This window comes from Metopolophium dirhodum, chromosome 2 (genome assembly GCF_019925205.1).
Source record: "Metopolophium dirhodum isolate CAU chromosome 2, ASM1992520v1, whole genome shotgun sequence".
NCBI lineage: Eukaryota > Metazoa > Arthropoda > Insecta > Hemiptera > Aphididae > Metopolophium > Metopolophium dirhodum.
Genome location: NC_083561.1, coordinates 20,519,657 through 20,591,745, shown reverse-complemented (window position 1 = coordinate 20,591,745; position 72,089 = coordinate 20,519,657). Strand labels below are relative to the sequence as shown.

Here is a 72,089-nt window from a genome sequence, read left to right as displayed (position 1 = left end):
GTTAATGTACTATCTTATATATTTTACTTACCTCTGGAGTTTTTTTTATCATAATTGGTGAGTCAATGAAAATGCTTAAATATCTTAAGTATAGACTTTTAAAAGCATGTTACACTCACCACATAATATTATTATAGGACTGAGGTGATCGGAACATTTACCGTTAGGTTTCGATTATAATATTGTTAATATGTGGAAACCAGCCAAAAATCAAATGCAGTTTTTTTTTTAAATAATAAATACACACACGTGGTGGACATAAACATAGTAATATTTTATGATAAACACAATAAAATAATTGACTTTGGGATTGTTTTGGCGGGCTGGCTCCGACGATGCATCGGCAGCTGCAGTGACCACGGATGCGGCCTAAGATTGACCACATTACATTATACTCGATGCAAATATGCTTTAATATTGGCGCTTTCATATCGTGATTCATCGTGACACAGAATAATTTTATGTTTGACGGCATATACGTAAGTGAGAAAAAAAATATCGGACTATTGGAGTTATGTGGCGACGAAACCTGGCCCATTAGTAGAGGTGCAAGTGCCAAGTTCCCAATCGGCACTATATTACCATCGAAAGATCAGGTTCCATAACATTTAAAATAAGGCTCTACGTAAATAGGTTGTATATAAATTACTTTATTCGCAATAGTATCATCAAATATACTTAGTTATATTATAGGCTGACTGACCGTCTTCGCTCAGAATCCATTTTCTTATGCAATGATATTATATCATTGAATTCAAATTTATCACCATCCATCACAATGAGCCACTTGTAACCTACTGTACAACAAAGTAACATCCACCTTTTTATCTTTCGAGTTACGAGTAACCATAATAGTTCTTAGTAGAAATAAACAAATTTACCTACGTTTATGATGATTTTAATCCACGCGTGGGTAAAAAATATAGTGACCAAATATCAAATACATGTTAAGACTATACCTACGTATGTAATAACAATTTTATTTTATGTAACCATTTGAAACCATTTATAAACAAAAAATAAATTTTGATCTCCATCTTGAATTTCAAAATCTTTGCGCGAACACCTCTTTAAAATGTGAATTTTGGAAAATATATTCACAGTGCACCATTACATGGTGGTAAGAATGCAGTATAAAAATGTCAAGTCCTACGTTTCATCATGGATTAATCAATCGTATTTTAATCAAGTCAGCTATCTAGTTGTTTTATATAATTATATACATATATATTATATTGCGACTTCGAAAAGTTTTGCGAAAACGCAAATACTAAATAATAATATTATTATAAATAGTTATACGGACAGGTATAGATATATAGAGTTATAGCCGTATTATAGTTAGATAATAATATAATAAAATATAATTGTTATTATTATAACTATTATTATATAATACTATATTATAAATTCGTATCGTGTGCGTTTTGTGCACGGCAACAAAATAATATAGTGTGTCGTCGAACGACACACTCGAACTATGTAGAGCTCGTTGGCCAACACCCAAGGTCAACCGATCTCATTGAATCGATGAGAACAATAATGTTATATTATATATTATAATCATAATCAATAACAGAAATAATAATAAAACACAAAGACGCGATTAAATTATATTATTATAATAGCAATACGTTATCATGCCGTCGAACGAGAGAAAAATGTATTTTTCGAACAAAATCAGTCTAAGTATAAAATTAAATATTTAGATTTTCGGTGTATCCGAATTGCTTTCGAAATGTCCGAATTCGTTCATGGATTCTTACAAAGGGTATATCCGAATTGGTTTCCAGCATGGCGTACGCTGTACACACGGGAAGTTTAGGGTGTTCAAATCCCTCCCCTTGGTATTTTAGATTCTGAGCAGAGCAATGAATGTATTGATTTTACAATATCGTGGGTTTTATTATTATTATTTTTTTTGTGTCCGTGTACACGATGAGTAGTCGAAATAATGCTTCAATTTTCAACTTAAATATCTTGTTCGATGTGAAAGTGAATCTAGTTGGTGCATTGATGAGGTCAAAATTTAAAATTCCCAGTAATTTTCAAAAATTAATGGAAAAAAAAAATTACTTGCATAGATGAGTTATTTTATAAACTATTTTATGTATTTTTTAGTAAGTAACATACAACTAGAATTTATTTATTATTTTTCATTAATTCTACAATGCAGATAGCACATTGGAGATTATAATATCCAAAAAGAGCTGATTGATACTCTATGTTAATGATTAGATATTCTGCAATTCTTATAAAAGAACATTGAAATCAAATGTCATACCAACAATTTGTCAACATGTCAAACGATACATTGTGCGCCTGCGAGATGTACAGGTACAAACATGCACCTTATAAAATGCAAGTAGGCAATTTAATGTGCGCCGAACTATGAGGCGACATATTATAATATGCAGGTCATTGGTCAAACTAAATAATGATAATTTTTAATTGAGTTAAGTTAAGCTGATAGTAAACATTCTAAAAAGTTCTAAGTTAATAGATAATAGTTACCCTATTTTTTTTAGCTCAGTTAAGTTAAAAGTTATATGGAAACTTACAATTAACTGACTAATTTAAGTAAAGTTATTTATTTTATTTTTTTAAATATATTAAACAGAAAGTAATATTTTTTAAAATAATTAATAGTAAAAGTTCATGCAATATGCATCATCAATAATAATTGTATTATATTTATTACTAGCTGAATAACCCAGCGTTTCCCGGAAAAACAATTTTGATTGTTCAGCTATTTTTGAGTATAATAACACGCTGTGGAAGCAATGTTTTTTAACTGTAAATTATATAATATGTATAGCCATCTAGACCGGCGTTGTCCGTGAGATTAGCTTCAGTAGGTTTGTACGGCAGATTGCGGACCCTGTTTGTTCGTAAGTGTATAATTTAACTCCGAACTCCGAAGTATCAAAGTTATATCAAGTTTGTTGTTTTTACTTATTTCAACCTACGGTGGATTAATAGAATCAATAAATACAAATCCTAACCTAACAACACTAAAATCCAATGAATAAAAAATAAATTAAATTTTAAAAATTGATTAAAAAGTTTAAAAGGAAATAAAATTGCATTCTATAATCAGTTGATCAAAAAATAAAAGATTATATCTGTTAATGTCTTTGTATGGAAAAATTAGGGCTAATTTTAGCCCATCATTAGTCCTTTTTGGGGCAAAAATTATATTATGCCATGATTTATATTCGACTAATCTGGGCTTATATTATTCGGCCGATGTTAGATGGTGACGAAGTTTGCCCCACCCCACCTTCATAACAATTATCCAAACTAGTGCAAATATTTAGCAAATTAATATTGCTTTTCAAATTGATTTTTAGAATTTGCAAACCAAAACTGTAATATTTTTTGAATTTTTCAAATAATTTTGTCAAAAACGAGGTGCTCGGCCCTTGTTTTGTAGAACTCAGGTAGTGCAGATTTTGCCGTGTGCAAGTCCTTGTACGGTATTAGCACCGACCGTTCCTGTGAGCGTCCGGCGTATGACGGGTAGCGGGACGTGCTTCCCGTTCGACCAGAGTGGTCGTTGAAAAGTGGTCATTCACTTACAGCGGCAATGGGACTGACGCCCGTCTGGCCGCTGTCGACATTTGCGTAGTATATAAAAATATTACAGTTAAAACTATTTTCATAAACTAGGTTAAGTAAACAATCATACTATGTAACAGGTAAAATACCAAAACAAATTATACAATACTCAATAACCTAAGTAACAATGTAGAAACATGCATTTCAACAAATTAGGTTAAGATAACAATTATGTAATAAAATAACAATTAGTATAATTTTAAGCATAGTCAATAAGTAGAATGTAACTAGGTTAAACTTAATATCGATATTACCGATTGTGCTTCGATAGTAAAATATTGATATATAAGTAATATAATTATGTTAAGACAGAAAGAGGGTTAGTGAGTGGTGATCGTGTGACTCGGTCGCCACTTGACGTCAAAGTTTTAATAAAAGTGCTTATTATAATTAAAAGGTTCGTTTATTTGTGTACGTCTGAGGATTGGCGTATACGACATGACACATTGTACTCGAACGACATATCTACCGACCAGTAGCCATCGTGTGTGCGAGTGGTAACGTGTACGGGCGATGGATGGTTGATGAGCCGCGGAATCTCAACATTTTGTAGCTGCTGTGTAGTGCTATACGTGAAGAACTGCGCCACAATAGCTTCTAGCGCCAGCAACCGTGATTCGAACGTTTTCGTTTCGGTCGATTGGTGTAACGATTGCGTCAAAATATTTTTTCATCCGCGGTGGCTTTGAAAATGTTTTCGTTCTCTGCCCTGATTTGTGGTCGACTGGAGCTTGGACCGGATGGCCGTCCGTGGATATTTGCATAGCCATGAATCCCCGGAGGTGGCCTATACCAATCGCTAGCGCCAAAAAATTTACTAAAATCATGTGATACAATTTGACATTTGTAGATTTTCTAACTATATTAAGTCTAATACAAATCCATTATTATAACTATTTACTATTTAGTATTTACAGCTTTCTCTTACACAATATTTTTTTTTTATTTTGAATTTTTGAGTTTGCTTAGATGAGTATTTAGTTATTTAGAGTATTTAGTTTTTCGTATACCCATTCCAGGAAAGAAAATAAAACTGGTGGAGTTTACATTAGACCTTTTCATTAGGTACCTTTTTCTTTAACCGGTACTCTGGTGGAGTTTACAATCGCCCGTTCCAATTATAGCGAAACTGGGTTACGGAATCGGCGGCGGCGACTGGTTTCAAAGTCACGGACGCGCATGCTCTGTTATCGGCAGTAAAGTCGCGGGTCGAAAGGTGAGCATCGCCTATCAGGTACAACTGCTTCCCATTGCTGTATCACGGTTGTTTTCGATAGTGTGGAATTCCCCTACGTACCGGAATCATACCTAATGGATAATACCTATTACGTAATTCAAACTTGGAAATCCTAGCTAACCGGAATTGGTGGGTTATTTGGTATACAAGAAATTAATAAAAAAAAAAATAATAATTAACGTAATATAATATTATGATAATATATTATACATTATAATACAGTTTATTCAAAAATTCATATTTAAAAAATATCAATAAAAAAAATAAAAATTAACACATGTGTGAAAACGTAAAAAAAATTATATTATTTGTATATACTATTTATTTGTATTTATTTTATTAATCATTATTATGAAACTTTTTTTAAAATTATTTTAAAATTAGTATTTTTATTAATTGTTTTCCGTTTTGTGTTATTTGACAATTTTTTTTATATGATTTTATTTAATTGTATGTCTTAATAATTAATCATTATTATAACTTATTTTTATTAATTATAAATTTACATTATTTTTTCATAAAATATAACTACGTTGACTGACATACAGCCACCGACTGCTGCACCATAATATTGTCATTCATAGGCTACGGCTGCCGTAAATTCTATACATTTTGGAATCATAATAAATATGATGGCGCTGTAGCTATACCCTTTGAATTTGTACTGTGGCATTGTGGAAGAAATTACATTTAATCTGTATATTGCATACCCTTATACGATGTTTTTTAGTTATAATTTTTATTACTCTAATTATTAAACAATACATTTTACTTACAACTTCCAAAATACATTTTTCTTTTTAATAAAAATTAATAATTAAATTATAAGATCTTTAAAAATGGTATTTGATTAAATTAAATCACTCAGCTGCAGGGGATGGCCGTTTTCGACCAAAAACGTACCCTTCCCTTTTCGGCCGATTCACTTTTCGACCAAATTTAAAAAGATTGTCTCCTTTTTCTACCAAAATCGTACCCTATCCTTTTCGGTCGATTCACTTTTCGACCAAATTTAAAAAGATTGTCTCCTTTTTCTACCAAAATCGTACCCTATCCTTTTCGGTCGATTCACTTTTGACCAAAATAAAAAGTTATATAATATATATGTCAAAAAAATAAAAAAGTTGGTATATCATTTTTGTAAAATTATGACAATTATAAATATTAACATTATATGTATAATATTTTATAAGAAAATTAAATAATAATATACAAATTTTGTCAATAATTAGTAAATATAATAAAACAATTTTATTGTTGTAAAATAATGGCAAATATTATTAATAATAATTAATATTATATACTTAATATGTTAAATTTACAGAAAATTATTAAAAATATAAGTTTAATAATTTTCGATATGTATTTATAATATAAAATAATATACATCACACTTTTTTGTATTGTATAATTTTCAAAATTATATTATATTAGGTACTAATGTACTATATTATACTTACTAATTATTGACAAAAATTGTTTATTATTATTTAGTTTTCTTATATAATATTGTAGTTACAACATTATAATATAATATATTGTTACTTATTAACATATTATAGTATTTTTATATTTTAAATATTAAAATTTATACTTTTAACAATTTTCAAAATTATAATTGCCATAATTTTACAAAAAAATTATATAACAACTATATATTATATTCGAACTTTAAATGCTTGTAAATAAAAATTATTGTGCCTATGTGCTTTAATATTTTTCAACTCACGCTTTTTGATTCAACAAATACAATATTTTTGACAATTATAGAAAAAAAATTTAAAATTAAAAATGTTTCTAAACAGCTCAAAACAAATCAAAATATTTTGAAAATTTTATCAAATATGGGAAAATAAAAATATGGTGTGTATTTCAAGTATCTACAATTATTTGTTTTTAAATTACAACAAAATAAGAAAATCACTACTTGAAAAATCGTAGTTCGGACCTAGACATTCTGTACTAAAATTTATAGAAGTTCCTCTGCGCCAATTGGCTTATCGCTTTTTATAATAATAATAATAATTATTAAAAACAATAGCAACCATTTACTTTACGAACAAAAATTTTTATCGGAAATCTCAAAATCCCTGTTTGAGCACTTCTTCGGGTTGGACTTCCAGTTTACCCTTTTTTACTTAGCTGATCTTCTTCCCAGGGGTCTAATATATCTCTGTCAGTTTTCAATTTTTTTAGTTTTTTTTTCTATAAATATCAATAAAGTGTTATCTGTTGAGTAAAAAAGCTTGAAAATTTAATAGAAGGCTCCTAGGTTATTCTTTTAAAGGCAGATGAAAAAATTTAAAAATCCTTAGTCACAGTTTTTATTTAATAAGCATTTAAAGTTCAAATTTTGACAAAATACGGAAAAATCACGAAAATTAGCGAATTATTTTGAGTTGAGAATACATAAAAATTTTTCTTTTTAAATCTAAGATTTGAAAATGTAACATAAGATTACTCATAAGTTTGTCTACCCTTATCAAAAAAAAAATGTCTACAAGAAACTTTAATTAAATTTTTATAAGTGTCTGAAATTTATATTTTTACAACATTTGATATTCACTTGATTTCTCATGTAACAATTTTCTTATTTTCTTATAATTAAAAAACGAATGACTGTAGATACTTGAAAATTTCACTGAATGTTTATATTAGCATTTTCTATGTACCATAAAATTTATAAAATATTTTGACTCTTTTTGAGCTGTTTACGGACATTGTCTGTTTTCAATTTTTTTAGTTTTTTTTTCTATAAATATCAATAAAATTTTATTTGTTGGGTAAAAAAGCGTGAAAAAATATAAGGCTCCTGATATATCGTTCTAATAGCAGTTGAAAAATATTAAAAATACATAGGCACAATTTTTTTTTATAAGCATTTAAAGTTCAAATTTTGACAACATTTATCAAATTTATAATTTATTAATTATTTTGTGGTTAAAAATGTATGAATTTTTAACTTTTATGGCTAAAGATTGAAAATTTAAAACAAGGCTCCACGTAAATAGGTTATATATAAATTACTTTATTCACAATAATATCATCGAATATACTTGGTAAAATCATAGGCTGACTGACCGTTTTCGCTCAGAATCGTTTTCTTATACAATGATATTATATCATTGAATTCAAATTTAACACCATCCATTACAGTGACCCACTTGTAACCTACTGAACAGCAGAGCGACATCCACTTATCCACCTTTTTATTATTGTTATTATTATTATTATCTAGTAAGTATTTACGTTTTCGCGAAAACTAATTATTGCCGACGTCGCGTCCTTTGACCCCTCGCTCACCACCAATAAACCGGCGCGAGCCGACAGTCGTTAGGCATATATACTCACTACAACTCAGCATGGTAAATTAAATTAAATTTATCACGCTAATCAGTAGTCAGTATTCGCTTAGCCGCGTTTTGTCGGGAGAGGCTCGTGCACCGCAATATTGATAATAAGGCAGGCCGTAGTGACGACGGGCAACATCCGTGCAAAAAACGAATGGATAATTCGACTAAATCGGAGATGGAGTTGAAGGTACGAAACGATCTCCTAAAGTTGGACACGGATATGCATCACGCCAACGTATTGCACATGGGCATGTTAGGTCACCTAAAACAACTCAGCAATAAATTGAAAAAAACACAGAACGCCGCCGAAAAATTACAAATCATGATTAAGAACACAACCAAAGAAATCGAGAAGAACAAAAACGAACGGGACGAAATGCTTGCGGTCCGTCGGAAATTAGAAAAACAAATTACTTATAACGATTTCTGTCAACATTTGCTCCAAATCGACCCGGAAGACAGCGCACTATGGTATTTCACGGGGGCCGAGTGCCCGGTTTGTCTGGAAAAATACAAACACATGGCCAAATTGAATAATTGTCAACATTTGTTGTGCGTCAATTGTCTAACGTCCCTGTTCGAAACGTCGCACTCGTGTCCGCTGTGCCGAAGTGAAATAATTGGTTACGACGTTTTCGACCGTACGTTCATGCGTACCGAGCACGTGACGGCCACTCAACATCACGCGCGCATTTCAAAAGTTGATGTCGACAACAGTCGCATTTCGGATGGACTGGAAAGTTTTCTACGTCATCCGGTCGTCCGTGCACCTATGGTAAGACTCGGTTAGAACTTTTTTTATCTTCCCCTACACAGTGAAAGTTAGCTATTTTTTTTTCGTCCAGCTAAAGCAGAAAAGTGTGTTGATTTTTTTTTTTTTTAATTGGCAATAGTTAACTTGTAAAAGTAATTTTTTAACTAGAAAATAAAAGTAGCTTAACTTGGTGAAATATCAGTTAGGTACTAATTTTTTCATCAATAATTTTACTTTTTTTCAAACATACATAATATAACATTGACAGTCACTTGATAGAAGTCTTGCAGTTTCAAATAATTGTATGTACTCAAATCAGAGTTAAAAACATAAAAAAAATAAAAAATAAAAAACGTTTTTAGTCAAATAAAACATGTTTTTTTGTTTGGTCATCTTTTTTTAAAATTATTTTTTAACCGTATTTTTAACTTATAGGTAAATCATTTTTATGTATTTAATTACCAAATAGTCTACAAAATAATCTAATTCATTATTAGAATTAATACATATCTGTAATAGACAATAGTTATATTTTTTTTTCTTAATGGTCCGGTTACCATTGTGATTTGTTTGTATATTATAATATTGTTACAAATATATTATGTGAATACGCGATACTGCGATTGTATATAACCATTGATTATAAATAATTATTTATGACTTATAATATATTTTATAAATAATATTAATTTTATATTTTCAATTATTTGTATTGTTTTTTTTTTTTTTAATAAAATTAATCTTGACAAAACTGAATATATTTCAAATCTGTAGTTTCAGGATAAAACTCAACTTAACGTGACAATAAAATTAATTTACTCACATTAAGTTACTTCACAACATAGAAAACCATTTAACTCGTTATGTAACGTAGTTGGAAGTAACTTAAATTTTTACCTCGTTAATACCCAACCTCGGCAAAATGTACACGAATGAAATCTGTTTCGTTGAAATGTGTTTTTATTAAAAAAATATTGTAATAAACGTATAACTGTTGAAGAATAATGGTTTTTTTTTTTATTAAAATGTACACACGTACACTGTTCATCTTCCTTATCAGGTTTGTACCGTACAGTCTTGTCCGGTCCAGATTCTTACGGATTTCAAGTTTTGAAATTCCACACTTTTACTTTCCAGATTTTTACGGTCCATTTTGGTTCGGTCCAGTTTTGTCTGATCCAGATTTTTACGGATTTCAAGTTTTGAAATTCCAGTTTTTATAGTACAGATTTCTACGGTCCTGGCTTTAAATTCCAGATTTTAACATTCCATGGTTGCAGGTCCCCGTGATACATAACCAAAAATAAACATAATTTTTTTTCCTATATTATAATAACGACTGTTGTATTTTCGTTATATTGAATTACAATATTGTTCCAATATATTAGTATTATTATTATTATTATTATTATTATTATTATATTTTCATTGGCTGGTGGCACACGGACGTAAAAAATAGCAAGTCTGCACAAGATCAAGGTGCGTTTAAAAAAAAAACCCGTTCCTACAGACATAATTTTTATTGATCCATTTTTACTAGATAATAATTATTATTATCAACTTGCGCTTAGCATTATATTGATTCAAATATAAGTGGGCACAAAGTTCGAACGTAGTTAATTATCAAACTACAATATTGAAGTTACACTAAAATTAACACGTGATCGTTTTTATTTCAATTTTATTTTCATTTCATTAGAAAATGTCATTTATATAGAACACACTATTAACTAGTGAGGGTAAAAAATATGAAGTTTTGTGGAATACATGAAGGGTACAAAGACAAAATTAAATAGTCACTCTGCTGTATCTCTCTTGATACATTGGGTGTCTATAGAGAAGTCACTGTAACAAATGAATTACATTTGAATTCTAATATTATACTCCATATTCTTATGATATTATTGTAATTAAAATAATTTATTTTACTATTAAGCATATTATAGTAATATCGTAGTTTAAATTAATATTGGCCGAAAAAATTGTAAATGAAAATGTCATTGTGTGTATAGAATATAATAATATATTTTATAAGTTTCAAGTATGTAGTATGTACCCAGGAATAATATTTTTAAATTTCTTCAAAACAACCAAATTTAGTAATCTTAGTTTAAATATCTAATTTTGTCCAGATTTGAACTTAAAATACCTATTAAAAAAAACTCTGCTTATATATTTTTTAGGTTATTTGCTTACAGTATGAACTAGGTACTTACGTGGGACCTCATTTCAAATTTTAAATTTTTAGCTATTAATTTTTAACTACAAAATAATTAGCTAATTCTCAATTTGATAAATGTTGTCAAAATTTGAACTTTTTACTTATAAAAAAAATTGTGCCCTTGTATTTTTAATATTTTTAAACTGCTATCGTAACAATGTATGACTTAGTATTCAATTTTCAAGCTATTTGACCCAACCCATAAATTTTTAGTGATATTTATAGAAAAAAAAAATTCTTGTTTCAAATTTCTGCGTAAACAGCTCAAAACGTGTCAACATATAGAAAACGATAAGATTAACGTGTGATGTAAATTTAGAGTATCTACGGTTATTTGTTTTTTGATTACAACAAAATAAGAAATTCGTTCCATGAGAAATAGAGTTTCATCCATTTGTAAATGTAAACATTTTAACTTCAGACGCTCATTAATAAATTCTGTGGATTTTATTCATTTTTCACAATAATAATAATATTATACTCTCCGCATGTGGTGATCTGAATATAAATCCCCAGACTACAATAGGTATTACTTACAACCACATAAAAACAGGGACTGGAACCGAACCTAGAAGAACCGTTTCTGGAACCGAAACCTTTATTTTAATAAATAAAGTACCGGAACTGAACCTTAATTTTTAAATTAAATAGGTTATTTAAGGTTCGAAAATAAAATAATTTTATTTATCATAATTTAATGGTAATATTGTTTTGTGCATTTCATGTATGGTCAGATGAATTTTCTAATATTTCTCATACTATTAATTAAACACGCATTTCAGATAGGTAATTAAAATTATTATACTTTTTGGTACCCAAATTTTCTGGAACCGGCACTGAAATTATTTGGAACCGATACCTTTATTTTTTTTGATAATATAAACATATGATATAAATTTCAAGTGTTTACGGTTTTTAGTTTTTGAATAAATTACAACGATATAAGAAAATCGCTACAGAGAAATCTAGTGAATATCCAATTTTGTAAAAATATGAACTTCAAACGCTCATAAAAATGTAGGTTTACTTTCTAGTAGACTTTATTTTTTATAAAAGTAGAAATACTTATGAGGAAGCTTATATTAAATTTTCAAATCTTAAATTTAAAAAGAAAAATATAGAAATTTCAAGCTTAAAAGAATTTGCAAATTTTCGTCGTTTTTACGTATTTTGTCAAGATTTGAACTTTAAATGTTTATAAAAAAATAATGTATAGAAAATTCCCAGTAAACAACCAGTAAAAATGTCATGTATCTACGTTCATTTGTTTTAGAGTTCTTGTCGCACTTGTGTCCCTTGTGCCAAACCAAAATAATTGAGTAGGTACAACGTTTTTAACCGTAGTTAAAATAAAATTAACTTTTAAACTTAATTTTAACTTTTTAACTCGTTAACGACCTCTGACCATCCTCGCTGTCATGTACCGAGTACGTGACGGTAACTCAACATCTCTCGCGCACTTCAGACTTCACAAGTCGCTGTTAGGATTAACCGGAAGTATTCTGCAACATTCAGCTGTTGGTGACGAACGCGTAGTACACAACTGCTGTGAAACGACATGTGGATTTCACGGACTGCGAAATAATGGATGATGGCCGGGTGAAGACACTAACTATTTATATTTTTTAACTCGTCGAGCTAAACATAGAGTAGAAAAATATGAGTTGGGCTTAAAGTCAAAAATCATTTTTTTTCATATAAAATGTATATTTATTTATTATTTATGTACATTATACCTAATATTATACATAGTACCTAATTTAATACAAGTCTTTCGGTTTAAAAAAATGTATGTACATATTATATTAAAACCAATTGCATACTGAAAATAGATATATTCAAGATTTAAAAACCACAATAGCTAATGCAATAAAATATTTTATAATGTAAATTGCAAGTATCTACAGTTATTCGTTTTTAAATTACAACAAAATAAGAAAATCGCTACTTGAGAAATCGAGGTTCGAACTTGAGACATCCTGTATTAAAATACATAGAAGTGACACTGCGCTAATTGGCTTACCGCTTTAATAATAATTATAAATAAAAATTATTAAAAACAATAGCAACCATTTACTTAACGAACAAAAATTTCCATCGTAGATCTCAAAATCCTTGTTTAAGCACCTCCCCCAGTTGGACCTACAATTTACCCTCTTTTACTTAGCATATCTTTTTTTCAGAGGTCTATCTATCTCTGTACCAAATTTCATTACAATCGGTCCAGCAATATAGGAATGGATAAAATACAGACAGAAACACATTCATTTATATATATAATATATATTATATAATTATAATAATAAAATTAATAATATATTATTCTCTGCCTCTAATACAGCTAGTGGCTACGTCTCTATAATATGGCTACCTATCCGTTATATTATTTTTATTATTATTATTATAATTATTTATTATTATAATTATTATTATTATTATCTAGTAGGTATTTACGTTTTCACGCCGTCGCGTCCTTTGACCCCTCGCTCACCACCAATAAACCGGCGCGAGCCGACAGTCGTTAGGCATATATACTCACTACAACTCAGCATGGTAAATTAAATTAAATTTATCACGCTAATCAGTAGTCAGTATTCGCTTAGCCGCGTTTTGTCGGGAGAGGCTCGTGCACCGCAATATTGATAATATGGCAGGCCGTAGTGACGACGGGCAACCTCCGTGCAAAAAACGAATGGATAATTCGACTAAACTGTTGTACATATCCATGGAGATGGAGTTGAAGGTACGAAACGATCTCCTAAAGTTGGACACGGATATGCATCACGCCAACGTATTGCACATGGGCATGTTAGGTCACCTAAAACAACTCAGCAATAAATTGAAAAAAACACAGAACGCCGCCGAAAAATTACAAATCATGATTAAGAACACAACCAAAGAAATCGAGAAGAACAAAAACGAACGGGACGAAATGCTTGCGGTCCGTCGGAAATTAGAAAAACAAATTACTTATAACGATTTCTGTCAACATTTGCTCCAAATCGACCCGGAAGACAGCGCACTATGGTATTTCACGGGGGCCGAGTGCCCGGTTTGTCTGGAAAAATACAAACACATGGCCAAATTGAATAATTGTCAACATTTGTTGTGCGTCAATTGTCTAACGTCCCTGCTCGAAACGTCGCACTCGTGTCCGCTGTGCCGAAGTGAAATAATTGGTTACGACGTTTTCGACCGTACACTCATGCGTACCGATTACGTGACGGCCACTCAACATCACGCGCGCATTTCAAAAGTTGATGTCGGCACCAGTCGCATTTTGGATGGACCGGAGAGTGTGCCATGTCCTCCAGCTGTTGGCGGTACACCTAGTATACGACTGCGAAGCGACTTATATTATGTTCCGGGGATACTGGATCATGTGTGAAGTCCAGCCGAAGTAGAAACGTAGTGAGTTGAGTTTAAAGTCAAAAGTTGCTTTCTTTGTAAACATGTAAAAGTCACAAGTTAATAAAAGTAGTAAGTAAATAAAAATTACTTATCTTGGTGAAAAATCTGTTATGTACTATATTTGTTCATATAAAATTTATAATTTTACATTTTTTTCAAGCCATTATAATATAACATCGGTAGAAGTCTTACAGTTTCAAACAAAATGTATGTATTAAAATTAATTGTTGTAATAAATAGGTACCTACTTAAATAATTTAATTTAATCTATAACAAATTAGTTAAATTATTTATATGTATTTATTTATTTACCTAATAGTCCAGTAATTTTATATTTTCAACTTTTGTTAATTCATAACACGGGAAACAATTTAACTCGTTATGTAACTTAGTTGAAAGTAACATAATTTTTTAACTTAACTTAAACTTTTTACCTCTTTAATGCCCTAACCAAGCAAAATGTACACGAATAAAAATTTGTTTCGTTGAAATGTAATTTTATTAAGAAATTATTTTATTAGAACTTTTTTATCTTCCCCTACACAGTGAAAATTAGCTATTTTTTTTTCGTCCAGCTAAAGTAAAAGAGTGAGTTGATTTTTTTTTTTTTGATTGGCAATAGTTGACTTATTTTTTTGTTAACTTGTAAAAGTAATTATTTAACTAGAAAATAAAAGTAGCTTAACTTGGTGAAATATCAGTTAGGTACTAATTTTTTCATCAATAATTTTACTTTTTTTCAAACATACATAATATAACATTGACAGTCACTTGATAGAAGTCTTGCAGTTTCAAAAAATTGTATGTACTCAAATCAGAGTTAAAAACATAAAAAAAATAAAAAAACGTTATTAATCATTTAGTCATCTTTTTTTAAAATGATTTTTTAACCGTTTTAAACTTGTTTAAAACATGATTTATTCGAGTTTAAAACAAAATATGTAATATAATATTATGTAGGATTAAATACACTGTACTTACAAAAATCAAAAAAAAAAATCAATTAATTCATAATTTATTTATTTATTATAGTTTAAATATGTGAATGATTTTCATTTTTAATATTTTTTAAATTTTATAAAATGTATTAATTATTGTTACAAAAAAAAATAATAAATAGGAGTGGCTAGGTAGGTATTTATAACTTATATATAAACCTATATATAAATTATATTTTTCTGTTTTAACAAAATTTTTGTTATGTTGTTTAAATCAATGGTTTTAAACATCTCAACTTTGATTAAAATTAATTGCTGTAATAAGTACCTACTTAAATATTTTAATCAATGAGGAAATCCAACAATTTAATTAAATCATTTTTATGTATTTAATTACCGAATAGTCTACAAAATAATCAAATTCATTATTAGAATTAATACATATCTGTAATAGACAATAGTTATATTTTTTTTTCTTAATGGTCCGGTTACCATTGTGATTTGTTTGTATATTATAATATTGTTACAAATATATTATGTGAATACGCGATACTGCGATTGTATATAACCATTGATTATAAATAATTATTTATGACTTATAATATATTTTATAAATAATATTAATTTTATATTTTCAATTATTTGTATTGTTTTTTTTTTTTTAATAAAATTAATCTTGACAAAACTGAATATATTTCAAATCTGTAGTTTCAGGATAAAACTCAACTTAACGTGACAATAAAATTAATTTACTCACATTAAGTTACTTCACAACATAGAAAACCATTTAACTCGTTATGTAACTTAGTTGGAAGTAACTTATATTTTTACCTCGTTAATGCCCAACCTCGGCAAAATGTACACGAATGAAATCTGTTTCGTTTGAAATGTGTTTTTATTAAAAAAATATTGTAATAAACGTATAACAATTAAAGAATTATGGTTTTTTTTTTTATTAAAATGTACACACGTACACTGTTCATTTTCTGGTAAATTTATAGTAAAACAGCCATACTCTGAATCTATCGGTTTAGAATGACCCACAAAAGTCGGGTTTCCACTTGTTATTTTATTCAATTTAGTATCGGAATGGAATTGATAAACATTATTGGACGTGTAGATGTGGTCTGACGTATTCATATAGGTATTGGCTGCGTAAAATTAAATAAATCTTTCATTGATGAAAAACACAACAAATACGGTTAACTGCGAGTACTGAACTGTCTGAACTAAATACACGCGTGTAGGTATTAATCAAAATATTATCAGGACAGGAAATCGATGTACATGAAGTTTAAAAAAAAACCCCGTTCCCACGGACGTCATTTTTATTGATCCATTTTTACTAGATAATAATTATTATTATCAACTTGCGCTTAGCATTATATTGATTCAAATATAAGTGGACACTAAGTTCGAACGTAGTTAATTATCAAACTACAACATTGAAGTTACACTAAAATTAACACGTGATCGTTTTTATTTCAATTTTATTTTCATTTCATTAGAAAATTTTATTTATATAAAACACATTATTAACTAGTGAGTGTAAAAAATATGAAGTTTTGTGGAATACATGAAGGGTACAAAGACAAAATTAAATAGTCACTGTGCTGTATCTCTCCTGATACATTGGGTGTCTTTAGAGAAGTCACTGTAACAAATTAATTACATTTGAATTCTAATATTATACTTCATATTTTTATGATATTATTGTAATTAAAATAATTTATTTTACTATTAAGCATTATAGTAATATTGTAGTTTTAATTAATATTGGCTGAAAAAATTGTAAATGAAAATGTCATTGTGTGTATAGAATATAATAATATATTTTACAAGTTTCAAGTAGGTACTCCTGTAAAAGGTATCTGGAACAAAAATTAAAAGATAAAAATGACCTAGTCAAAGAAAAGGAAGAAAGAAAGCGCAAGAGAATGGAAAAAAAAACTGAAAAAGAAAAATGTATAAAAAAAAGAAAAAGTAAATTTGTTAAAAAGAAACTATTTGTAAACGGATCTTCCTCTTCTGAAAATGAAGAACCTCAATATGTTATAACCGACATCGAAGATTCAGCAGATGAAGAATGCTTATATTGCAATGAACCATTTAAAAATGATGTGATGGGGGAAACACGGATCTGCTGCATAGAGTGTAAGAGATGGGCACATGAAATGTGTACAGGGTTGGAAGACTTGAAACAATTTAAATGTGAAATATGTAACTAATATGTTCCTTAAAAATACCTACCTAGGTATGTGATAATAATTTTAAAATTGAACCTTATCCCTAATTTGATAAGTTTTATTTGTTAAAGAATTTTAATTTGTTATAAATAAAATAAATTGTTACCAAAGTTTAGTTAAGTTAAGTTGTGTTATGTGCTTAAAGGTATAAAGCATGTTATACAACAAGTAAACAACCTTATTAGTTATTACATTAATATTTTATACTGAATAGAATGTAATAATAATTTTAAAATTGAACCTTCTCCTAATTTCATACGTTTTGTTTGTTAAAGAATTTTAATTTGTTATAAATAAAATAAATTGTTACTAAAGTTTAGTTAAGTTAAGTTGTGTTATGTGCTTAAAGGTATAAAGCATGTTATATAACAAGTAAACAACCATATTAGTTATTATATTAATATTTTATACTGAATAAAGATATTTTAAATGATTTAATTGAGATTTTTAAAACTTTATTCAACACAACCAAAATAACAGTCAACTTGCCCCATGGAAATGTCATCTTGCCCCAACCATGGGGCAAGTTGACAAAATTTACAAATTTACAAAAATTATTTTTAAAGCATTAGATACTAAGTATTAAGAAACCAAAAAAATACCATATACTCTTAGTATACTCTGGATTATCTGTAAAAAAAAATATGATAATCTAACCATTAGTTGTGGCAGGATAATTGTTCGAACCTTAAGATAGTCAACTTGCCCCGCTATCCCCTACATACATTTTTTTAAACCGTACGACTTGTATTGAATTAAGTACTATGTATAATATTAGGTATAATGTACATAAATAATAAATAAATACACATTTTATATGAAAAAAAATGACTTTTGACTTTAAGCCCAACTCATATTTTTCTACTCTATGTTTAGCTCGACGAGTTAAAAAATATAAATAGTTAGTGTCTTCACCCGGCCATCATCCATTATTTCGCCGTCCGTGAAATCCACATGTCGTTTCACAGCAGTTGTGTACTACGCGTTCGTCACCAACAGCTGAATGTTGCAGAATACTTCCGGTTAATCCTAACAGCGACTTGTGAAGTCTGAAGTGCGCGAGAGATGTTGAGTTACCGTCACGTACTCGGTACATGACAGCGAGGATGGTCAGTGGTCGTTAACGAGTTAAAAAGTTAAAATTAAGTTTAAAAGTTAATTTTATTTTAACTACGGTTAAAAACGTTGTACCTACTCAATTATTTTGGTTTGGCACAAGGGACACAAGTGCGACAAGAACTCTAAAACAAATGAACGTAGATACATGACATTTTTACTGGTTGTTTACTGGGAATTTTCTATACATTATTTTTTTATAAACATTTAAAGTTCAAATCTTGACAAAATACGTAAAAACGACGAAAATTTGCAAATTCTTTTAAGCTTGAAATTTCTATATTTTTCTTTTTAAATTTAAGATTTGAAAATTTAATATAAGCTTCCTCATAAGTATTTCTACTTTTATAAAAAATAAAGTCTACTAGAAAGTAAACCTACATTTTTATGAGCGTTTGAAGTTCTTATTTTTACTTACTCACAATTTTTTTTATAATTATTTAAAGTTTGAGTTTTGAAAAATACGTAAAAATCAAGAAAATTTTCGAAATATATTGTTGAATGATTAACGCTATAGTGCAACTATAAATGCTTAATTGAGTTAATAGTAATATAAATTACTTTAATTACAATAATATCATTAAAATATAATATAGTCGGTATAATAATTTATATCTTTGAATTCAAATTTAACACATCTGTTACAATGATTCTATACTGTACAGTAGAGTTACTATTTTATTTTGTGTTTGTGTCTTCTTGAGTTTTATTCCATAAAACTTCATATTTTTGAACCTCACTATTTATTTGTTTGATTTATATATTTGACATCTTGTAATGAAATTCCTATCATGATAATATTTTGATTAATACCTACACGTATATATTTAGTTCAGACAGTTTAGTGCTTGTAGTTATCCGTTTTCGTTGTGTTTTTCATCAATGAAAGATCTGTTTAATTTTACACAGCTAATACCTATATGAATACGTCAGACCACATCTACACTTCCAATAATGTTTATCAATCCCGTCACCATAGTAAATTAAATAAAATAAGGAGTGGAAAACCAGCTTTTGTAGGTCATTTTGAACCGATAGATACAGAATCTGGATGTTTTACAATACATTTAACAAAGAATGAACAGTGTACGTGTTTACATTTTAATAAAAAAAAAAAAAAACCATTATTCTCCAACAGTTTTATACGTTTATTAAAATAATTTCTTAATAAAATTACATTTCAACGAAACGAATTTTTATTCGTGTACATTTTGCTTGGTTAGGGCATTAAAGAGGTAAAATGTTTAAGTTAAGTTAAAAAATTATGTTACTTTCAACTAAGTTACATAACGAGTTAAATTGTTTCCCGTGTTATGAATTAACAAAAGTTGAAAATATAAAATTACTAGACTATTAGGTAAATAAATAAATACATATAAATAATTTAACTAATTTGTTATAGATTAAATTAAATTATTTAAGTAGGTACCTATTTATTACAACAATTAATTTTAATACATACATTTTGTTTGAAACTGTAAGACTTCTACCGATGTTATATTATAATGGCTTGAAAAAAATGTAAAATTATAAATTTTATATGAACAAATATAGTACATAACAGATTTTTCACCAAGATAAGTAATCTTTATTTACTTACTACTTTTATTAACTTGTGACTTTTACATGTTTACAAAGAAAGCAACTTTTGACTTTAAACTCAACTCACTACGTTTCTACTTCGGCTGGACTTCACACATGATCCAGTATCCCCGGAACATAATATAAGTCGCTTCGCAGTCGTATACTAGGTGTACCGCCAACAGCTGGAGGACATGGCACACTCTCCGGTCCATCCAAAATGCGACTGGTGCCGACATCAACTTTTGAAATGCGCGCGTGATGTTGAGTGGCCGTCACGTAATCGGTACGCATGAGTGTACGGTCGAAAACGTCGTAACCAATTATTTCACTTCGGCACAGCGGACACGAGTGCGACGTTTCGAACAGGGACGTTAGACAATTGACGCACAACAAATGTTGACAATTATTCAATTTGGCCATGTGTTTGTATTTTTCCAGACAAACCGGGCACTCGGCCCCCGTGAAATACCATAGTGCGCTGTCTTCCGGGTCGATTTGGAGCAAATGTTGACAGAAATCGTTATAAGTAATTTGTTTTTCTAATTTCCGACGGACCGCAAGCATTTCGTCCCGTTCGTTTTTGTTCTTCTCGATTTCTTTGGTTGTGTTCTTAATCATGATTTGTAATTTTTCGGCGGCGTTCTGTGTTTTTTTCAATTTATTGCTGAGTTGTTTTAGGTGACCTAACATGCCCATGTGCAATACGTTGGCGTGATGCATATCCGTGTCCAACTTTAGGAGATCGTTTCGTACCTTCAACTCCATCTCCATGGATATGTACAACAGTTTAGTCGAATTATCCATTCGTTTTTTGCACGGAGGTTGCCCGTCGTCACTACGGCCTGCCATATTATCAATATTGCGGTGCACGAGCCTCTCCCGACAAAACGCGGCTAAGCGAATACTGACTACTGATTAGCGTGATAAATTTAATTTAATTTACCATGCTGAGTTGTAGTGAGTATATATGCCTAACGACTGTCGGCTCGTGCCGGTTTATTGGTGGTGAGCGAGGGGTCAAAGGACGCGATGTCGGCAATAATTAGTTTTCGCGAAAACGTAAATACCTACTAGATAATAATAATAATAACAATAATAAAAATAATATAACGGATTGGTAGATAATAATATATAATTAATTTTATTATTATATCTTTTTATATAATATATATATAAATGTCAAATGAATGTGTTTCTGTCTGTATGTCCTTTATACATTCCTAACGGAATGAAATTTGGTACAGAGATATATTAGACCCCTGGGAAGAAGATCAGCTAAGTAATAAAGGGTAAACTGGAAGTCCAACCCAAAGAAGTGCTCAAACAAGGATTTTGAGATTTCCGATAAAAATTTTTGTTCGTAAAGTAAATGGTTGCTATTGTTTTTAATAATTATTATTATTATTATAAAAAGCGATAAGCCAATTGGCGCACAGGAATTTCTATACATTTTAGTACAGAATGTCTAGGTCCGAACTACGATTTTTCAAGTAGTGATTTTCTTATTTTGTTGTAATTTAAAAATAAATAATTGTAGATACTTGAAATATACACCATATTTTTATTTTACCAACTCCCATATTTGATAAAATTTTCAAAATATTACGGATTAGAAGTGATTCTGCCTCCTACAATAAGTAAATTCCAGAACCTTCCAGAACTCCCAACAGCCAAAAAAAATATTACCAGAAAACCTAGAGCTAAACTACCGTCCATAATAATAACATGTAGGTACTCACCAGGTACAAAATATATTTTAGTTCAGACAATTGTCTAGTATTTTTTAAAATTAGTTTAAGTAATAGATAAAATAGGTTTTTCATAAAAACCTATTAAAATAAAAAAAACCTTAGAAGGAATATTATAATTTAATATAGTGTAAACAATATTGTAACTAATGGCCTTTGTCGCCGATGTTAATTATGATCAATAAAAAAAAAAAAATATAATATAGGTACGTATTTGTAATTAAATATTAATTATAGATACTAATTAACGTTTAAAAAATATTTTTTCAACCATTTGCATGTGGTTGTAAGTAATATTGTAGTTTAGGGGTTTTTTTTCCGGGATTTCACTAAAATAGCCATGATATAACTAAGTTAGTTATATTAAAATACTTAAGTTCCTAAAAACAAAATATATAACTTCGTAAGACGTGGTAAACTAGATCGCTGTGCATATATGTATATAAATACTGATAATAGCGAACTTCAAGTGATTATAACTTCGAAACCAATTATTTGGGAGAATTTTTTTGTTACTTTATTTTCAAAACGTCAATTAACTTAACTTTCAAAAAAAAAATGCGGGTAACTCAAGTGAAATTGTATCCAAACTGTGATAGACTATACACATAATAATATGGAATAATGAAAATTGACACGTCTGACTAGCAGCGCTCGGAAGATAATGGAACTACGCCGTAACGAGTTGTGACCGGGCAGTCGTGTTCAAATCGTACTGCCGATGACTAACCTGTTCTTTACTATCGTGGTACTTATCAGAAAAATGATAAAGCCCATCGTCGACTGGAGCTCGTGCAACTATCAATGCACTCATTGCAAAAAACTGGCCGAGTGTAGTGAGGTGAAACATAAAAAATGTCAACCAGTGCGCACCAGTATTCCAGATGGAACATACATTATGTGCACCAGACGCCAAAAGTGCAGTCGGTGCAGTGTGGTGGAAAACGCGACATGAGCAGCTGCCAGCTACGTTCCGATGACGGACGGTCGAGCACGCTCCACGCACTCTATCAGTACCCCAATGCATCACGACAGAGAACGATCGGCTGTTATACACCACTCGTGCTTACTCACCTGTACGACCGCGTCGTCCTCGCAGCTAACCGGTTGTGGTGGCGGTTCTAGTTTTGGTACGGAGTGGGGATGTGCAAAAATCGATTTTCGTCGATACGCGGTATACATCTCTTTTGTGAGACAGACTTTCTATAGAAATACGTTGGGTCAAACGTCGAAATCTATTGTAACCGGCACGTTTGACTGTAAACATAATATTATCCTAGGGACGACCTGTTTGTCAGGTCCGCCGATATTCCGTTGTCAACACGCACACAGCCGATTCCTGGAATTGTACCGAAACTATGTCCAATACATTGGTTTCCTAAAATAGGAAATATCTAGTGATCACGATGTAGATATTAATGTATCTATACTCTATTCGCCATTAGCTGACCCACTTCCGCGCATGCATACTGATACTACAGCGTCGAAACACTCGAAACGTCGTTAAGATACCTAATCAAATCACTACGTAAACAGTAGGTGCGGTGGCGACAATCACCATTAGCGTCCAAAAACGCGGCGGCACAAACGGTTTTCGTCGAGCAAATGAGTCAACTTACGGCGAATAGAGTATAGTGATACCAAATATTTTATCATGGTCAACATCCAATTAATATTTTGGTAATCCATGGCTTAAAATGCCTCTTTATCGAAAAAAAATGCTGACATTTCTGGACACTCTCTCTGTCGACTTAGGGATGCGCAAAAACAAAATTGTTTCGATGTATCGATACTTCGATATATCGGACACGTAATATCGATGAAACCATATTATCGATATAGTTTTCGCATCCCTACAGACCGTCGTCCGCCGTCGTACATTACGACACAGTCCTTGGTAGTTGGTACCTGTGCAGTGTGCACACATTTCGCCTTCACTGTCTCCGTGTTTTCAAAGTTTCAACGCAATTATTTCACCGTTTAAAATTTACATTATTATTTATTTACAATTGTTATGACTCTGTGTTTAATCTTTATTTTTGTGTTTCATTTTTAAACATATTATTATATTTTCTACCGCTATTACCTTATACTATTCTAAATGTTTAAATGCAAGCAGTGTCCTTCGCTATTTAACCATAAAAGAAATTTGATTCTTCACCAAAAAAACCATGATGGTTTGCGTTTTCAATGTACTATTTGTACTTTGATGTTCTCTTATAAATCTAACCTCAACAAACATCTGAGAAACATTCATGGTATGTAATAATTATGTATATCTATAATATAGTGTGAATATTGATTATAGTGCATATCGGCCAAAACAAATGAATACCAGGAGCACGCCTGTCGACGCCTTTTTCACTGATGGTTAGGTTAGGTCAAGTATGGTTCCCCTACGTGGAGTCGGGATACTATTATCAACTTGTATGTATTTTTCCGAAATTTCGTATACGTTTTGATTTAAGTGAAGTGTATTTGAATCAGTGGCGTACATAGGATTTTACTGCCCCGGGTACACACTTTTTTCATGCCCTTTCCCCCGCTGGTTTTTTTATAGTGGCAATTTTTCTCACCCATAAAAAAAACTTAAGACATGTGTCATGTGATATAATAGTAATAGTATTAGCCATTATGTATAGATATAGATATAGATGGTATAGTTATACTTATAAATTATTGGTGTTAAAAAATTGGCTATTTATTTTATATTCATAAATTATAGCTGATATCGTGCACTTGTCCGTAAAAAATAAAACTTAAAAAAATTTAGATTATTCAACTCATTTTGTGCGTAACTTGCTGCAAAAAATGCAACTCAGCCACCCTGGTAGGCAATGTGCGATAATTCGATTTTGTGCATGCTTGTACCTGATCTGCCCGAATAACAAATGGCAACCACTAATAAATAAACACTAATTCCTACTAATTATTTCTCCTTTAGCCAATAGCAACCATTTACAAATAAACATTTCCATAGTAAGTTTTAAAAGCCCTGTTTGAGCACCTCCCCGGGTTTTAATTTATCCTTTTAAAATTAGAGTATGTCACTCGGGGATAATGCAGCATTCAATTGGTAAAATAATTTTCATAATTGGTTCAGTAGATCTAGAGATATACATACCGTACCATATCGGTATTTCGGTTTTTCCAGTATACCGTTTCAACCCGATATTGAAATCAATAACACCGGAAATTATTTTCAATACCGTCAGCCTTATGTGTACGGTGTATATATTTGATCAACAAATGCGTACAGTCGCGTGACCAACACATAATTTACCAGGGAAAGTCGAACGCCAGGGGGTTACTCCCCTTTATATCCTACGTTAGCCACTTTTCATTCTCCTAAATATAATATTGTTATCCGTCACGAATACACACAATAAGAATAAAAATGCCGATCCTTGGACTTGGTCCCTATATAGTAACCTAACCTAACCCGTACACTATGCTTAAATGCGGTATGGATGGGTGTAGTACACGGTAGATGCGTTGAGTGGGTGGGGGGGGGGACTAGTGACTCGGCATTGGTGAAGCTGGTGGAGCAGGTGAAGGGGACTATATAGGGACCAAGTCCAAGGATCGGCATTTTTATTCTTATTGTGTGTATTCGTGACGGGGGTTGGGGGCAGTTGTCCGAAAAATGATAAGGCAGTTTATACCACGATACCATACCAGCATATACCAGCATATTACAGTGACAACAATTTGAAAAAACATCATACAGTGATGCCATGCTAGCGGCACTCGTCGCTACGCTCCTTGGCGCCGTCGCTCCGCTCCCCAAATCGAAAATATCCCCCGACTTGCTGTGCAACACCACCTCAAGTTGGTCACAGGGTAACCACAGGTTAACCACCGTACAACCACTCTTATCGGTCTTTATCATTATTCGGACAACTGCCAGCCACCGATAGTGTATATTGTTAGAGAACCCAAAGAAATTACTGTTCTACGATTGGCTCTAATCCCAATGAGATAACGACTTCGCTATCAATTATCTGTTATCAGTTATCAAATTCTGTTCTGAATTTTGAATATTTGAAAGACGTTTTAAATTTTTAATACATTTAACTTTTAAACATTAAACTTGATTTGACAAAATGATATTTCCAAAGAAATATACAAACGAAATTGTTGTAGAAATTGGGCATACCGTTAACGTAAGATCAAACTTATCATGTATGGAAGATACCAATAATTAGGTTTCTGAAGTTGGGGAGTTGAATTTTAGTCATTGGAACTATCGATCCAGTATTCCGAATGGCCAACGAATTGTATGCGTAAGGTCTTTTACAGTTATTACAAATAACAAATATTATAATAAGTACCTATTAAAATGAATTAATATTTTTATTTAATAAGAAATATGTATATCAACATAGTACCAAATTATAAAAACCTGATGTTAATAAAAAATGATTATTCAAAAATGCGAATTGCCCAGCTACAATTGATAGAACAATAAAACTTAATACTACTGCAACTAAAAAAAAAGATCCATTTATAAAGGTAGTATAAGCAATATACAGGGTGTCCCACTGAGATCTGACAAATGAAATAACTTTTGTTCTAATTAATATTTTTAAAAAATTTCTTTTAAATATAATTCATAGACTATTGCGCTACATTTTTAGTATACATTTTTTATTTTTTATTTTTTAATACTGAAAATAAAAAACTTAAAAACTGATAAAAAAAATTTCCAAAATATCCAAAATAGCCAATTAGTAAATCTGATTTTCAGAAAAATTTATATCGTAAAAACATTTATTTAAGTCAAGTGGCTGATTTTTTACCATTTTTTTAAATATCAATATTCTTGTTAAGTATTATACTTTTCATTTTAAATAATCCGTTGGCAGAATACGGTTATTTCAAATAATAAGAGACGCTACGGTATTGCGTAGCTTAATCGCGGTAGTTGTATTTGTTAAAAACCCGTAGTTAAAATATTGTTCTTTTATCTGAAGACAGGCAATAAATTGTGTGCACAATAGTTTATTGTCAATGGTACTAATTGGATAGATATCAATTCTGTGGTACTCGTTTTCTAAATTACTGGAAAAACATGTCATAACAGCTATATTATAAAAATAACCCATATTATTGATAAAGATTATATTGAATATAAAATTTTATTATCATTATAGAATAATTAATGTGGTTGATTTTGAATCTGGATTATTGATCCGCTATCACCGTTTATTATTTAAAAATGATAATTGATATCACGGTCTTAGATAGATACTTTGATCCAATTGATAAAACATAATAATATGTACGTGTCCCCAACCCCCCATCCAAAGAAAATCTCGAAAATTTCTATCCAAATATTTTGTACGTCATTTGTATGAATTTGTATGACCATTTTTGGAATTTGTACGACACCAGAATTCGAGCAATATCGGAAATATGGAAGGGGGGCTGGAGACACGTGTCTCCAGCCCCCCCTAATATAAATAATAAAGTATTCATACATTTTATACTGCAAGATTCAAGAACGCTATTTGTATGAATTTGTATGACCATTTTCGGAATTTGTATGCGACCCCCTCCCGAGTTATAATCGAAAAACCAATTTTCCCGTGTCCCCCGCCCCCCATCATCGGAATTTTCTACTTTTCCCTACGCGAAACAATTAAACGCTATTTGTATGAATTTGTATGACCATTTTCGGAATTTGTATGCGACCCCCCTCCCGAGTTATAATCGAAAAACCAATTTTCCCGTGTCCCCCGCCCCCCATCATCGGAATTTTCTACTTTTTCCTACGCGAAACAATTAAACGCTATTTGTATGAATTTGTATGACCATTTTCGGAATTTGTATGCGACCCCCTCCCGAGTTATTATAGAAAAACCAATTTTATAAATCTAATAGAACTATTTTCTTTTAAAAATTCATAAAAATTCAAGTAAAAGTTTTAAACAAGACAAAGTACGGAAAATTATTTATTATTAAAAAGTACTCAACAAATGTTTAAATTATTTCTCTATTAAACTAAGTTCCTTATTTTATTTCCATCTTCTAAGTGGACTTTCTTCCTTTAGGTTCAGAAAAGAAAGGAAGCACCTCTACTTAAGATACACGGGTAAGTGATTATAACAACATATTAATTCAAGTATAACAAGATTTATCTTGAATATAGGAAAAGACAAACCTTATTTCCATATAGTAGAAATGCATAGGTCTTAAAATAGAGATGTATATCAATCATAATAATTATGGATTGTCATCATTTAATTATTAAATGATGACAATCCAAGATATTCGATTCATTACATATTACGCGGAATGGGTCATAAACCTCACAGACGCATTTTACTAATATATATATTGTTGTATTTCAAGTAAAGAGGTTATGCACAATATATTGTGAATGCTAAAAACTGCTAAAAACAACTTATAAACAAATAAAATAATATTACCTACCTAAATCCACAGCTGGGCAAGTTAATGATAGTTTTAAACTTATATAATTTAAGTAAAGTATTATTTTTTCAATTAAATTAAAAGTTATGTTATTACACATCTTTAATACATTAATTAAGTTAAATTTAAAAAAAGTGCATTGAAAAGGTATTAATATTTAAAATAAGTGATAATCACTTGGATAATAATATACCTATTGATATATAGGATATATATATTATTATGGATGTAATTTAAAACCTGTATGGTTGTACCGTACTATCATTTTAGAATTATATTAATATTCACGATGGGTTCATTTAAATTTAAATTTAAGTATAAAGGGTGATTAATGCTTATATTGTATTGTTTAACATTTATAATGGAAAAAATAAATTAATCGAACATTAAAAAATTATAAAAAAAACTACTATACTTCTACATGTACGTGGTGAATATAATATCATATACATTATACATATATATAAGATTTATATTTTAAAACATTATTATTACATAAATCAATTAAAATATCAATAAACAACAATCAAAGAATTAGATACAAACGGGTAAACGGAAATCAAAACAAATTTTGCGATTACGATTTTGGTTGTTAACAACAGGTTTTCCATATTAACGGTTCTTCTAACCACTTTTATTATAAGTCTTAGGTTTTGGTTAACCACTCAACACTGTATAACAATACCTTTTAACATGCAGGGTTCATAGATATTCTTTCACTATTACTAGAGGGAAGGTCGAATACAAATTCCAGAAATGATCATACAAATTCATACAAATGGCGTTTAATTGTTACGCGTAGGTAAAACTAGAATATTCCAAATAGGAGGGGCGGGGGAAATGGGAAAATTGGTTTTTCTATAATAACTCGGGAGGGGGTCGCATACAAATTCCGAAAATGGTCATACAAATTCATACAAATAGCGTTTAATTGTTAACTTAGTTTAATAGAGAAATAATTTAAACATTTGTTGAGTACTTTTTAATAATAAATAATTTTCCTTACTTTGTCTTGTTTAAAACTTTTACTTGAATTTTTATGAATTTTTAAAAGAAAATAGTTCTATTAGATTTATAAAATTGGTTTTTCGAGTATAACTCGGGAGGGGGGTCGCATACAAATTCCGAAAATGGTCATACAAATTCATACAAATGGCGTTTAATTGTTACGCGTAGGTAAAACTAGAATATTCCAAATAGGAGGGGCAGGGGAAATGGGAAAATTGGTTTTTCTATAATAACTCGGGAGGGGGGTCGCATACAAATTCCGAAAATGGTCATACAAATTCATACAAATAGCGTTTAATTGTTTCGCGTAGGAAAAAGTAGAAAATTCCGATGATGGGGGGCGGGGGACACGGGAAAATTGGTTTTTCGATTATAACTCGGGAGGGGGTCGCATACAAATTCCGAAAATGGTCATACAAATTCATACAAATAGCGTTTAATTGTTTCGCGTAGGGAAAAGTAGAAAATTCCGATGATGGGGGGCGGGGGACACGGGAAAATTGGTTTTTCGATTATAACTCGGGAGGGGGTCGCATACAAATTCCGAAAATGGTCATACAAATTCATACAAATAGCGTTCTTGAATCTTGCAGTATAAAATGTATGAATACTTTATTATTTATATTAGGGGGGGCTGGAGACACGTGTCTCCAGCCCCCCTTCCATATTTCCGATATTGCTCGAATTCTGGTGTCGTACAAATTCCAAAAATGGTCATACAAATTCATACAAATGACGTACAAAATATTTGGATAGAAATTTTCGAGATTTTCTTTGGATGGGGGGTTGGGGACACGTACATATTATTATGTTTTATCAATTGGATCAAAGTATCTATCTAAGACCGTGATATCAATTATCATTTTTAAATAATAAACGGTGATAGCGGATCAATAATCCAGATTCAAAATCAACCACATTAATTATTCTATAATGATAATAAAATTTTATATTCAATATAATCTTTATCAATAATATGGGTTATTTTTATAATATAGCTGTTATGACATGTTTTTCCAGTAATTTAGAAAACGAGTACCACAGAATTGATATCTATCCAATTAGTACCATTGACAATAAACTATTGTGCACACAATTTATTGCCTGTCTTCAGATAAAAGAACAATATTTTAACTACGGGTTTTTAACAAATACAACTACCGCGATTAAGCTACGCAATACCGTAGCGTCTCTTATTATTTGAAATAACCGTATTCTGCCAACGGATTATTTAAAATGAAAAGTATAATACTTAACAAGAATATTGATATTTAAAAAAATGGTAAAAAATCAGCCACTTGACTTAAATAAATGTTTTTACGATATAAATTTTTCTGAAAATCAGATTTACTAATTGGCTATTTTGGATATTTTGGAAATTTTTTTTATCAGTTTTTAAGTTTTTTATTTTCAGTATTAAAAAATAAAAAATAAAAAATGTATACTAAAAATGTAGCGCAATAGTCTATGAATTATATTTAAAAGAAATTTTTTAAAAATATTAATTAGAACAAAAGTTATTTTATTTGTCAGATCTCAGTGGGACACCCTGTATATATATGTATATATTTGGCTGGTATACGTATATTGAATGTTTTTATTTGTGTTTTAAGAATTTTATTTGGAGTTGGTGATTTGTTGTGTTATAACATGTTTGTATAAATATAATATATATTTATATTATATGTATTTATGCAGATATGTTCATTAATTTGACAGACTTTGAATTTAGATAGTCTTTAATTGTCAACTGGGAAGGTGACCAAAACAACAATTTGTATGTTTGTAGTATTCATTTATAAATTATAATGTACATTTCAGCAAGAACTCTGCTGAGGACTCATTTAATGGTGTACATCCATCAGGGAAACTGTAGTCTTTATGTTATAATATAAAAATATATTATATTATGTTACTTTTTGTAGCTTTTACTTTTACAGCTTATAATTACGAGGTTCCAGTGGTGTTATGACCTGACTCCAAAAATACTGATATCAAGGAGATCGTGAGTGGTGTTACGACCAGCCTCTAAATGTCTCAAATATCCCTAGTTTTTGTCTAGCTCTTTTCTCGGTCTCCCTTTTATATGATTGTCATAAAGAGTGGGTGGCGACTCTGTTATATGAGGGGTCTTGAAAATGTGTTTATGTATTCTTGTTAACTCTTATAGTTTCAACTTTTTTTTTAAAATTATTTTAAGACATTCAACGCTATTTTTTTTGTCCTCGCATTCTTGTGTCAATTAATTTTATTTTAATTATTTCCGTAACAGTAGGTACAATTGAATTTTGTTTTAATATACTTTTCCAAAATAGATAATATAAAAATTACTATACATTAGTTATAAATTTATTTATTTTATACCACATTGTGAAAAATTTGGGTATTTTATTATTATATTAATAAACTTTCAATATTGAAAATGGAATTATACATAAATTATTGTTTCTTATTGATAAATTAATACTGTTATTGATTCTTACAGAAAGGTTTAATTGGTTGTATAAAAATTTATAACAACCATACACAATACACATAGCATCAACACAGCAGAAAGCCTTAGATATTTACTAGCTAATAATGATGTAAAAAACTTATTTTATGAGTATTTTGACAATGGTATGGACATAGCTCAAAAATATCATAAACAGTTGTTAGAGTTGAAAGAAGATTTTAAACTAGAAACATTAGCTAATGGTTGCATAAATCCATGTAACCGTACTATTCGTCATTGGCATGACATTTGGAGAAATTTAAACTTGGGTCCACGTACTGGTGATGGATTAATCGAGCTAAGTTATTTAAACAATAAACATATAATAAATTGATAAATTTATCATCGGTAACTTATATGCATATATTTTTTTTTGGAAAATCAAAGAAAAACAGAAAGTATATGAAGAAAGTGGTACTATAGTTCTATTTAAAGAATACCCATTTGGTATAATTATAATCATGCTGATCATGAAAAGAGCTCACCAGTTAAATTTTGCAAAAGAAATTATATTTGTTGATAGCACCAGTGCATGTGATCCATTAAATCATGCCATAACTTTTATAAAGTGTCCAAGTGCAGCTAGGGCTATACCTTTGGCAATATTAGTTACCAAAGGTCAAACCTATGAAGCTTATGTCAAGGATTTTCATTATTAAAAGAAGCTCCTCCTGAAAGCTTTTGTGGACAGGGATTTCCTAATATTTTAATTAAAGACCAAAGTTCATCAGAAATTAATGCAATTAACTATATTTGGCCGAATAGTCTTCAAAACATAATATACCATTGGAAAAACGTAAAATACTTATGAAAGAGTTTCAAACTATCTTCTACTCTGAATCAATTGTTGATGCAGAACATGCATATTTAAAGTCAACTGGAGAAAATCCTGAATATCCAAATTGGATAAACTATGTACAAAATTATTGGAGTTATAGACATAAATGGTGTTTAGTTTTTAGAGATCATACATCAAGAGGTCATGTTACAAATAACTATTGTGAGGTTGCTGTAAGACTGTTTAAAGATCATGTTTTATGTAGGGTAAAGGCTTATAATGTTTTAGCTCTAATTGATTTAACGTGTACTGCCTTAGAAAACTATTATAAACATAGATTGAGAGAATTTTCAGACAGTAGCAATGCATCGTTTAGATTATTTCTACAAAAAATGATTAAAAAAACTACTTATTTAAAAAAATAAATGATTATTCAAGAAATTGATGATGAGTTTTTAGTACTGAGTGAAGAAGAAAATGGTTTAATGTACTAAGTTGAAACTAATAGTGGACTTTGTCCTTGTTCAGCTGCTCTTACTGGAAAATGTAAACACCAATGTGCTGTTTATAAATATTTTGGTGTTAAGTCTGAATATTGTCCAGTTATAACTCTCAAAGATCGTTTCAACATATTATGTATTCAAGCTTATGTGTTAAGATAATATAATACCTTAAAACCATAAGGGTCTTATAGTACATAACAGTATTTATTATTTTATATTTTTATTAATTATTTTTTTTTGGGATTATAATTTTCGTGATAACAGATTATTGATAACGAAGTCATTATCTCAGTGGGATTAGAGCCAATCGTAGAACAGTATTTTCTTTGGGTACTGTAACAATGTACACTATGCTTATAATATGCACCCCTACCATAACGACCAGTGACGTCACCGTTGCACCTGTCAACTGCGTCCTGCCACCAGTAACTTGTCAGTGTGTTTTCCAGCCAAATATCTTCAACTGTCAGACACATTTAGCGTTCGTTCCGGTGTATTTTTGATCATTCCGTATCATAGAGTTAACTATAACAAAACGCACCCCTAGACTTATTATTAGGGCTAAGATTTTAATGTCCTTAAAAATCACGAAAAATGACCTTAAAAAAATGCAAAAATGACTTAAAAACTTAAAAAATGTCTTTAAAATTTATTTAAAATAGCTTAAAATTTAAAAAAATTATATTAGGTTCATGTATGTAAATGTTTTATTTTACTTTGTGTTTTCATATATTAATAAATAAAAAATTATTCTTTATTGTTACACTGAATCACGAGAGCGTGCTTCAGGTTTTCAAATAAAAATGCCTGCCCTCTTATTGTCCGCCAATAAGTTTTTGTAGATGAAAAAGCTCCTTTCTACATCTACTGAAGTTATAGGTGAGTATTTAAAGTACGTCAGATCACTCGCTGTAAGATCACCCGGAAATTCATTTTGTGTACCTTCTTGTCCGTTTAAAATATCAGATATATTGGAAATAATTTTGAATTCTTCATTTTTATTTTAAACCGTAGTAAGCTTTTGATAAACGATTTTTCCAATTTCATTTGGCGCTTTTTCAATTTCATCTTTAATTTTATTAACAATGTTAATGGATTCAATCAAAGATAATCCAGTAGTTTCTAATTGAATAATAGATGTTGCCAAAGTACTAAAATTTGCCTTAATATATATTGAGTTATACGTTTCAAATTTATTTTAGAAAACAAAATTTGAGCTTTGGAAATTGCAACTGCATCTTCTCCGTCTAATGCAGCAATAATATCTTTAATAAGTTCGAAATATTCACAATAGTATATGGCAGCTTGTAACCAAATGGCCCAGCGTGTTAATACTGGTTGAGAGGGTAGTGGAATATTTGGTGCCATTGTTTTTAATAGTTGAATTCGCGATGGTGCTTTCAAAAATACCTTCTTGACGTTATTCATCAGTTCGTCAACACCTGGGTAATGTTTTTTACTTCTTCGGCAACTCTATGCAAAGCACGTGACACGTATCATTTTCGAATAAAATGTTTTGATCGCTTTGCCTGCTTCAACCATATACGGAGCTGCGTCACTTAGAAATAAGAGGACATTGTCGTGGATTATTCCCTGAGGCCATAATATTGATAAAGATTTGTCAAAAGCTTTGGCGATTGTGCTGGGGTTTGGTTTTTTTCTAATATTTCTGAATTGAGTAAAAACAGTTTGCCTATGTTACCTATTTATAATGTCCCTATTATGACATTGGCAACAAATCGACCATTGGCGTCTGTCGTTTCATCAATAGAGATCCATATTTTTTAGTTTTCAACGTATAACCTTATCATTTGTATAGTTTCATCGTAACAAATACTAATGTAATTTTTCCGTAATGTAGAACGATCAGGAGTTTGTTTATTGGTATACTTTTCCAAAAATGAACGTAACTTGGAATTATCGAGCTTACTTAACGGAATATTACTTGAAAGAAAGGCACGAGTTAAATCTAAAAAGTATTCTGACCTGATGTATCGGCAATAAAACTTTGTGACTGTAAACGCCGGTAGTCGGTACCGATTCAACGAATTGTGCGGTTGTCGGCAACGACTTGCGTTAAGTGTTGAAGGCTGGAGCGGGGACAGGTTATTCAATTTGTACAATATAGTCAAAAGTTTAGGGTCGGAAACACGTATATTTGCAATAAATAAATAATTCAATTAACGGGTGCCCATAATAGTAATATCAACTTAACACTAAATACCACAGCTGGTGAACAATAATTATAATATATACAGCCCACTGACACGTGGGACCAAAACAAATGATAGACCTGACTATGACTACGGCTACTGCGTGGCTCGGCGGCAACGTGGCTCGGCGACTGCGGCGATCCGTGGTGCCGACCAATATCGGTCCCTCGCCGGAACGGCGACGGCGGACAAATCTTCCGCTAATCGCTTGACGATGATGGTCCGTGGTCCCACGCGAGTAGCGCGAACTCGAAATTAGTATATTTTTACGTACTTTTCCGTGGCAAACACTCGCGATCACGCGGAGGGTAACAAAACACGCGAACGGCGTAAATAGACGCGAGCGGAAGCTCGATGTGAGCTCGACGTCGGACGTCAATCACGACGGACCCGACGGACAAACAGGCGTGGTCACACGCGAATTTTTATTTTACTCGATGTAAATAGATACGTATCGCGACAACGATAATAACGCGAAAACGTACTTCAGTAATAGGTACTAGGTATTGATCGTGGCCACTGATCACAGCTCGGGCCCACTTGCACCTCGCGTTCACACGAGGTTTTACGACACACGGGAACGATAGCGCGGACGTTGCGCTACGTTCAGCCGTTGGAAAAAGACAAACGCCACAAAGTTCGCGACGGCCGATGGCCAGCTCGCCGGCCGTTGACGGCGGCGCGGTAACTTCGGAGGGGGGACGCGTCTCGCGGAGCTTCGACTTCTCGCGCGACTTGGAGCGTCCATGATTTTGGCGGCGACCCCGTTCCGCGTTCGAACAGTGACATATTATTTCCTTGTTCTTCAATTTGTTCTATTCGTTGTACTCCATTTATATGTTTGTCTCTTGAAATATGTTGTTGTAAGGTAAAACGTTTTTCAGCCGCAACTTTTCCATTGCATACCTTACACAACAACACTAATCCGTCTGTAGAAAAAACATTTTGGCCAAATTCTTGAACAAATGCACGCAGTTGACTCGCCGTCGAACATTTTATTTTCGGCATTATAAAATATTTTAAATTCAACTTTACTATTAAACGATAAACCTCGCACTAAACGGTGAGACTGGTGTGATATGTCGTCGGACGTCGATATCAATTTTATTGCTCTAGTAGATCGCTATGCTGGTTAAGAATATATATATTTTATATAATATAAATTTATATGTAAGAACTGTAGATAAGAAATAGGTCATTTGGGTTTTCATATATTGTTAGCATATAAATATTTTATATTATAAATCTATAATCTATAATCTTTAATTTTAAGTTCAAAAACATGAAAAATGACTTAAAAACTAAAACTAAAATGCCCTAAAAAATGCCAAAAATGACCTAAAAATTAAAAAATACCAAAAAATAAAAATAAACTTTCTTATTCTCATTCGAAAGTACATAAAACAAATTTGTGACAAGACGAGCATCGCACAGTAAGCTTTGGAAAACAATGTAAAGTGCATCCAAATCCCAGCCCTACATATTATGTTTTTCCTTTTCGTAAGTTATATTTTAAACATTTAATAATGTTCGCCTGTGAAAGGTGTCCATCGAGGTTTACATGTAAAGAAAATCTGCTTGCACATACAAGGAAACACGACGGAATTCGCTATTGTTGTACTAATTGTGAATTTACATTCACTGATCAGTCTAATCTTAAAAGACATGCAAAACCGATACATATGGTGTAATTATATTATTTAATTTAATATTTTTTATTTTTTAAATTAATTAAATTATTTATTTTACAAGGAGTGGTTCTCAAACAACCTAGACGTCCCAATATGGAAATCGCTCCAAAAATCGTCGTGCCTAACGTACACGCAGGACCGTCGAAAGAGGATTGGACTAATATAGTGATCGCTCCTCAAAAAATCCTGCATAAATTGCACGAAAAAACGTTGAAAGCTGATTGGGCTAATTTAGTGATCGCTCCGCAAACCATCGTGCCTAATGAACATGCAGGGCCATCAAATGAAAATGTGGATTTATGTTCTGAATTTGAAAAAAAACCTGATATATTGTGGGATGACTCTGGTAAGATTTCAAAAATATAATAAAATAAAGGAGGTAGGTTTTATAAAAAAATTAAGTAAACGTGTATTCAATGAGAATTCAATTGCCACGAAAAAAAATTAAAGTGTACGTATATGAGTGCACTTTATTATCGGGATCATTTATTAAAACACAGCTAGTCTACGGACGCCACACACGAATACGAAACCGAGCAACGACCGATGCACCGAATGCACTGTTATGTGTGTTCACGATCCGCAAACGCGTCGCATAGGCCGCTCCCATTTATACTCCACCGTCTAGGGCCGACGGTATTGAAAATAATTTTCGGTATTACGGTATTGATTTAAATACCGGTTTGAAACAGTATACCGAAAAACCGAAATGATACGGTTTTAGTGCTGTTTTCTAGTATCAATGGCAATATTACAGATTATAATATTATTTATTATAGTAGGTATATAATAAAGTATATAATGTGAAACAATAAAAGTAAAAAATATAGATACTAGTTAGATTTTATTTATTATTTCGGTATACCGTACCATATCGGTATTTAGGTATACCGTTATTTACGGTATACCGAAAATACCGTCAGCCCTACCACCGTCTGTTCGGCCCGTTCGGGAATCGGGAGCGCATAGCGCATTTGCTCGGCTCATTATGCAAGGACCGTTCGTCGTAGACGTATAGCTATAGGTATAGACTTCATACATGTAAATTATGTAATATTTTTAATATCCACGCGACTAACTATTGATAAATAGTCAATAGCCACGGTTTGCCTAATTGTATATAGATACCAATATGTAGACTAAAAATCTATTTTCTTCCATACTTGAAATTGTTCTACAGACAGGTTTACTGTTTACTTGTCGAATTAAGAGTATTTGACAATTTAAACGTATACATAAAATATGAAGAATTTATAGTTTAGCTAAGAATGCTTGAGGCGAGTAGCTACCCAGCAGTAGTTCTCGACGACATTTGAAATATAAAAAGTATTTTATATAAAACATCCCACAGGTTTGGAAAAATCTAGGAGGTTGCCAGTTGTGACTTGTGAGTATAACGAGCAGAAGGCTAAGCCCCCTAGTATATTTAAAAACAACATTATAATAATATTATGAACTTTAATACAATTTGATACGCGTACTGCGTACAGTATATCTATGTATTATTATTATTTTAATTTTTTTCTTTGTGCCTCTTTTATATATTCGGGTTCTCTAATATCCGTGATTTCGAAGCGTCTACCATACAGTGGGTCGACAATTTCTGGGAGTAAACACACCCCATATATATAAAACCTAAAAAATAATAATTTAACAATATTTTGTAATCTAATTAATAACTATGTTACCTACTAATAAAATTAATAAATATTCGAATTAATTTTTACCTTTTAAGTCTTCGGCCATTTTTGTGTTCCAAAATATTTCGTCATATTTAATCTCCTGTATACTTGTCCAATTAGGGGTATACACTACATAAAATAATACAGTCTGCGATTTGTTATTCGCATCTGTCCCATAACTTGATAATAATATTTATGCTCGCGTTTAAGTTCAATTCTGTTGTCATTGGTCATTCGTGATGTATTTTAACTAAAAAAAAACATATTATATTGGCTTATTAATACAATAATAATTAAATTACGTATATAAAAAATACTTCAGTCGGGCTTCGGCAGCCAAAGCGATAACATGTGCGCAGTTCCGTAATGTGTTACGTATCTTATCAGTTTACTTTAAATTGCCATGGCTAATGTGGTTTCTCCTATCGTTATAATTAACAAAAACACCGTTCGCAAATCGAAAATGAATGCCACTCCAACAAAAAGAGCTCTCTCATCATCATCACCAAACTCTCCGGTCCACGAAGGCAAAAAGAGCAAAATTTTTGTTTCCCCAAACCGTTTTGAAGTCTTAAGAACGGAAGACGAAGAACTAGATTTCTCCGACCCCCCCGTCACACCATCTAGCGTAACGTTGCCATATCAGAATAACCTCAAACTTCCTAACATCGTCCTTAAAAATGTAAGTGACTTTACTACTCTCAATAAGGATCTTATCCGTTTGGTGGGCCCAGAGAGCTTCACCTGCAAAGCTAAAAAATTCAGTTTAATTTTACGGACAAATACACGAGCACAGTTGTATGTAGCCATTAAGTCTTATCTGATCGATGCTGACTATGATTTTCACTGTTATCAACCCCGTGCTCTCCAACCATTCCGCGTTGTATTACGTCACCTCCACCACTCTATCGCCACCGAGGACATCATTAATAGCCTAAGAGACCTTGGACACAATGTTATCAGCATTTCAAATATACTCAACCGTACAAACAAGTCGCCACTTCCGTTATTCAATATTTCCCTAGCCCGCAACAGCAATAACAACGACATTTTCAAAATAACCAAATTGTTTAACTCAATTGTGAAATTCGAGCATCCAATAAGGCCACTTGGTCCTCCTCAATGTCACTCTTATCAAATGTATGGACATACACGCAATTATTGCCACCAACCTCCGCGTTGCGTGAAATGTGGGTTAGGCCACCTCACCGTAGATTGCACTAAAACACGGGAAGAACCCGTTAAATGCGCCAATTGTGACGGTAACCACACTGCCAACTACAAAGGTTGTCAAATTTTTAAAAATTTACTAAAGCGCACCATTTACAAGGTCGCTTACAAAGATGACAAAGTTGAAAAACCGAAAAAAACACCCCAGCCCACCATCTGCTGTACCTGTTGCACCACAAATCTTCAACGTCCCCAGTTACAACTCAAATCAAAAACCGACATCTTATGCCAAAGCCACAGCCAACCCTTCATCAGTCAATCAACCTCTCCACATCATCAACAAATTTATAGAAGATTTAAAATGTATTTTAAACCCTCTTTTATTGGCTCTTACTTCCCTAATTAACAAAATTTCACTTCCCATTTCGTCCACTCCATGACATCCTTTCACCCCAAGTTAGAGGGTATCCACACTGGTGGGCCTCCCTCCTCACTTTATTCATATTTTATTTATCATAGCCCATACTCTTATTGTGCCTTATTGTGTACAGATTGTGTATTTTATTAATAATAATAATAAAAAAAAAAAAAAAATACTTACTAGCTTATTATTCACAGTGTCAACGGTGTTTAAGGTATTTATTGCCACAAATTACATTTTATTTCTACTATTCCATTTTCTCCAACAAAACCATCTGAATAATAAAATGTTATGTATTATATTTAATGACTTTTTAAAAATAAGTAGGTACCAAAAACGCATATTAATAATTACCAGGACTTGCAGCTAAAAAAGGAAATTAACTATCGGCAAATAATCCGCATAACTCAACAGTTTTTCCACTTAAAACTTCGAATTGAGCTCTACCTTGAGGTTCCATTTCAATACCATAAGACATTTCGTTGATGTAATATTTGACCCATAAAGAAGACTATAAATATTATTTTTTGGCACCTTGTATTCTTCCGCATTTTATACATATCACCGAAATTTTATGCAGTACCTAAGCCTCTTTCTTATTACATTGTACCAATCTTGGCTATGACTTTGTTCTTTTGTAGTATATTCAATACTTAATTCTTCGTCGGTAAGAATATCATCTAAGGGTTCTGCTAAGCCATAGTGCATATCCGGTCCACTAAATCGAGTCGTAGTTAATTTAGATCGTTTTTTCCACTTTCAAATAATCGTTTCCTTACTATAGTTCTATTTTCCTAATTCTGTCAATGTTTTTTAAATATCGTTTAGCAAACATACCTAAATACATTAAATTGAGGAGTAGTAGTGTTCACACAGATACTCCTCTGCTGTCGGTTCAAACGGAAAAAAAAAATACATTAAATTAAATTATAATTAAAACAATAAATACGTTTTGAATTTATAACTGGGTTTTTAAAAACTATTTTTTTATGTACAACTCGTAAATAGTTTTTAGAATTAAATGCCACTACAGCTGCCTCGACTCTAGTAGAGTAGTTATTTTATTATGTGAAATTAATTATTTTGCCTCTAACATGCTTATTAACCAAGCTATTTCATTGCTCGCATGGGTTATTGTCTACATTTTCTATAAGACTATCTGCATTAACTGATAGTCTGTATACTATATTCCGAATATATCCCATCTTTCCTGCTTCCTTAGCATCAGGAACAAGATTCATTTCACCCAATTTCGGACCAGAACAAAAATATTTAGCACAGTTCTTGTGTTCACCAAGTCTGTGATAAACACTGTTCAATATATCTCGTCTTAGTTCTAAAAATAAATAATATCATATATAATAATAATAATAATAATAACAATAATATATTATATAATAATACCTATATTATCCTATGATCGATAGCGTTATTTGTTTTAAGGTAATTGTAAGTAATAATAATTTTATTTTTTATAATTTTCATAGATTACTTATTTTATAAAGTGGTTTCTTTCTATTCATACGAAAATTTTATAAAATGTTCGAAACATTTTGAAATAGGTGTACAACATAAATGTCAATTTTTAATAATAATAGTAACAGACGCTAACAGTCATACACCTATTATAATCAATTAGTAAAAATACCAGCAGTTTTTTGTTGAATAGATGAACAGTTATTTAAATGATAATAACCTGTTACTTTTGTTTTTGTCAGAACGAAAACGTTTAATATTTTTAATAATGCATTTTCTGACAGTTATTGGTTAATCAGATCGTTTTGTGAGTGCCATTTTCTTCAATAGTATCTTTTCTGATAGGAAAGTGAAACTAGTGGGTACTTTGGGGGGTCAAAAGTAAAAATTTCCCAGTAGTTTTCAAAAGTTCCATGAAAAACAAAAGAAAAATTAAGGAAAAACGGGAATTTGTACGCGAAATCAGTTTTCGAAAAAGTCGATTTTGGTTTTTGATGCAACTCTTAAACAAATGACCGTAGGTACATGAAATTTGACTGAATGTTTATATTAGCATTTTCTATACACCATAACATTTTCCAAATATTTTGAGCTGCTAACGGACATTTTCAGTTTCCATTTTTTTTAGTTTTTTTTTCTATAAATATCAATCAAATCTTATTTGTTGGTTAAAAAAGCTTGAAAATGTAATGCATGGCTCTTTGTATATTGTTTCAATGGCAGTTGAAAAATATTAAAGATCCATAGTCACAATTTTTTTTATAAGCATTTAAAGTTCAAATATTGACAAAATGTATCACATTTAAAATTTAATAATTATTTTGTAGTTAAAAATTTATAATAAATATACTTGGTAATATCATAGGCTGACTGACCGTTTTCGCTCAGAATCGTTTTTCTTATACAATGATATAATACCATTGAATTCAAATTTAGCACCATCCATTACAGTGACCCACTTGTAACCTACTGTAAAGCAGAGCGACGTCTACTTACCCTCTTTTTTTTAATGGAAATAAGTGCAACCTATGAGAAACCTAGTATTAAATTTTCAAGAATTTTTGGCAAGCTGATTTTTATACATGATTCCTAAAACCTAAATAATTTATATAATTATAGTATAATTACCATTGCCATTTACAATCATTATTTACTTTACCTACTTAATTTTACATAAAATAAATCATTATTTTTTTTTCAATACAATAGATATTTATTATTGGTATAGTATATTATATTATATTATTATATACTTACTGTAGGTTTTGTTTATTGCCCCATGAACTTTTTTCATACACGTACTTAAAGTTACTCTTCCCGTAGATCTTTTAATAGTTCTATTTTATTTGGGAGACATCTCAAATATTAAAATAACGTTCTTGAAAAACACTTTACTTTTTACAAATCATATCACAAATTCACAAACCTCAAAAATTATACGATAACAATACAGTTGTTGCCAGATAAATTGAGACGGCGGCGGCGGCGCGATAACGGAAAACCAATGGTTCTCCGTATTTGAATATTATTACCGAAAATACATCAATAAACCAACAATTTTCACAAAAATTATTTAATAACTAATATTATATTCTACTTGAGAATTTTGAATAGCATTATTTAATATTAGTTATTAAATTAGAGGCTAGCCAACCACCCTCTGATTTTTTGTGTGGGACACTTGTTCTAAAAATGCTTGATTGTGCCACCACTGCATTAGCCATTGATTATTTATATTATAATATATAAATTAAGTCTAGAATATTCTACAGTGTGTCAAAATTAAGGCGATGACCAGTTAAAATAGGCAGTGGCGGATAGATTTATATTTTTTTACCGGGAAGTTATTTGAATAAAGGCCCCCAAAAAATAAGACGCGAGCGACATTTTATTTTGATATAACAATACAATACAAAACTATATACCTAATAAGTAATAAATTTACTCTTAGTACAGATTTAGAAACGATACTGGTTCAGCAACTTTTAGATTTATAACATTTTTTTTTTTTTCAAAATGTGTATTTAAGGGTGCTTTTTAAGAATGTAAAAAAAAAGCCCGGACAAACTTTGTTTTGAAGTTATTAATGAAAAACTTAAAAAACTACATTTTTTTCGTAACGTGCATTTAAAAAAAAAATACTTAAAAATAAAATTTTTTTTTCCAAAATGTGTGTTTTAGTTGCTTTGTAATGATGTAAAAAAAAGCCCGGGCAAACTTTGTTTTGAAGTTATTGATGAATAACTTCAAAAACTAAATTTTTTTCGTAAAACGTACATTTTTTTAAAAAACAAATACTTAGAATTGAATATAGCTCGGACAAAAAAATTGAAAATATCCCCTGATTTGCTGTGTAAAACCATCTTGAGTAGGCCTCGGAATTAAACATAGTTGTTAAAAAGAACATAATCGGCTAACTTTGCCAATAGCTCGCTACGCTGCGCTCGGTCAAAAAAATCGAAAAAACACCAAACACGAGTTCCTCCACCCAGCATTAAGAGGATGTCAGCGCACTATTTATTTTCTCTCTCTGGCCCACGCGCAACATAGACAAAACGCACTAACGCATTAGAATTATTTTTTCTATGTTTTTAAGTAATCTTAGAATAAAATCCCCCATTACAAAAAATATAGAGAATAATATTTTTTAGGGAATGACATATCGATTTTATATTTTATTGTTATTTGACTTTGTATTCGACTTTCAAAATAAACAAAAAAAATTTGTAAATTTAAATTATGTTTAAATTGTTTAGAGACAATATTTAGACAAATCTATATGTAATTTCTTCAAAAATATTATTTTCTATCTTTTTTGTTATAGGTGATTTTACTCTAAGATTACTTAAAATATTGTAATGTTGTTACCTAAGAATAGTAAATTATCAATTAATTTATCAAAATACTAATAAATAATCACTATTTTCTTGGATTACAAGTAATACCTACGTCCTACATAATATAATATTATTTTATTTTGTAATTATCGATATAGGTAGGTGCATTAATATTCAATAGATATTATTATATTAAACACAAATATCACTATTGATATTTGTTTTATCATGTTTTATAATATTAGACATTTATATCATATTATTATTGACGATCAATATTCGATATTATCCGTTTCCGTTATACACACGAAGTCGCTTGCACTACACATAATAAATAATAATAATAATATTATTCTAGTAGTATAATTTATTCTACAATGTGGGTAATCTTTGTAAACAACTTGTGCATGCGCGCGCACGCGTTCCCGTTTGTGTGTGTTTGTATGAAGCGATGACCTTCTCAGCGTCTACAAAAATAGTCTCCACTCAGTCCACTCTACATAGTGGCACAGACGCACACTCCTCAGTAAGTCAGTAGTCAGTCCTCACTAATCAGTCGTTTGCTCAATGTCAACCGGCACGCCGTTCAGTTAACAGATTCTTTGCAACAAATTTCAACGGAAATAACAATACGGTTTTCGTCGTCGATCCTAAGGTAAAAACAAGAGCGATTTTTTCGGTTTATTTCCTCCCTCCCCCTTTTATCAAACCGTTGACTTACCGCTTATGCGTGACGCTGGAATGGTGCTCAGGTGATGGTGTGACCTATGTGGCTATGTCTATACTTGATTTTATTCCAATATTTGTATGACACAATAACTAAGAAACGAGGGAACAATTTAAGGCAACAACTGATGAGGTTTTTTTTTAGGATTTTTCCACTAATGTACACTCATCTCAATATTATATTATGTACAACTATTGTAACTAATTGTACAATATAAGAATGAATATTACAATAAAATGGATTTAATATTATATAATATACTCCGATGTTTACGTTTATACGTTCTATAAGGAGTCGAATTGATGATAATTATTATAATAATCTATTTGTAAATTGCCGCAATCACTAAATTCACTGCGGAAAATCATACTAAGTCATAGTTATATGAGGTATATATTATAATATTTTACTACATGTATAGTGTATACCGTATACAACATGTACATACTGTAAATTTACTTAAGTAGAATGTTAATAATAACGAAACATATTATAATATAATATAATACAATAGGTATATAATGTTATTAAATATAATATGATAAAATATACGACGAACGATGTGAAACGACGAGTATTCGCGATTTACCAACAAATATTGCATCGAATAAATAATTTATTAAGTTTATTAACTATTACAAATTCCGCATGCTTTGGCCGTGAATGCACTCCCGCGCCACAGTGACCTTCATCACAGTCGAGTGGTGTTGGGTAATATTATAATAACATAATATTATATAGTATTCAAAATAGGTATAACATCGATTTAGTATTGTTATTGTAATATGCTACTGAACTGATTTTAATTAACAACGGTTTCATACACGAATATCATACTCCATTATTGTTTAATCTAGTGTATCCGAAAGTTTTCGATGTCGCGCATCCTAGGGGGTTCGCGGAAGACGAAGATCCAAAGATGTATAGTAATAGTATAGTAATACATTGTAGCTATACTCTACAGATATAATTTATGGTAAGGGTGGAGGGGTCGAATATTGAATAATTAAAGACTGTAAACTATTGCAAAGTTTTTTTTTTATGCGTAATCGACGTTAAATAAATGCTTGGGTAGGTATATATATTATAAATTAATTTAAATAGGTTAATAGTTTATTAATTAATAATTATCGTTACCTACTGTATTTCTTTATGTATACTTACTGTTTGTTTGAGGCACACATTTTTTCTTTTTTTTGTGTGTGTGAGAGGTGTGAATTTTTATTTTTATAAATGTGTGGTGAGAGCAAAAAGTTTGGGAAAAACTTTTAATTGAATGTAGATATTTTCATATTATCAGTATAAACATACATTGTATTCGGAAAAAATGAACGGACAGTACGTAACACTCATTGTTTGAGCAGACAATATCACATATTCATATAAATTACAATCACATTATAATAGGTATAATAAGTTATAAGTAATAACCATACACATATTTATTGATAGCCATAGGTCGCAGAACAATGTTTCATGATACCATGAAGCTATATTTAAAAGTGTATTTTCTCATTACTGGATATAAATGCAAATTTGAGTACCTATATTAGAAAAATTTAAGTTCATATTTTGCAATTTTTCGATATAGCATAAAGTTAGTGTCAAATGAGTTTGGACAAAAAAAAACATTTGGAAAACTGCTGCGATAACATCTTGCCACAAACTTATGTATAGGAAATTAACTTTAGTTGCCCATAGACCTTATACCTACCTAGTATAGTACCATACTACCATAGTCTACTTTTTTGCTTAAAACACGAGTAATGTTTTTTTGGTGCTAAATTGAAAAATTATATATTAAGTACCGAACGAGATATCAATGATCCATCTAAACGCTGTATGAACTATTTTAGAAGCTTTTTCACTGTCTAAAAATGAAAAAAAATGTAAATAAGAATATAGTAATATTAATATCATTACAGCATAACCTATATACTTAATTTCTCGAAAAATCTAAAACCCATAGGAACGTAAAATTAATTACAATATCTACGAGTCACTGTCACACTCAAAATTCGCAAACCAGCTAATTTTAAATTCTGTAAATTTTAAACGATTATGTGCTATAAGTTTATGCGCTCTGCTCTAGGTTGCCGTACCTATATGGTGATGTAACAAATTATGACAATATAGGCGATATATATAAACTAAATTGAGACGATTATATTGTACTTAATGGCTAAATGTTATTTTTATGTTTGTGGCCAAAGATAATAATTGTAAACCAAAGTGGACATCAATAATATTATATCGCATACAAAATGACTATACATATTATTTTATGCATACTAAATAATGCTTATAATTCTCTTATAATAATATATTATTACGAAATTATATTGTTTCATTAAACTGTTGTGCGGGCGGCGTTCGATAAATGCCTCCGATAACCTATATATTATAATATATACATCTATATGATAGTTAAACGATTCCTATTTAAATGAAAATCCATTCGGAATATCAGAGTTTAATAAACACATTCCGATAGAATTATTATCAGAAAATCGAACTTGTATGTAATACATAGTGGCAGTGATGTAAACACTTTATGATATAAAATGCGTATAATCTACGTGTTCATTGTACAGAATGATTATTTTAATACCATACATTGATCGATCATCGGTATATTTATCTAGGCGTATTATGTATATTTTAATATTAAAGATTTTACATATGTTTTCATATATATATTTGGATATACCTATGCCTATAACTATATAAGTAAAACTTAATGGTGTCTTAAATCTTAAAGGCCAACTAACCAATCATTAAAATTAAAAATACATATAACATTATACATACTTTTAAACTCAGAATTATTTTTTTCTTTTCTACGAAATTAAGTTTAAAAATGTGAATTTTCCTGAAAATTAATAAATATGGTTAGATACATTGACTGGTTCACCCAGTGCGCCCTGGATTACTACCTATGTGGTTTGTGTGATGTGTTTGTATGTGTGCGGTATATAGGTACACCTATACCTATAGCAGTATAGCCTTTTTCTTATCAAGTTTGAACCGACACGCCGTGGGTACCTACTACTTTCGTATTACTTCCGCGCTGCCAAACCAAAAGTCTATAAGTTGCTGTAAATCACTAATCTCACTCTCAAACAGTGGTGTCATTCGGAGCATTTGCCCCAGACTAGTATTTACATAAGTATTTACTTAAGTCGGCACATTTACCACCCCCCTCCGTTAACCTCTATGGCACTACGCTATGAGAATCTGAGTGAAAAAGATTTTGAGTCGGAAAAGCAGTGAAAAATTGCCCTAGTCTTATAAAAACTGAAATGACGCCACTGCTCTCAAGTAATTACTGCGTTATATTGTACTATGCATTTTGGACCATATTATCATTAATTTATTCTGTGATATGTTATTGTGGATATAGACTATAGTGTTTACAAAATTGTTATCAACAAAAACGTCTACTAAATTATTATTACAAACACACTGCACTGACATCCTTATATTATTATATAATAGTCGTTAAATCGTGGATTGTATTATATACGTGTACAATTTATGTATTATTACTCCAATGCGATAAGCCACATACATTATAGTATGGTTGTAGTATTCAAGAACTTAATAACTTATATTGTGTACTTGGAATAGAAAACAATAATTTGTTAACAATAAATATTTACTAAAAATATTTATGTTTAGAATTTAATCTTAGGTCTAGGTAATGTAAAATATAGAATAAAATATATACTTGCTTCCGCGTATATACGCGTCACGATTGAATCATCACTAATACTCCGCAGACCGCAATAATACTCTGTAGGTACCTAGTGACTACCTACAACTGTTGTAATTTGGCTTGTATTAGAAAAACAAAAAATATTTTTAATATGGAAAAGTTATTTCAGTGAATATTCTCAGTGTCAGATCTAAGGCATTTGACGCCCGGGACTAATTAAAATGTAGCGCCATTACATTGTATTAGCTACGGGGGACAAGGTTTGCGGGTTGTCAACACAAAACAAAATTTTTAAGCAGGTACACATCAAAAGTATATTTTTATATTACAAATATTTTTTATTTAAATTTTTTTTTTAGATGTTTAAAACTTGTTTTAAATATCTCAACCTTGATTAAACTCATTACATTTAAGTATTCAACTATAAATATATAATTTATTTTGACAGCTGTAAAAATTGCTTACCGTTGGTTTCTGTTTCTGTAATATTCCCATCCATATCTGAATCATGATTCACATCATTAGTTGATACCGTTTTTGTTTCAAATAATTTATAACGTACGATCTCTGTAGAAATAACGTTATATTTATTTTGTTTATTTTATTTTTTTTAGATGTTTAAAACATGTTTTAAATATCTCAACCTTGATTAAACTCATTACATTTAAGTATTTAACTATAAATATATATAATTTATTTTGACAGCTGAAAAAATTGCTTACCGTTAGTTTCTGTTTTTGAAAAGAAATTTACGATCTTAGGTAGTTTTTGTACATTTTTTTCAAGTTCCAATTTTCTTTTTCTATTAGGAGCTCCACTAAGCTTTTTTTTTGAATTCATTATCTTTTTTTTTTTGGTAAAGAAATGTTAAAATAAAAAAAAATTGTAGAGTTGAAATGAATCTGACAACAACTGTCGACTATTCGACATGAATAAATGAACAATAAAAATATTATCGTACATTCCAACATTGTAAATACCTATTATGGGCGACGAGGTGGCCGAGCGGTCTAACGCGACGGATTCGGCACAGCCGGTCCGAGTTCGATCCTCGACCACTGGGCGGCATTTTTCTCCGTGCAAGTCACGGTGTCCGGAGAACAAGTGCCGCCATCCCCCCACCCCGGGGCACGGCAGAAACCTACGGGTGCCCCATTAGAAATTCTGCCAAACACAACACACGTGTATCAACCTACCCAATATAAAAAACCTACAGTGCCCTCCCCACACCCAATGGCCTATGTTGCCGCGGGTTACCCAATTAAAAAAAAAAAATACCTATTATAAAACCTATGCATTTATCGTCGATCGCCAGTTTAGGTTTTCTCCGAAACTGACTGATAATGATTAGGCAGCTATAAATATAAAATATGTCAACACCGGACCAAAGTATAAACAAAAGATAAACGTATATTCGAATATCTAATATTATTTGTTCTGTTTAAATAAATAGTATTATAATTTATACATATTTTATGAGATATTTTTAGCTTCTTTTTTTATTTTTCATAATCTTAAGAGCGCCCTGATACCAACAGCGCCCGGGGAAAGAATACCCACTTGCCCCCCTAGATCCGGCACTGAATATTCTATAGAGTAGATTTTAATTACGCAAGAATACATTATATTGTGCACAAAACGACAAAACACGATCCGAAAGAATGACGGTTGAAATTCGAATAAATTGAGAAATTAAAAGACCGGCAGTCGGCAACTTATATTTGTAAACTATTATATAGGCAATAATATGTACATTATGTACATTCAGTATTCATACGTGCTTTGGGGGTAGGTATTGTTCGCAGACTGTTGTCTGTTAAGTGTTAGGGTACCTAACATGACGTATGTTCTACGATAGTATAATAACCTTGCAGGGTACGCGTCGTAGTTAAACATATTTTAACAAAATATATTGTACATATGTCCTATACACTGCAGTCTGCAGTTATCACTTATCATACTTTCGGAGCACTGAAAAGTGATAAACTACCTAGTGTAAACGTCGAAAAGTTTTTCCGACCGAGATAGTACCTTATATATAGGAAATTCAATGTACATACAAGTTCTGTATACAGACGGCAACAGGATAATACGTCATGTACGCCGCACGGTCCTGGACATTCCGAACTCCTGACTCACTTTTTACTAACTACTCATCTAAATCATCTAACACGTGCCCTAGATACCTTTATTTTTATTTATTAATTTGTTTTCCGGGTATAGGAAGCTTCCTTGCTCATCACTCCTCGTCTGAATTATAGGTATGTCACTTAAACTTGGATATTTATTTGGTTTTTTTTCTATTATTTTCTATTCTTGTTATTAAGAGGACGTCGTACTCGCATATTATAACTAAACTTAAACTATTATAACCGTTTAACTAACGCTGTATAATATACCAAAATGTACGTCCAGCAGTTTCAACTTTGCATTGTCATCTTAAATGTTAGAGTGAATTGACCTATATTAACAAAATTAAATGTAAAAACATTATCTGTGTTCTCTCTTTGGGTTGTACGAAATTTTAGTTTTCAAGTAAATTATGAGCATTTTCAAATATATACTATTTTACATACCTACTCACTTAAAAATTAAAAATCGTAAAAATAAACGAGACCATATTCAAGCCAACAACACAAAACTGGAAATGCTGGACACACATTTTTATGGTATTATTATGCGTTAGTAAGACCATAAAGAAAACACGTACCTATATAGAATTTACTGATACGCATATTAGTGTAGGTACCTATTATATAATATATATATATTATATACATTGAGGTATACAACGTTATATAATTTATGTAAACAATAATACATGCACGTACTACAGTTAACAGTTTTTTTTAAAATGCAACCAAAACGAGTTAAAATGGTATTTTATATAAGCTAATTTTTTTAAAATAAAGCCGTGATAAATTATCGAATGGACGATAAAGTAATGTACCTATAGCTAAAAAAAAAATCGTTGTACGAATATCTTAAAATATTAAGGATAAAAATTAAAAATGCATACTATTTATATGACCTAGATTCAATGATTTGTAAATTATTTCATTATAATTACGTGTCGCTATCTAATTGAAATTTGATCTCTAGCAGTTTTGGGCCTGCACGTAAACTGTTTTTGATCAAATATATGCCTATAGGAAAAACTTTCACGCCTCGTATAGTGATCAGATTTTGATATTTTTTTTTGGAAAGAGGTGTTTTTGTAGGGCGCATTGAACTTGTATTTTACTTTAATAATATGACCTTTTTTCACAAGTTTTTATTATTTTTATGTCTGTTTTAAGTCAAATACGCGCTGTAGAAAATATAATAATCCTCTTTCTAACGAAATCATATTAGACCACTCTTCGATGCGTGAGAGTTTTTCCTGTAAAGCGTGTTTTGAGCAAAAAATCATGTTTTTCATTTTTAGTCGGCGGTGTAGCCTTTGATACTATCACACTAATCACTATAATCATCACTAATTCAAATGCCATGCGCGGCAGCAACGAAATTGCATATTCCCTAAATATTTCCCAACATTAAAAACACACGAGCAGGAGATGCCTTAAGAGGGCGTTACACCCACATGCGTTCTCTCTGTCTTAGAAAACGCATAACATGGGAAATTGAACCCTCAGCAGATCACACATAGCTCTGTTGGTTTCAAAATTAGAGTGAATAATTGACCTCTATACAATTTAAAAGTAAGAATATTATCTAGTGAACTTCATAGGGTTTTTTATATTTTAATTTTAAAGCAAGTTATATGAGTATTTTAAAATTGTAAATTGTTTGTGCATTTTAAAATACTCACAACTTGCTTCAAAATTAAAATCTAAAAAAACCTATTAGGTTTACTAGATAATAGTGATTAATACCTATTATAGTGATCATTAATAGTGATTAATAGTTTTATCAAAAACACTGTGGCAATGTGGCTTATAATTAACCGAACTATCTATTAAGGAAAAAAATTTACAATCGACTCTTGCAGGTGACCAGTTTATTTTTCTTTTATCTTTATTGCTTCATCCGTCATCGTGCGAGTTCTGGTTGAACGTTAACGACTTGCTTGACTGCAGCATCGCCTTTAAAATATTATATGTTAATATTATATGGGTATAGGTACCCATTATATAACCCGTGTAAATATATAATAATTGTATAGGTGACAAAAAACATACTATCAGTCGCATAAAATAAAAATTTAAAAACCGTAAATGTTGCGATCGGCGGCGGACCGACGATGCAGGTTTTTCACATTTTGCGGTAATATATTATTATAATATTATAGACTAAATAAATCCGTAACAACAATAATAATATTATCAATTAATAATATACAATTATTGAATCGTTGACTGCAGAAAGGGGATAACTGATAAGTCCACTTTATATAGTTTTAGGAGGTACAAAAAACGTGTTATGTATAATAATGAACTAATATATTATAGTAGTTCTATTGTAATATCCGAGAGCTTTTTTTAAATGTTCAGGCGCTATCGGATTCGTCTCTTTTCTGCAGTACCTAAACAATGAATTTACGTGCGTGCGACAAGTGCTAAATCACGATAAAATGAAAATTTATATAAATGGACTCGTCCCCTTTCTGTGCTCAGTTGTCATATTATTATAATATAATAACAGACTGGCTATTAATGTTCCTATAATACGATAGTCGAACTCTAACATGTGTTATTATTGTGCTTTCGTATGTGCTTATAGATATAATAGCTAACCGCGTCCAGCGCTGCTGTCTCCCGGTACCAATTATACCACAACCGTGTTTGTATACCAACGTCCCGATGGCGCAACAGCCACAGTACGAGCCACCGGCGTTCGACTCCAACTGCATGACGCTCACGCGGTACGTGTTGGCCGAACAGAAAAAAGTTCCGTCGGCCACCGGAGATCTGTCCCAACTGTTGACCAGCATTCAGACGGCCGTCAAGGCGGTCAGCTCGGCCGTGCGCAGGGCCGGACTGACGCACCTGTAAGCATAATATAATATTTGACCTGTACATTTTTTTTCTACTTACCCAATGCTCAGTAAACTCAAATAGATAGATGGGTGTTATTATAGGTACCTATTTTCGAAAAGTTAATTTAAAAAAAAAAACTTTTTAACCCCGTGACGTTTTGAATTTACGTCGATTCAACATATTAATATTATTTTATTATCATTTATAATTTATAATAGTATAATACCAATTACTGACTTGAGTTAATTTTTTTAATCAAAACTTTCCCAAATTTGCATTAACGTGCTTCACCGATAACAATATAGGACCTATATTGAATATAGATTATAAGTTTATTATATGTATAGGTATGGCATGGATGGGTCCACGAACGTGCAGGGCGAAGACGTCAAGAAGCTGGACGTGCTCAGCAACGAACTGTTCATCAACATGTTGGCGTCGTCTTTTACGGTCCACATGATGGTCAGCGAAGAAAACGAGACTGTGATAGAGGTACGTCTTATCGCGTTATTGCTTTTATAATTATTGTTACTCTTTTTTAGTTTTATCACAGAATAGATTAAATTAAGTAATCTATTCTGTGGTTTTATGGTATGTATATGTGTTGGAGTAATTTCGTTTGTAAAGTTTGGCCTGTTTTTTTCCATAATTTGCAACTCGTTGTTATTTATTAATTTATAATTACTACCTATTTACTGTTGTTGGATGTAATAGGTAGAAATTATGTTAAAATACGGTATTTTTTATTTTATTACACTGTATTGAACCTTGCAGTATTTAGGTACCTTAAATCATCAGAAATTGAACACAGGCTATACAACTAATGACTAGGGCTTGGATTTTAAAGCATATTAAATAAAAAAAAAAGCAAAAAAAAGCATGACCAAAAATTAGCATGAATTAGTTATAACACTGAATAAAAATTGAAAAATTAATTTAAATTAAAAAAAAGAATTCACTACCATGTACCTATCTGACAAGGTAAGTGAAAAAGAAGAATATGTTTTTAATTCTGGCACCTACGAAACATTTTACTACTCAACACAATAATAATCCCAGTATCATAATATATTAAAATGTATTTATGATTTAAAATGTCTAATTTTTTTTTTCAGATTGAGACTGAAAAACGTGGTAAATACGTTGTGTGTTTCGACCCTCTGGACGGGTCGTCCAACATTGATTGTCTTGTGTCCATTGGTTCAATATTTGGAATATTCAAGTACTTATGGAACAATGCACTATTTTACAATTAAAAACTATACTAAGAAAATACCATATAGGTTCAATCCTTGTCCAATTATCATCATTAATCCCTCTTTTATACCATCAACTTTTTAATTTACTAGAGAAAAGAAACAAAAATAAATTTGTCCTTTTTACAGGAGGATCTACAAATATTTGGCTTAGATCTAGGCCCTCCATTATGCTCAGTATAAAAAAAAAACTATTTCATGCATAGGTATTATAAAATAAAATACTCAAATCTATGCTGGTTCAAATATAATATTCATGTCATACTTAACTCACAATCAATTGAGAATTAAGACATGTTTTTTCATTGATGGGGAGGGGGGTTCCTAGGATTTGGGGATTATAAAGGCTTAAAAAACAACATTTAAGAAAAAATCCTAGTCCAAACAATTGGACCTTGTTAGTACTTAGTGTTATGTCCATAATCGTTAAAACAATTAATGTATAATGTTGATTCTTGATGGTAATAAATTATTGTGATTCTCTTACGTTAGTATTTAGGCCTACTAAATGGTAAACAACTAATTAACAATTGACAACTTTAGATTAGTTCAATCAAGTTCCCTCTAACCAGGCACAGATCTAGAAACAAAAAAAGGGCTGTCTCTAACCTAGCCTAACCCACTAATGGGATAACGTGTAGAGAAAAACACATAACATATAACATTATATAAACAATAACTACAAAAACAATACATCTAATTTGCAGAAAAACTGATGAGAGCAATGAAACAAACGTGAACAATGCGTTTCAACCAGGCAGGAACATGGTGGCTGCAGGTTATGCACTTTATGGCAGCGCAACAATGATGGTTTTATCGTTAGGCAAAGGGAGCGGAGTCAATGGCTTCATGTTGGATCCGGTAAGTTGTCACAATAACACAATATAATATAATACATTTTTATATCATTGGAGTGTTTTTATTTAAACATGAATATCATAACAGTCGATTGGTGAATTTTTGTTGACTGAGAGTAACATTAAAATACCCAGCAAGGGAAACATTTACAGTATCAACGAAGGGTACTCACATTTGTGGGACAAATCCGTGACAGAGTATGTGAGGAGGAAAAAAGACCCAGAGGTAATTTTGTGTCTTTGTATTGTTATGCATTATAAACTATAAATTAAATTAAATATTGTTCTTTAAGTGTGGTAAACCATATGGTGCCAGGTATGTTGGCTCGATGGTTGCAGATGTACACCGGACATTGAAGTATGGAGGTATATTCATGTACCCGGCTACAAAACTATCACCAAACGGCAAGGTATAAATTTATAAAAAAAAACCATAATTAAGTAAATACTATATTTTATGTTGCTTTGTGATTTTAATCAACACAAAAATCAATTTTATATTACACTAGTTACGTCTATTATACGAAGGAAACCCAATGGCTTACATAATCGAAGAGGCAGGTGGAATAGCGAGCAATGGTAAGATACCAATATTGGACATACAACCCACAGCCTTACATCAGAGAAGCCCAATATTTTTAGGCTCCAAAGAAGATGTCAACGAATTGTTAGAAATATATCAATCATAAAGATTACATTATTTTGTTGTAAGAAATTTATTATATAAAAATGATTTAACAGTATACTGTTGTAAATTTTATAAAGTAATAAAAATTGTTATTTTCATTTCCTAACTATTGTAAATTGTCATACTATATAAAAATAATCAACACTGATGTTGATTATCAAGTAATTAAATGAATACATAATATTTGGGTAACCTAAAACACAATATTATGTTTTAAGATAAGATAAGAACACAAATGCTTAAGAACGAAGAGCTAAAAATTGATGGAACACTTCAAGGATATGAATGTCAAGATCTTGAGTGAAAAGTAATCCTTCTAGTGTACTGCTGTATTTCTGCACTTGTTCATGATGCTAAAAACAAAATAAAACAGGAATTTAATCAAAATGAAAAAAAACATTTGTATGTTTCATTTAAATATACTTATAACAATTAGAGGATTAAAGGAAGAAAATTGAAGTAGGTTATGGTTATTAAGGCTGAGGTTTATATTAAGCAAACAAATATTTAGAACAGAATTTTATTTCAAATACTAGTCATCAAATTTGACAAACGTTAAATATATTTTTAGATGTCATGGTTAAAATTTAAAACTAGCCATTTTTTATTGCTGGCACCTGATTGCATAACTAATAATAAGATCAACAGTACATGTTTATTGTTCATCAAACATTCAAATATCCAAATATTTTGTTAGTTGTTTAGAATTTTTGCAATTGCATGATTTTTAAAATAAACAAAATAAAAAACTAGTTAATTTTAAAAACGCAAGTTTATAACCTCACTAATTAATTAAAGGGTGGACAAGTGGGTACCGCTCTACTGTACAGTAGTTGTAATGGATGTGTTATATTTGAATACAATGATAAACAATTATATACAAAAAATGATTCTAAGCGGTTATCGAAGTCATTATTTTTTATTCGTTGCTATGGACACGCGTAATCCCATTTTAATCGGTTTTTTGTAATTTGACGGTAGTTTTTCTCGACGCTTTCTTAAACTACTTGGAATTTTAAATTTTGACCTCCCAAAAGTACCAACTAGGTTCACTTTTCAATCAGAAAAGATGCTGATCTCAAAAATCGAAGCATGATTACTATCCAAAATGTTGCTGACAGGCAGAAAAAAAACACATTATTGTAAAACCAAATACATTCTTTCGCTCCGCTCTGAATCTAAAATTGCATATTAAAACTTATTTTTTTTTTTCATTTATTTATTAACTTGCAGCAACTTAGGCGATTGGGTGGTTTTTAACTGTGGGGAGGGAATTGTAGGTTTAAACACGTGTGTTTGTTAGTTTGGGAGAATTTTCTAGTAGGCACCCGTAGGTATCTGCCATGTCCGGGTGGGAGATGGCGGCCTCTCTATTCAGACACCGTGATGACCTGAAGAGAAGTGCTGCCCGTGGCCAGATTTCAAACCGGCGACGGTGCGTGTCGCAACCGACGCCTTAGTCCGCTAGACCAACCCGTCCCCCTAAAACATATATTATTATTGATGTTCATTGATTATCTTAGCATTTTTTTTAAATTTCTAAGAGAATACAGTGGATTTCGCTAAATGTGGACACATTGGGACCAGACTCATTTGCCCACATTAAGCGTTTGGCAATATAACCGAAATTAGTTGGTAAGTATACATTAGAATTGGGACTAAACCATTTTGCCCATACATATTAATCGTTTCCCACATTAGGCAGAATCTGTATATAGAGAATATTTTAAGGTTTTTTAGAGTATAAATCTGGTCTTTAATAATTAATATGTAATGTTATACTTGTACTTTCGATACAAAATCTTATTAAGAATGTAAGAGCATTACATTTATTATGTGAACCCAGGAAAATATATGAAAAGTGAATTGTTATACTCACAGCTAAAAACACCTGTTGCAGTCGTCCAACAGTGTATTTGTACCAGTATGTGTCAAATGGTCTATCATCTGTATCACATTTTACTAAATGTTCAGATAATATCATTATGAATCTCTGAAATAACAAAATTAATTCCATTAATACCATACAATTTTCATTTTGTCATACGCATACCTGAAAAACAATCAAAAACAAATTTTTCTGATCAGCTTGTGCCATTTCTAATTTCTCCTCCATACGTTCCACCATCTCTTCGGTCACATTGTCATCTACGTCCATTGGAACACCTTGACCACCAAATGTTGTAGTTGTCGATTGTCGAGGTTTTGCCTCAGCCTTTTCTGTTTCTGTATCACTGTCGTCTGAACTATTTGATATCGCTGCTGTTGTACGCAACTTTTCTCTAGCTTCATTCAACTCTCTGGTCAATCGATCTACATGCCTGGACATCTTATTGATGGTCAATGACAATATCTCCCAAATATACAGCCTAAAAGATTGATAAATGTTAAAAATGTATCAATTAAAAGTAACTGAAGAAAAATGTAAGGGACTTATGAGAAGTGATCGCTAGTCAATGTTTTCAACAGTAATTACTAATTACCAAAACAAAATTGCACACTTTTTGAAATTTTTTTTATTATTTTGTCTAGGTGAAAAATACAATTAATCATTGTATATTATTCTGTCCAAAATTATTGTTATAAAGACATTTTAAATTATATATTTATTATGTATATCCTCACGTTAGGTTAGATGAAATGGTACAGAAATGGTACAATGCAGAATAGCCCTGGCACCAACAATGTTAAGCATCCATCCATTAAGAGGACACTACACAGATATTTGTTGTCTACGTTTTACAAGTGCATAACATAGCAAATTTACACTCAGCAGATCACGTTTAAATCGGTTAGTTTAAGAACTAGAGTGTATCTATCTATTATGAAACTTGATGGTAAGAACGTTATCTGTGTTTGTATGTGGGTTTTCACGATAGTTCAGTTTTTAAGTGAATGAATTATGAGCATTTTTAATTATTATATTATATACACATAACTTACTAAAAAATTGAACGATCGTAAAAAACCAACATACAAACACAGATAATGCTTATACCATCAAGTTTCATAATAGGTTAACTCACTCTAATTTTTAAACTAACAGAACTAAACTCGTTTTCCTGAGCGTAAATTTGCTATATTATGCACTTATAAGACGAAGACAACAAATTGCTGTGTAGTGTTCTCTTAATAGGACATGATAATCGCATGTGTTGTCTCCGTCTTGCAAGTGCGTAACATAGCAAATTGTACGCTTAGCAGAACACGTGTAGCTCCCTTGTTAAAAAATTCGAGTGAATAATATGAAAATATTATTATAAAATGTACAGATAAGATTATTATCTAGGCAATATCATGTTTTTTATTATATTTTAATTTTAAAGCGAGTTATGAGTATTTTAAGATGTACAAACAATTTACAATTTACAATTTAAAAATACTCATAACTCACTTTGAAATTAAAATATAATAAAAAGCATAATATGATAATGCCTAGATGATAATATTACCTCCAAATTGTATAAGAGGTCAATTCATTCTATTTTTTTAACAAAAGGCGCTACATATGTTCTGTTGAGCGTAAAATTTTAATATTACGCACTTGTAAGACGGAGACAACCCATGCAGGGGTATAACATCCCCTTAATCACCAGTGATCATTATTCAAAAATCAATCTATAAATAAATTACTTGGTAAACTCTGGAATCATGTCTTTTGAGAATATCCAATTTGCTACTGATGAGCATTCAATAATCTGCGTTTTCAACATTTTGTCTATGAGTACAGTTAACATTTGTTGATCTGCACTCCATAAATCAAATGTGCTTCTTAATATTTGCAATTGACCATCATCAGTTTCTCCTAAGGCCTACAATTTGAATTATATTTAATAACATGTATTATTAGGGTAAAAAAGTTGTTATTTTTTTGAATGCAAAAACTTTTCTGCACAGAAGAATGTTAATTAACAGTATTGGGTAGTAACGTAACAAAAGTAACGTGTTATGTAGTTTCATTTGAATTATTTTCAAGTAACGAAAATATAATAACCCAGCGTTGCCCGTGAAAAAAATTGTGATTAATTAACTTCTTTTGGGTGTATTTTGCTGTGCATAGGTATAGAAGCAAAATCATATTATATATTAATTTTTAGCCATCCCGCGTGGCGTTGCCCGTGAGTTTCGCTTATGGTTATGTGAACTGTATATTATCCGGTAGGCAATCTAGCCTATAGCAATCAATTTCCGCCGTAAATCTTAAGATCCCTGTTTAACCACCTCTTTAAACAAATATCAGAAAATCCTTTCTTTTTTCAAATCTTGATCATTAGAGGAACCACTAAGTATTCCAAATATCAAGTTTCTACATTTTGTATTTTAAAACCAATATTGTATATTTAATTAAGATATTGCTTGATAGATGGCGCCACTGTTATATTCTTACAACCCCTTGTTTTCCCCTTTAGGGATTGAATTTCCTTTCTTAAGGACGCTAACGTCATAATGGCTATCTATGCCAAATTTCAACCAGATCCGTCCAGTGGTTCTGGCTAGGCGATGATGAATCACTCAGGAAAAGTCATTTTATATATATAGTTATAGTTTTGTAGTGTTTTTTTAGAACCTATTGCGAATTGAAAAATAATTATAATACTATACTTTGTTTAAAATGAGATCTTTACCCGGGGGCGACCAGTTTTCGTTCCGCGACAGTCAGTCACCATCCCCAAAGATGTGTGCCACGAAACAAAACCACGCTCGTGCGCACAACTCGGCTGTCGGGTAATATTTTGAACAGAGTATATAAAATGTGCCTTAAATATGTCTAATGAAGGTATAAGTTAACCCAATATAATATAATATAAATATTTAATTTTAAATCGCTACAATTCAGTTTTCAATGATTTTGACATATCTACTTGCACTGTTAATTACAGGTTAAGTTAATTCAATTTATTATTTTATTTTATTTTTCTAAATATGACAATAGGAACGTTTCCTAAGAATATCTAGCGTGGGCTGTTGTTATTATATTTTATACATTCCTATTAACTATTAATTTCTAAAAACCATACCTTAACACTATTAACACTTAGGGCCCGTTTTACAATCGTTAAACTAAGGTTGAACTACCGAATTCAGCTGGTAAAATCAGTGGGTTAGGCGTAACCGAGGTTTAAACTATGATTGTAAAACGAGCCCTTAGTCGTCATATTAATGCAGTACACCTATACAATTTATTTTTCTTTATTACTGTTATTTAATTTTAATATTCTAAAGAATTCAAACTATACAAAAGCTATTCAATTATAATACCTATTACTATAATATATACAATTCACATTAGTATAATATTATTTTTCTGATAGGTATTGATATGTATTGATAAATGATAAATTAAAATATTTACATTGCAGTATTTTAAATTACTAGCTGGACATAACAATGTGTTGCTATTGCTAGGTTTTAGTGATTATGCGAGCCGTATATTATCATGTAGGCAATCTATTTGCGGTAGGTTACGGACCCCGCGCGGTGTGTGATAATAACTTGATAATAATAATTATTATTAAAAACAATAGCAACCATTTATAAACAATGATAATAATTTCAAATCCCTGTTTGAAAATATCCCCGGGTTGGACCTCTTATTTACTTTTTTTGAGACAAAATGTATCAAGGTCTAATCTATCTCTGTATTAAATTTCATCGCAATCAAATGATGAACGGTTTAGGAATGTATACATATATTCTATAGGACATAGTCAGACACGAACATTTTTTGTCTTTTATATGTATAAAGTATACCCATTTGCCCCTTTATAAGAAACGGCTTATTTGTATAATATATAATATTTAATAACACAATTGAGAGCTGTTATCCCATATTCGGTGTCGATTCATCAGCCAACAGTCGTATCGTGTATTTGTATGTATCTTTTTTTTTTTTTATATATATCTTTCTCAAATTATACCTTTTTATACTATAGAGTATTTTTAGTTAGATTGCTTGTAAAATGATAGTAAATTGCTTAGATGTTAAAAAAATTAGCTTTTTTTTGTAATGAGAAAATAGGTAATGTAGTTACTTTTCTACTTGAAGAGTAAAGTAATTTAACTAGCATAACGAGTAAAGTAACTTAGTTACTTTTTAAAAGTAACTAACTCAACACTGGATATAGAGTATAGATCATATGAATATATAAATGTTTACCTTAAATACACTAATGAATTTTGTGATTGCTGCAAAAGCATGTGAAAATGACTTGCTGGCTATGAACAATAATGTTTGTACAAAAGCATCAACTTTTGTTGGATTTGAGATGCCAATGTCTGCTGGCTCCAAAATTTCTCCATTTTCCGACATTAATGGTTCTTTTAATATTTCAATTATATCTTCGGGAGTTGTCTTATTACGTATTTTAGTAAGTAATGTGTTTGATAAAAATTGACCAGGTAATGCTGAACAAATAAATAAAATTATTATTTTTAATATTGTAATACAACCAGAATTTGATATCTTACTGGACTTTTCAATTGCGTATTTAAACTTTGGTTCCGGTTTCTCGGGTAATAAAGGTTCAAAATCTGGTGGCACAATATCACGCATACGCTCATAAAATGATAATCTAAAAATAACCAAGGCAATTTGAATTCTTAATTATTGTCACAATATTGATTAAGATATGTATACCTCATGGCTTTCTGAAGAACTTCACGCACAAACTTTGGTTTTGGATGTTCTGGATCCAAGGCCAAGCAATCTGCCCACTCTTGCCAGGACCAACTGAATTTGAAATTACTTAAATGGTATGCAAACCATGATACAAACCTAAATTACACATTTGTTCATTAAAAAGTTGAGAATAATAATCAGTAACAATATGACATACCTATCAAAAGCACAGACATGCATAGATTCTATACGGGAGTATAATATTTCTGTTGTCTGAGCCAACACAAGTGGCATTGTGTTAGTCGATAATTTGGATAATTCAATAAAGACTGACCCAAACATAACTTCTAAATACTTTGGTTTGGGCTGGTGGAACATCAAACTGAATACCACTTCAACAATACAATATTCTAGAGGTACTTTGTTTTTGTGTACAAAATTCATTAAATTAGTTGCACTAGAAATAATAAAATTAAATAAATTAAATTCATACATCCAAGTATTATATTTATTAAATATAGATGTGGATGTAATTTTTTGTTAATTATTACCATTCTTTTCTATTTTTGCATGACATATCAATTATCTGTTGTAGATGTTCCTCAACTAAAAATCGTTCAATGGAATGAGCGCCAGGCATAATGTGACCCTAAATGCATATAATATTGGTTTAAAATAAATTTAAATTATGTTGTTATTCAATATTCACTCACGTCAGTGACATCTGTATAATCAAACATTCGGTATACAACCCATGGCATTGGATATACACAAGCATTATGATGAGGAGGTGGCACAATGGGTGGCAAATTATGCTGAAGAGCTTCACACAAAACATTGTCAAACGTCAAGTAAGGTCTTGGTATAATGGTCTCAGTCCAACTGTCGTGTTTCAGTTTTTTAACCTGATTCCACAAGCATTCCAAGTACTCTTCCTGGGGATGAGGTACATCTGTGGACCAAATCCGCAGCATATTAACATGCTTTTTTGGACGTTTATTCAAATATACCTCAATTGTTGTCAACAACATTTCAAGAGGTGATTCTCTTTTCTCATATAGTTCTCTACCAACCCAAGGTAAACATGACATAACAGCATAACAGTACCTGTTACAAACAAATATATCAACTGTTGGATAATAATTTTCAACTAAGCATTCTTTTACTTACCAGTCTTTGCGTACATTAGGAACTCCATCTTCTTTAGTAACATCTAATAAACTACCCATTAATTGTACAAATGAACTAGCTGACACAACATGACAATTCACCAAATCACCAATGAAACGTAGAACTACTCTGGCTTCATTCCAAGAATTATTTTTTAAACTATCTTTGAAAGAACGTACAATGTTTTCTACAAACTAAATATTTAAAAAAAAAAAATGTTTATGATTATTATCACTAACATAATAAAGTAATACCTACAATAAGAAAATTGGGTATTGGTTTGTTATATCCCAGCCCGGGCGTGTGAAAACGTCTTGCCAGTAATATATTTCAAAAAAAGTGTGTAATGATATTAATATTATTATATTAATACTAATTAAAGTTTCCAGAATTTAAATTGAGTACTTGTGTTAACAATTTTTTTAAATTAATGTCAATAATAATATAAATAATATAAATCTGTAAATTTAATGACAACGAATAAAAACGTACCAAGACTGTAGGGATTATTGTTATGCCGTTTGATCAGTATATAGGTTTAATTATTGGTGTTTTTAATAAACCCATAGCGAGGCTATAAGGATTTCACGCTCTCGGGTAGAGCTATAACAAACCAGTACCGAATATTGTACCTTATTATTATACTAAGTTCACTTACTTCACCACCAAAATTGTAATTTTTAGCATTTAATAAGCCAACTAATGTTGAATAAATTGTACACTTTTCTGGCATATTAACTGCACATTCTACTAATAATTTGAGTACTTTTTTTTTAAAGTTTTGTATATCACCATCGAGTACACTAGCCAAACCTTCTAAATTACTTTCTATTGTGCTAGTAGTCTGTTCATAAAAATAAATAAATTATTAATAATATATTATAAAATAATTGATTAAACTAAATAATATACAACATTTTTTTAAAGATATTTAAATATTTTAAACAATTAAATTAATGAAATCATAACCAACAATAAAATAAAATTGTAGTTATTTCAATATTAGCCTAGCCTATATCCTATCCTATACCTAGGTAAAATGTATGTTTAGTAAAAAGAATTTTATTAATAATAAACAAAAATAATTACGTTTTCTCCAACTTTAAGAACAAGACTTTCTAATCTATCTTCTAAATCATTACTTTCGGAGCCACCACGACGACGTTTTTTATAGCCTCGATCAGCACCTAAAAATTATAGTAAAAATAAATAATTGTTAAATTAAATGATAAAACAACTTAAAGTTGTAAATACCAACTAATTACCTATTATACATAATTATAGTAGACTACAATAATTAACTTGGATATACATTATTACTTTTAATTACACAACTGTATACTGTGATTACCAAAGTAAGCAATATAAATACAGTTTAATTAAAAAAAACAGTTGATACTTTTTTATGAACATCAATATAAAATTTAAAATATCGGTTGTATACGTGTATGATAAGTATGAAATACATTAATTTGAATTATTTTTAATATAAATTACAAAAATTTACTTTATAAAAACCTACAAAAATTACTGATTAATGGCAGTAAAAGTGACAAAAAAAGTTGTATGAACTGATTTATTTTGATTTGGTTGAATACAATATTTAGTAGGTAAGTACCTAAACCAAGATAAATATTTTTAAAATCAAAGCTTCAAAATGTATTTGATTACTAGTTGATAATATATTCTGTGGAAATTACAGATAGGTAGAGTTTATACTAAATCATATCATCCAGGTTCTATTTAACTATTTTAGTGTCTTTTTCAAACAAAATATACATTAAATAATATTATTATACGCATAGTATGGACCAGTGACTATACAGTTACAGTACTGTGTTCTATGGACTAAAATGTATGACTACATATACTTACAAGTTACAATTAGTTATACGTCATAAAATAAACATTTTTCAGGATAAGTTGAATCCTCAATTTACAATTGTATAATGATTACTTAAAAATTGTTAGGTATGTACGATGACATTAAAAATTCGTAGGTACCTACTTTAAAATCATAGGTACAAGTATAATATATATAACGTTAAAAAAATTATATTTTCAACATTAGATTTATGGGACACAGCTGAATATCTATTGTTTGTTGAAACGTTGATATTGATACAATAACAACCCACAATGGTTAAGTTAACGTTTATTTACAGGCAAACGCATAATCGATCGTTTCAATTGAGTTTGAGTTATTTTTTTTTTTGAGAATTACACAATCAGTAAATACTAGTAAAACAAACTAGATGTAATGTTATAATAATTGTTTATTATTGTTATGGAATAAATCAGGTGTGGGCATTGTGAAAAGAAGCGGGTGACAAGTCGGTGACACTAGACCTGAATAATTATTCAATTGATAAGTTAGGTAACCTAATGTTTTATTTTTTTTTATCATTATTACCCAATTTTGTTGACGTGTAGTAAATCACGACCTCAAGTTTTCTCTAAGCGTCGCTGGGGTATGTAAGAAAAATTGAAAAACTTACCATACACATCTTCGTAACTGTCATGAACTCGACGGCGGCTCATGTTGGTTTAAGTCCGCAGTGCACGATCAGCCAGTAAAAATACGAAAAAATAATTCCGTAGATGAAACTTTGAACCTAATCTTGTACGGTTCTTGTACTTTGCGGTGAATTCAACTGAAATACTGAATACAAAATAGTAAATACTAAATAGTGAACAGTGAACACAGAATACACTAATACAGTAATTAATACTGAACACTGATTGGCGAACACAAACCGTAAACTATACCGACAAGCGACGATAACGAATTCGAATAGCTGCAAAATGGCCGACTATTATCATCTATTATCATTATTCTTTATCATGAATATCCCTTATCTTAAATTCAAAAACATGCATTTATTTCACGATTATTATTCCTTGTGATTTATTTGAATTTATTAATAATAACAGTTACTAATAAGCATGATTTAAAATATACTTCAGTAATACTATTATTTTAATTCATTCACTAATTTTTAGCAATTGATTAGTGCAATGAACACAATAAACATTATGGTTATAGCTATTCGCCACCAGATCACGCTAGCTACCCTTTGAGAGAGCTTACCGAAAACGATATTATCTTCTTTACATCGTGATCAATAAATTATCAACTTTTGAACATAGCCGAAAATAAACATGGTAAATTACCAAAATAGAATTATGACTATTGTGTATAATGAACATTTTAGGAATTAGTTTATACCGAATACCGATTACCGTCCATGGTCCATGTATCATATTCATTGTTCATTATTTTGTAATTTGTTCACCATATTGTGTCCATACTACTTAGGCACTTCGCATCTTTACGTCTTCACGAATCACGACTTGATCGCTTTTATAATAGTTAAATCTTGACATCTTGAATAATATTGTATATTATAAATACGGTTTTTCGATTGTTTTTTTTTTTATTAATTGGGTTTGTTATATTTTCTTATTTTTAAAAAGTGTTATTACACAAGTTAATAGGTAAATTTAATGAATCCAGATGACCAAGAATTTTCCTACAAGTAGAACGGCGGAGAAAAAAAAGGGTATTCGGTAAGTGTATATGTATAAACAATTTGAGTATTAAAATTATCATTCTTACATAGCCCAAAATGTTCGGGCATTGTACACAGTGCCCGGCATTGTTATACAATGCACAGATTTCCTACTTTGCCCTAACATATGTCATATAATATATATATTATGTATTGTGTATTATCTTTATAATTATTATATATTAGGTACTTATAAGTTAAATTTATAATAATATTATGAGGGTTATCGATCGGACAGTGGTATGTTGTGACCCGTTAATACATATATCCACTGTTGGTTAAGCCTAGTTGATATGCCATTATTTAGAAATATTCCCCAACCTCTCGGAAATATTCTATAAAAAAAAAAAATTATTATTTTTATGTTATTTAGTATTTCAATTCCAGTATGTTTATTTTATTTTTTCAACATACATAAATGAAAGTTGGATCGTTTATTTTGTGATCATTGTACAGATTTTACTAAAAAAAATTAAATTATAGGTAGTTACTTACTAACTTTTTTTTAAAGAATAAATAATATAATCTAAACTAACATAATATCAATAATGAGCTGTCATTTGGATCATTTACAATTTTACAGCCATAAGTTTAATTTAAAACTGATACCTATGAACAATATTTAAAACTTATCATATTCCCGTGAAATTCCCGGTGTTGGGAATCTGCCTATCACTAGTCGAGCCTGTCATCCGTGGAGTCACAATATACTAGCATATATCCGTGCTCTATGTAAGGAGTAATGTACTAGGTCGATGATGGCAATCGTTACAATATTACTTATTCAAATATAAATAAGTAATCTTAAATAAGAAGTATTGGCATTTTCATTTAACATATAGCACAAAATAATTTGTAAAACGTTGTAGTTTTTATAAATGTTAGTAATACTTTTTTACCTAGGCCAAACGGTCAATCTTTGACGATTTCAAAGTTGATCCCATTTCGTTAGAACTTATTAGTTATTACTATGCACATTTTTGTAGACACAGATACATACATATTTCAGATTTACCTATCTACCTATTTGTGTGAAATTAAATTTTCGCTCATTGATAGTTATAAAAGCTAAATACTGAGCTACATACATTTTGATGATTATTTAGAGCCGCGTCTTCGTTTAGTAGTCAGTGACTATTCCCCAGATTATAATCAACTGGGCAAGCCATGCTGTATAGTATAGGTAATCGTAATTAATTACTTCACAGTTACTTTTCTTACAATATCATAAATTTGGATTCTTTAATAGGTAGCTAAAGTAATAATTGTAAATTGGTAAATGGTATTCGATTGTTAACATTAATATCTTAGGTATTTATGGGGGTCAAAAAAAAAGTGTAATGAAAAAAGTGCAATGTTTTGTGGTGCTCTTCTCGTTGTGGTATAAACTTGAAATTTGAACCATGTAGGTTCCCTAAATTGGTAAGTATCTCATGCAAAGTAAGAATTTAGGAGTTGAAATTCATAACCCTTCATATTTTTTAGTTTTGGACATTTACATTTCATTTCGTTATTTTCCTATCATAAATTCCCATCATACTTTTCTTACAATAGCATTAATTTGGATTTTTTATTAGGTGGTTTAGGTAATACCGAATGGTATTTGATTCTTATTATAATAATATAAGAAATCTGTAATCAACTCAGATTAAAAGTATACTTAAGTTATGTATAATATATTGTTTATTATGCGGCTTAATGACTGACCTATGTACACAATATAGATTAGTAACTACTTACTGTTAACTCTAAAAGGTTGTTATCATTTTAAAGTCTATGTTGTTGTAAGATTATACCTACATTGTTATTTCTTAATAATTGTTAGGCGGATAACAATTTTGAAACTATAAAACTGGGATTTACCCGAAAAATTGAAAAATGTCATAAATAACATTTAAAAAACTTAGATTATTTTAATTTTTAAGCGCAAGTAAATGGAATTTTTAACTACCCAAGAATTCTGTTTTATTTTTAATTTTCGGACATTTTGATTCCTATTAACTATTACTAATACCGGGTTGCATGAAACCGTTCCTTAAATTTATTTAATGAATAGTTTTATTGAATCATTAAATAATTTTATTAAGCGATTTGGGTTGCACAAACAGTTGAATAAAAATGAATTGGTTTCAAACATGATACCAAGGTTTATGTTGAAGTCTGAAGCTTATCACTGAAAATTGATAACAACTAATCAGCTGTTGTTTTAGTTTGAAAATTTAATCGGTTGTTCGGTACAAAATAATTGCATTTATATTGTATAATATTATACTACCTAGTACCTAACTATTGTCTATTTAATGTGTTTTTATGTTTACCTACGTCCTACGTCTGTAATAAGTAAAGTATATTTTTATTATGTCAGAAGTGAATGTAAGTGATTTTAAATTAAAACGGCAACGGGGAAAAAACTTTACCGAATGGGAGAAAGATATGTTCGTTAGTTAAAAAATAAGAGTGAATTGACTTCTTATAAAATTAAAATGTAAGATTATTATCTAGGAAATCTCATAGGCTATTTATTATATTTTAATTTTAAAGCGAGTTATAAGTATTTTTAATTTTAAGATGTACCTACAAACAATTTACAATTTTAAAATACTTATAACTCGATTTAAAATTAAAATATAATAAAAAAGCCTACGTGATTGACTATAGATAATTATCTTACCTTTGAATTTTATAAGATTATTTTTATATTAATTTTAATTTTATTAGATACATTTTATAATTTTATATTCACTTTTATTTTTAAAATAACGGAGCTAAACGTGATTTGCTGAGCGTAAAATGTGCAATGCGTACGTATGTAAGACCAGGGGGTGGCTAAGGGGCTATAAAAAGTGTAAATAAAAGACATATTGTATTTGCATACTTAGCCACCTCCCCTATACAAAATTCCTCACTGTGTAAGACGGAGACAACAAAACAACATAATTTGAGGGTGCGAGTGTGCGACGTCCCCTTAAGGGCTGCCCGTAACCCATTTTTTCGATCAAAAACTCGCCTAGCACGCCACTGCCACGTAGTGAACTGATTTCGGAAATTTTTTTTTAAATTGGTTTCAAAACCAGGCACAGACTTATATAATCATTTATGACTAATACATGCCTTAGATGGCAGCGAAAAAATTGCAAATTGCCACTATTATAGACCAGAGCGGAGGTCTTAAATCTTAATGCATCAACACATGTGTTCAGTTCAACAGTAACTTTACCATAATATATAACGTTACATTTAGAAAAACAAATAAAAATATAGGTAGGTACTATACATTTTGATGTAGGTTACACTATACATACTTGAAAGGTACCTGTAGCATAGTATCTTAAAGTCACCAAAATTTGTATTTCTGGAGAAATGGCGAAGCTTCTATTTGTAGAACGTCGCAAATCGTTTCCAATTAAATGTAATAAAAATACAAAAGTTTCCTTTGATAGTCTATTGTAAAAAAATGCATTTATTGTGTATCAAATTAGGTACGATTTACATTTTATTTAACTTATTGGTTATTATAGCTATTAGTTACTTACCTAAACCTACTTTTAAAGTCAAAATCGTCG

At 30.6% G+C, this 72,089-nt stretch overlaps 3 protein-coding genes and 1 pseudogene across 5 annotated transcripts; 3 read left to right on the top strand and 1 right to left on the bottom strand.

Annotated features, from left to right (window-relative positions):
- The first annotated feature begins 13,732 nt into the window (after nt 1–13,732).
- Nucleotides 13,733–37,686, top strand: LOC132939173 (uncharacterized). Of its 2 annotated transcripts, XM_061006217.1 has the most exons (3): nt 13,733–14,666; nt 14,758–14,804; nt 37,416–37,686. In XM_061006217.1, exon 1 carries the CDS (start codon nt 13,834–13,836, stop codon nt 14,572–14,574), a length of 741 nt encoding a protein of 246 aa, XP_060862200.1. In that variant the 5' UTR covers nt 13,733–13,833; the 3' UTR covers nt 14,575–14,666; nt 14,758–14,804; nt 37,416–37,686. The 2 variants fall into 2 exon arrangements, with proteins under 2 accessions (XP_060862200.1, XP_060862201.1); XM_061006218.1 differs by lacking the exon at nt 14,758–14,804.
- On the top strand, nt 22,993–33,609 carry LOC132938816 (uncharacterized; annotated as a pseudogene).
- Nucleotides 37,687–45,425: 7,739 nt separating the features above from the next.
- Nucleotides 45,426–57,271, top strand: LOC132938301 (fructose-1,6-bisphosphatase 1). Of its 2 annotated transcripts, XM_061005062.1 has the most exons (9): nt 45,426–45,595; nt 53,551–53,651; nt 54,108–54,375; nt 54,712–54,856; nt 55,480–55,586; nt 56,328–56,481; nt 56,566–56,703; nt 56,771–56,887; nt 56,987–57,271. In XM_061005062.1, exons 2-9 carry the CDS (start codon nt 53,603–53,605, stop codon nt 57,164–57,166), a joined length of 1,158 nt encoding a protein of 385 aa, XP_060861045.1. In that variant the 5' UTR covers nt 45,426–45,595; nt 53,551–53,602; the 3' UTR covers nt 57,167–57,271. The 2 variants fall into 2 exon arrangements, with proteins under 2 accessions (XP_060861045.1, XP_060861046.1); XM_061005063.1 differs by lacking the exon at nt 53,551–53,651.
- LOC132938300 (nuclear cap-binding protein subunit 1) lies at nt 56,914–67,725 on the bottom strand. Its single transcript, XM_061005061.1, has 14 exons — nt 67,453–67,725; nt 66,044–66,141; nt 65,613–65,798; nt 64,955–65,148; nt 64,498–64,891; nt 64,336–64,433; nt 64,002–64,241; nt 63,803–63,940; nt 63,634–63,737; nt 63,323–63,570; nt 60,799–60,977; nt 59,219–59,534; nt 59,045–59,158; nt 56,914–57,518 (listed from the first exon to the last, which is right to left on the bottom strand). Exons 1-14 carry the CDS (start codon nt 67,493–67,495, stop codon nt 57,405–57,407), a joined length of 2,466 nt encoding a protein of 821 aa, XP_060861044.1. The 5' UTR covers nt 67,496–67,725; the 3' UTR covers nt 56,914–57,404.
- Between the last annotated feature and the right edge of the window lie 4,364 nt (nt 67,726–72,089).

What these genes read in the sequence shown, in the direction of transcription:
- LOC132938300 (XM_061005061.1), bottom strand. Translation starts at nt 67,495, where the DNA reads ATGAGCCGCCGTCGAGTTCATGACAGTTACGAAGATGTGTATG. An exon ending in CAGTTACGAAGATGTGTATG is followed by an intron (nt 66,142 to 67,452) that starts GTAAGTTTTTCA and finishes TATAATTTTTAG; the next exon opens with GTGCTGATCGAGGCTATAAA. An exon ending in CCTAATGTACGCAAAGACTG is followed by an intron (nt 64,892 to 64,954) that starts GTAAGTAAAAGA and finishes TGTTTGTAACAG; the next exon opens with GTACTGTTATGCTGTTATGT.
- LOC132939173 (XM_061006218.1), top strand. Translation starts at nt 13,834, where the DNA reads ATGGCAGGCCGTAGTGACGACGGGCAACCTCCGTGCAAAAAACGAATG.
- LOC132938301 (XM_061005062.1), top strand. Translation starts at nt 53,603, where the DNA reads ATGTTGCGATCGGCGGCGGACCGACGATGCAGGTTTTTCACATTTTGC. An exon ending in GGAGGAAAAAAGACCCAGAG is followed by an intron (nt 56,704 to 56,770) that starts GTAATTTTGTGT and finishes TTGTTCTTTAAG; the next exon opens with TGTGGTAAACCATATGGTGC. An exon ending in AACTATCACCAAACGGCAAG is followed by an intron (nt 56,888 to 56,986) that starts GTATAAATTTAT and finishes ATATTACACTAG; the next exon opens with TTACGTCTATTATACGAAGG.